Source organism: Haliotis rufescens, unplaced genomic scaffold (assembly GCF_023055435.1).
Source record: "Haliotis rufescens isolate VD_foot unplaced genomic scaffold, xgHalRufe1.0.p SCAF_96, whole genome shotgun sequence".
NCBI lineage: Eukaryota > Metazoa > Mollusca > Gastropoda > Lepetellida > Haliotidae > Haliotis > Haliotis rufescens.
Window position 1 is genome coordinate 378,894 of NW_025964390.1, and position 72,089 is coordinate 450,982.

Below are 72,089 nucleotides of genomic sequence, written 5' to 3' on the forward strand. Positions count from 1 at the left end.
AAGAATTACTCTTTGACTGGTTGTATCTTCTAGCCGAACCATTTCCCGCCACTTTGGACCCGTGAAGATTCCGGGGTAGAATAGGTCTTCAGCAACCCATGCTTGCCGTAAAAGGTGACTATGCTTGTCATAAAAGGCGACTAACGGGATCGGGTGGTCAGGCTCGCTGACTTGGTTGATTTATGTCATCTATCCCAATTGCGTGGATCGATGCTCATGATATCAATCACTGGATTGTCTGGTCCAGACTCGATTATTTACAGACTGCCGTCATATAGCTGAGATATTGCTGAGTGCGGCGTTAAACAACAAACCAACCAACCAACCCGCCACTTGGAGAAATAATCAACAGTTAGTGAATAAGAACTTCCGTTGTAGTCGAACTGCCACTTGGAGAAATAATCAACAGTTAGTGAATAAGAACTTCCGTTGTAGTCGAACAAATCTGTGTCGATCTTCGACCAGGGTCTCGAATCTGGGTTTCAGCTGGGTTTCTTTTCTGATGTCTGGCGCATATTTCACATGATGCAACAGTTCTCTCAAAATCTGTGGCCATTCAGGGCCAAAATAGAACTTCTCTTGCTCGGCACTTACATTTCACTACTCCAAGGTGTGAACTATGAATTCTCTCAAGCATTTCTTTTCTGCTACTATTTGGTACCACCAGTTTGTGTCCTTTAAACACTTAACCATCAACACATGTCAATTCCTCATGTATGTCCAATATTGTCTTGTTTGACAACTAACTTCACTTGGCTAGTCAGGCCATTCTTCCATTATGTAGTCTCTGACTTCTGTCAACACGCTGTCTTTAGCTGTAGATGGCTGTAACATTTTCAACTTGGTATCTGTGACAAGGAGATAACTGATCATATTGACATCCAGTGTCTCTGTTTCCTGCGATTCCTTCAAGAAATTTCTGCGCAGGTGGTCACCTAACAGGAGTTCTCTTCCAGGTCTGTAATTTACGTCCAGATCATATCGTTGTAGCGTCATCATAATCTTCTGCAGTCGAGGCGGAGCAGCTGTGTCCATAATCTGTAACTGTTTCTGTGAAACTTCATATGTCTATGTCATTTCTGACACTGACAAAGTCAAATTTGAACCTTCTTCAATACATTTCAGCCTCACCCTTGTATGTTTAGTTCCACACACAATCCTGTCTCTGATCATTTCTTCTGCATCATGAAAACTGCAATCTCTAGCAAACATTCTTAGCGCTGTCATTACTCTTCAAAAGTCTTTGATTCTACTTTAGTTCTACTGTGAAACTTGTATCTTGAAAACCAACATTCGACTTGGGAGCAACATGTTCTTCAAACTTGTCATAATACGTTTTCAAAAGTTTCTGATCATCTGCTGATATATTCCAGGTTGAGAATATATTTCTCCTACCCATATGATCAAGTAGTTGCATTTTTTCTGCTTCTGTTTTCTTGTTCAACGGACCCCCGAACATGAATTTTGCGTGATTTCTGGATGATTTCCATGCTTGCGGTAGGTCTCTGCAAATAATCGAGTCTGGACCAGACAATCCAGTGGCTGACAACAAAGCATCGCATCGATCCACGTATTATATTCATCCCTTAATTCCGGTATGACTTCCCGAAAGAAGTCTTTAATCCAGAAAGACCCGTGAAGATCCGGGGTGGAATAGGTCTACAGCAACCCATACTTGCTGCAAAAGGCGACTAACGGGATCGGGTGGTCAGGCTCGTTGATGCATGTCATCGTTTCCCAATTGCGTGGATCGATGTTCATGATATCAATCACTGGATTGTCTGGTCCAGACTCGATAATTTAGAGACCTCTGTAATATTGCTTAGTGCGGCGTTAAACAACAAATAAACAAAATAAAATCGTTAATCCAAAATACCCTCTACATGTCCATAGGGGGCACGGATGGCCCAGTCGTCTAAGGCGCCGCGATTCGCTGTGCAGAGTTGCGTCGCTTGGGCACGCCAGAAACCTATGATTGTGGGTTCGAATCCCGGTTCGCCCCGATTATGTTTCTAGGTTTGTCAGCACCATGCCCGTGCTCATGGGTTTCACCGTCAGTATCATCACCCGATCGACAGTTTAATGAATGCATATTGAAGTTCCGACATAAATCTAACAGTTTGTTCCCCTTGACTTCGGGAATATCCAATGTGTCACTTTCGTACTCAATATCGTCGACTGGTAGATAGGTTGTAGAATCATTTTCTATGAAACATGCTTACCACCAACTCAAGCGTTAAAATCATCCAAAAGTACAAATTTGCATCAGGTGAGTGAGTGAGTGAATATTGCTTAACGCCGCATCAGCAATTTTGCAGCTATTCGCGGCGAGAAATGTCTTTTTTGTAATCAGATATCAACCAATACAATAAAAGTGATGTTGAAAATCACTAAAATCTCAGTCATAAAATTTGCATCAGGAGATTCGTCATTTAGTACATACAATCTCCATTGTAAAATAACTATACATGTAGGTCCCAGATTGGCAGCGTTTTGGGTATCAGTCGGGGGCACAGGTGGCCCAGTCGTCTAAGGCGCTGCGATTCGCTGTGCAGAGTTGCGTCGCTTGGGCACGCCAGAAACCTATGATTGTGGGTTCGAATCCCGGTTCGCCCCGATTATGTTTCTAGGTTTGTCAGCACCATACCCGTGCTCGTGGGTTTCACCGAAGTGGTAAACGTCTGAGACCTGCATCACTTCGGGCTTTCCTCCCACATTTAGCTGACACGCCGTGATATAACTGGAATACTGTTAAAAGCGGCGTTAAACCCAACTCACTCACTCACTCACACACTCACTCGGGCTTTCCTCCCACATTAAGCTGACACGCCGTGATATAACTGGAATACTGTTAAAAGCGGCGTTAAACCCAACTCACTCACTCACTCCATGTCCACAGGAAAAAAAAGGGAAAGGGGGTGATACGGCGCAGGTATGTTGACAAACAACAGATCACAATGAAGGAAAATCTGAAATACCAACCAAGGAATCTATCTGACATGACCAAGGGACGCAACACTTCATAGTGAATAGTGTCACCTTTGTTGTTAAAACAATCCAGCCTGAACCAGGCAATCCAGTGATAGACATCATGAGCATCGATCTACGCAATGCAGAAACAGTCCGCGAGTCTGACTACGCCGTTCTGTAAGTGGCCTCTTTGGACACACAATGGTTGCTCTAAGAACAATTTTCCAAACTGCCCTTAATCTTCACGAATATTGACCATGGACCTGGCGTGCTCCCACGATGTCATCTCGCTATTATACACACAACGAGAGTACCGATTACGTAATTAGTTCAACAGTCTTACATTCACAACGTCCTACAGAGCAGTAGCTGTTTTATTGATCTGGTCAATGTTGTTTCCACAGTGAACATCACAACTCTGCGACTGATGCAAGTTGGAAGTCGTGTGAGAGGCAGTTTATGTTGACACGGCCACTGAGACGTGATGGCAGCTCCACAACTGATATTTTCCTGCTTTGTCATACACATGTGGCTTTCTCCAACCGAAGGGAATAACTGGTTACGGAGCACGGACATGATACATTCCTTTCTCGAAGGACCTTTAGTGTGGACCGCAAAAGTTATGAACAAATTTCAGTGTGAAAATCTTTGTGCGAAATTGAAGTTATGCAGTTCGGCAAATTATGATCTAGAGACAAGGTTGTGCCAAACAGTGGGTTCATCAGCGAAATCCCCTCAACATACAGAAGGCATTATTCGTCTGAAGGAACCTAGGGTGAGTGTTTTATATTTATGTGTGTGTGTGTATTTCTTGTTTAACGCCGCACTCGGCAATATTCCAGCTATATGACGGCGGTCTGTAAATAATCGAGTTTGGATCCGACAATCCAGTGATTGACATCATCAGCATCGATCACGCTATTGGGTGGTTTGCTGTTTAACGCCACACTCAGCAATATTCCAGCTATATGACGGCGGTCTGCTAATAATCGAGCCTGGACCAGACAATCAAGGGAGTGATATGTGCATCGTGGTTCGATGACATTCCCTCAAACAAAGTGACCAAGCCTGACTTCCCGATCCGTTATGTCGTCTCTTAAGACCACAGCTTGCCAGGGACCAATTCTGTGCCGGATTCTCCGCGAGGGGGGTGTTTCGTAAGCTACAGTATTCATGTATATGTTATAGGTAAAATATTCACTGAACGGGTATATTTTCAGCGATAATGCATCTCTGTATCTCTCTTAATATTCCTATTTAACCTAAACTCGTTAGAGATTATCCATGTTCTCTGAAATAGTGATACGTTTTTAAACATTTCCCTGATTTTAATTTATCATTATTTTTACTCCTCATCTCAACTCCCTCAGTTTATTCTCACTAAACCACCTACGGAATGGGAAGGCTAATAGCATAAGAACGTATCTATGTGTACATTCACATACATATAGACCCGTGAAGATCCGAGGTAGAGTAGGTCTTCAGCAACCCATGCTTTGCTGTCAAAGGCGACTATGCTTGTCGTATATCACCGCCGTCATATAGCTGGAGCCCCGTGAAGATCCGGGGTAGAATAGGTCTTCAGCAACCCATGCTTGCCATAAAAGGCGACTATGTTTGTCGTAAAAGGCGACTAACGGGATCGGGTGGTCAGTGAGTGAGTGAGTCAGTTGGGTTTAACGCCGCTTTTAACAGTATTCCAGTCATATCACGGCGTGTCAGCTTAATGTGGGAGGAAAGCCCGAAGTGATGCAGGTCTCAGACGTTTACCACTTCGGTGAAACCCAGGAGCACGGGTATGGTGCTGACGAACCTAGAAACATAATCGGGGCGAACCGGGATTCGAACGGTTTCTGGCGTACCCAAGGGACGCAACTCTGAACAGCGAATCGCGGCGCCTTAGACGACTAGGCCACCCGTGCCCCCTCGGGTGGTCAGGCTCGCTGACTTGGTTGATGGATGTCACCGATCCCAATTGTGTGGAACGATCCTCATGATATTAATCACTGGATTGTCTGTTCCAAACACGATTTTTTTACAGCCCGCCGTCATATAGCTGGAATATTGCAGAATGCGGCGTTAAACACCAAACCAACCAACCCTTCTTACCAAGTGAATCAGATTTACTTACCTTTATTACCGCTTTGTAAATTAAAGTAGACAACTTTTGACATTCTAATCTCTTTGAAGCAGTACGACTAAAAAAATATAAGTTCGTGTACCGAAGTATTCGAGTTTCTATCTTAAATTAAGATATTTTAATAATTATTTAACTTGTGCACTGTATTTGATCATGAATGTACACTAAAGGAAAAGGGTAATTGTGCATCTCTAAAGTTCAGTATAAATAGATTTATTCTGAAATTAAAATAATACATCTTTCAAAACATATTCCTGAAGACGTCATCTCGATTTGAAGGTCATGATTCACAATTAGCACGCGCATGTTCATCAACGGCGCACAATTTTGATGACCCGTGAAGATTCCGGGGTAGAATAGGTCTTCAGCTACCCATGCTTGCCGTAAAAGGCGACTATGCTTGTCGTAATAGGCGACTTACGGGATCGGGTGGTCAGGCTCGCTGACTTGGTTGATATATGGCATTGGTCCCAATTGCGTGGATAGATGCTCATGATATTAATCACTGGATTGTCTGGTCCAGACTCGATTATTTACAGAACGCAGTCACATAGCTGTAGTGCGGCGTTAAACAACAAACAAACAATTTTGATGTTTGCATGCGTGTTGTTGTTTTTAATACAAACAGCACACGTTGATTGTTTAGCTATCAGGTGCTCATACAAATACTTTTGTGTAACCATAAATACCGCTTACGCAATGCCACGACTTCCTGAAAATAAACGTCTACTCACCTTGGGTTCAGTTTAGGGGTGGCATCGCAACTCATAGGAGAACACAAGCTTAAAACTACTGGCAATTTGAATGGCGTTCACTCACAGGAACTCGTTATTGGTCAGTAAATAAAAATATATACCCCTTATGTGTAAATAGAGAAAAGGAGCGTCACTCGCCATCTTGCCGGTTTGTTTACATTCGATATCCAAGGCGATTTCTTTTATTATACGCTTATTGACAAGCGTATTTCTGGCCGTAGATTGATCGATAACACATTTCTACACATGTACAAGTCATCTACATTCGATTAATGTCCCTTACTTACCGAAATATCGACAGTTTATTTCGCGAGCTTGGAAAATGTTACCAACCCCGAGCGGAAGTAGATTTTAAACGCGGGCAGAATCGAGCGAGCCACCTGATTGGCTGACCTACTTATGTCAAGTCAGCGTGAAAACAACAACACATGTGCAACCCACGTGGGTTCAAAATGATAGCTTTGACTGAAGAACAAGTGTTTTCATTGAATTTGATCAAAGATGGACACAACACTCTAATCATTGTCCAGGCTGGCACAGGAAAAAGGGTTCTTATCAAGGAATTTACGTAGAGATTGAGGAGAAATGGAAGACTGGTGTCTGTTACTGCTAGCACTTACTCTTCATGATGGGGCTGGGCTGAGTGATGGAAGACACAAAAATCCTGACTTATATAAGATACTTCTTGGTAATGAAAAGAAGAATTCTACAGGAGGATTAAGGAGACTGGTGTGCTGATCATTGATGAGATAAGCATGATTAGTAGAAAAATATTTGAACAGGTAAATATGACATGTATTATATGTATATACTCCAACATTTACATCACAAATCATAATATTAATAGAGTTTAAAACTAGACATGTAATCCTCAACATACCATAACAAAGGTATTTTTAAGCATGTTAAAATGTAGGAATTATTCTCATGAATATGGCAAGTCACAGTATTAATATACTTCTTATAGTAGCTAAGACAAGGTTTTTTTCCAAGTGTGTCACTACACTTTAAATACTGGTACTTATTTTTACTTATCTCCTCAAGACCCATGCCCAAAGAGTTATATTCTTGTGGAATATTTAATACATGCCTATTCCCAATGTTCCTATTATTTTCTTGTTAACATATGCTCGATGTACACAATTTATACTGTTTAATTTCAGCTTGAATTCATATGTAGGAGTATTAGAGACCCAAGTTTGAATTGTTGAGGATTGCAGGTTGTGTGTGTTGGGGATTTCTTTCAAATTCCCCCATATGCCAGTGACTTGTACCAAGATCCTGGCCAACATCCTTTCACAAGTGATGTATGGATTGAAACAATAACACACAAGGTTAGACTGACAAATTTTACAGTGGGGCTACACCAAAGCAAATACCTACAGATCTGACATGTTACTATTGACTTAATTTACACAATTCAAAGATAATACTTTCAAACAGTTAGCAGAGTATGCAATGGGTTCCTCCTCAAAATTTTGTTGAAGCACAATATTTTCTTTCTCATCTGATATTCTGTTAGGAGATATGCCCTGACAGTATCTTGTCATGTTCAGTATTGAAGAGAACGAGTTAAGGGATTTTGAGTCGTAATGTATAGACCAAATCCCAAAAGTGTCATTTATTACTGTACCACTGACGGAAAGATGTACATGCCCATCAGTAGAAAATCTCACTTGTAAATATATCATGTTCCCATTACAGGATTATCCTGTCTGCCTTCCAACAGTTAAAGAGTCTTAAGTTGGCTGCAGTACAAAATAGTCTTTTGGAATGTTATCAGATATTGCAGCAAATTCAATGTTTTGTGTCTGTTCAGATCTCACATTGCTGCCAGGGTAAACAGTGATGTTTTTTTGTCCAATCACCGGGTTTTCGGTGCCTGGCTGTGGTGATATTTGGAAAAGCTTTTTTTATATATTTTCCGACAAACACTTTTGATCTGTGACCAAAGTTGCCACAAAATTTCTGGAAAATCTCTTCAACTGGTATAGTACTTTTGCTATCTTCAACATACTTTTCATGTAACCTGTAAGAATGTTTCAAGAACTTTACATAACTTAAAATTGAATTATTGTAACATCGCAATATAGCTGCCATTTGTAAAAATTCAGAATTTCATATTGTTATTATAATGGCACATCATGAGATTTGGGTGTGTTTGTGATATTCATATAATCATGTAATGTTCTAATTTACTTTTTATTCTCAAATAGTTTTATTACTTTTGCCTTTATGATATATATTAACTTGAAATGTTCACTTTTCAATCAGCATTACCAGTATTCATAATGTGATCAGGCACAGGCGATATACATGAAAATGTGCCTATTATATTAATACAGTGATGTATTGTTTAAAATTCACCAGCTAATAATAGATTAGCTTTAGATGACAAATGAAAAACATATTCATAATAAATATTTACCATTTGAAGAAATTATCTGATGTCGTTTTTTAGATGCTGCTGTCACTCCAGATAACTGTCTTCAAATTTCGCGCTAATTTCTTTAATTAAAGCGCTGCGTATTTTCAGCCAATCAGCTGGCTTGCTCGATTCTGTCCGCGTTTGAAATCTACTTCCGCTCGGGGTTGGTAACATTTTCTCAGCTCACGAAATAAACTGTCGATATTTCGGTAAGTAAGAGACATTAATCGAATGTAGATGACTTGTACATGTCTAGAAATGTGTTGTCGATCAATCTACGGCCAGAAATGCGCTTGTCAATAAGCGCATAATAAAAAAATCGCCTTGGATATCGAATGTAAACAAACCGGCAAGATGGCGAGTGACGCTCCTTCCTCTACTTACATAATAGGGGGTATATATTTTTATTTACTGACCAATAACGAGTTCCTGTGCGTTCACTACCGGGACTACATCGGTCGAGATCATGTAACAGACTTTTGAGGCCGCATAACATTGCTGTCCTGTCATGGGCGGCTGTTTCTCTAGACCTGTACCACACAAAACATGAAGAAGAAGAAAAAATATTTTATTTACGTGTCACATATTGCGCGATACGATAAATCACATGGAATGCAAGAACACAGAACATGTTTGGGATGAGATGGCTGGACGCCTACGACAGGACCAGAACCAGCCGGAATCGCTATGTCAGTTTGACCAATCTTTGGTTGACATTTGCAACATCTTCCATGCAGTTTTCAATGATCAGATGTCTTCACTAAATGAAGTTTTTGTGAGGTTGTGTGGCTGTGTGTTTTTATGAGTTAAGAATTTTAGGGTTATTGACAGCTTGCTTGTTGTAGTTGTTTTAGATGCGGTCGAGTAGGCCTGTTTTGATAAGATAGATGCCTAGTGCTTTATAAGTCATTTATAGGGTTTAGTAGCGTTGCTAGTGTCATTTGATTGTTGCAATTTAGTGTGGATGTTCTGTTGTTCTGTGTTACTGGTAATCTGTGCAAAATAGTATTACGTGTTCAGGTTTTTCTTTTTAGTTGCAGTGGGGGCATTTACCGGTTTGGTGTTTTTTTAATTTGGTTTAGGTGGGAGTTTTAACATAGTGTGGCCTGTTTGTACTTTGGTTATTTTGTCAATTTTGGGGGTTTTATGAAGGATTTTTTTAGTGACTATTGTAGCAGGTGTTTTAGTTTGCAGTCAGATTTCTGATAGTTATTTTGCCACTTTGGGAAGATTTTCTCTTTTAATTTCGTTTTTTTTTTATAACGGTAGTTTGATGCTAACTATTAATTTTAGTGCTGCTTTGGCTACGTGTTCTTTGCCAAACACACCAACGTGGGCAGGGATCCAAACTATTTCCATGTCTTTGCCTAGTTTACGTAGATTGTTGGCGCTTTTAATTATCTGTAGTATTAGTTTTGGGCGTTTATTTTGTGTTTTTGTTTTTTTATGGCCTGGAGCCCACTTAATGAGTCTGAAAGGATGAGGGTTTTTTGGTGTATTTTAATTTGAGCGCCGTGCAGGCCTGTTACTATCCCCATTAATTCGGCTGTGAAAGTGGATTGATTATTTGGGAGGCTATAGGATTTTGTTTCTTTTTGGGGTTTGTTGATATGGATGCCGAATCCTGTGCGTTTTGAGCCCGGGTCAGAGGACCCATCTGTGTAAATGTGGCATCAATTTAACATTTGTTCGTGAATGTATGCTTGTGTGGTGGATTTAGCGGTATTTGGATCAGTTTCTTTATTCAGTTAGTTTATATGTCGATTTTTGGAGTTTTGAGTTTGGGTATGAAGTAGTTATTGGTGCTGTGTTTAGTTTTAAATTAGTTGTGTTTATTTAGGTTATTTATTATGCGTTGAGAGATTGGATTAATTGAGGGTTGTTTATAAATAGTTACTTTTTTTTTAAATTGTGTGAATCGCGGGTGCTACGGGTAGGGTAGGTCATGCTTTCCCTTTTCCGCGAACACCTGGTGTCACCATTTTCTGTGGTCATAATTTCCACAACTATTTTGCCCTTTACGCCAAATGGAATCTGTTTCGGTGGATTACCTAAACTAGTTATTCTCTTGCAAGGACACTTGATATCTGACTGACTGAGTATGGTTTTACGCCGCTTTTAGCAATATTCCAGCAATATCACGGCGGGGGACACCAGAAATGGGCTTCACACATTGTACCCATGTCGGGAATCGAACCCGGGTCTTCGGCGTGACGAGCGAACGCTTTGACCACTAGGCTACCCGACCGCCCCCTTGATATCTACACCCGTGCCCCAGCTAATCCTTCAAAGGCAGTAGGTTAGCTTTTGGTTTAGGGTGCCCGTGCAACGGGTGTCAGACCAATAGGTTCAATGTGTGAAGGTTATGTCTGTGTCCATGTCGTAATAATGTTTGAATATTGTGAAAACAACTGGGAAATTGTAGTAACAGGGAATGATGAAGAAAAAGTCACCTGTGAAGATCCGGGTACAATAGGTCTTCTGGCCCGTGAAGATCCGGGGTAGAATAGGTCTTCAGCAACCCATGCTTGCCGTAAAAGGCGACTATGTTTGTCAAAGTTATTAACGCATAATTGAAAACTTTTTAATGTCACCAAGTACATGACTCTTTATATTAGAGACAGAATCTTCTTCAATTCAAAGGATAATCAACCATAATGCGAACTATGCCGGAAACCATAATCGATTGAAACTAATTGGTTTAATCATATTTCAAAAGAAATCTGGATCGAAAAACAACTAAACATTGCTAGTGGAAATAGATCTCTGTGCGTGCTGAGAAGCAGTGCTAATATACGTTATTGTATTGGTGAAGGCATCCCGACCCGTGAAGATTCCGGGGTAGAATAGGTCTTCAGCAACCCATGCTTGTCGTAAATGGAGACTAACGGGATCGGGTGGTCAGGCTCACTGACTTGGTTGATGCATGTCATCGATCCCAATTGCGTGGATCAATGTTCATGATGTAAATCACTGGATTGTCGGGACTAGACTCGATTATTTACAGACCGCCGTCATATAGCTGGAATATTGCCGAGTGCGGCGTAAAACAACAAACCAAACCAAACCAAAACCGGGGTAGAATAGGTCTTCAGCAACCAATGCTTGCCGTAAAAGGTGACTATGCTTGTATTTAAAGGTGACTAACGGGATCGGGTGGTCAGACTCGCTGACTTGGTTAATGCATGTCATCGATCCCAATTGCGTGGATCGATGCTCATGATATTAATCACTGGATTGTCTGGTCCAGACTCGATTATTTACAGACCGCCGTCATATATATAGCTGGAATATTGCTGAGTGCGCCGTTAAACAACAAACCAACCAACTGTGCGTGCTGTCCCATCGTGTCTTAAATGCATACCATTTCTTTTGTAATAGTCCACCAGCAGACACACCGACCCAGTTCGAGAAACAATAAAACATCAAGGCCAGAGAATAACCAGTCTCGATTATCCGCCGAAACAGATCACAATAAAGTACTTCTTTCAATTTTCTTCATGTATAATAATGTCAAAATATACACAATTGAAAAACCACGTATACATACATGTACGTGTATTTCCAATTATAACCACGGCAGTTGTAAGGACAGACTCTTTTCAAATATCTCATGTTCGATTTGTCCCAATGACAACACCTTGCAATCAGCCAAATCAATGAGAAACAACATTAATTATACACACTTCGTTTTACATCAATAGCTTAACATAGAAGACAACACAAATGCCTCGGATATCCTCTGATATTAACGACTAGATGGAGAATATATCTTTGTGCGATGCCGTCACATTGTGCTGCTTCAATAAACGATTGATCATCCTTTCAAGTACCTTGACAGTTTAACAGGCAAATACTTTACGAACACGAGTACGTAAGTGGAAATGCGTTACGTCTTCAGAAATTGACAGAACTGCTTGTAAGACTACATTACAGAAACATGATCTGAATACAGAACTACTTTCAACCATATATCTTCTGTTCACATCAAGACAGAACTGCTTGTTAACTACCCGTGAAGATTCCGGGGTAGAATAGGTCTTCAGCAACCCATGCTTGTCGTAAATGGAGACTAACGGGATCGGGTGGTCAGGCTCGCTGACTTGGTTGATGCAGGTCATCGATCCCAATTGCGTGGATCGATGCTCATGATGTGAATCACTGGATTGTCTGTTCCAGACTTGATTATTTCACAGGATGACGTCATATAGCTGGGATATTGCTAAGTGCGGCGTAAAACAACAAATCAACCAACATGTTTAACAGAAAAATAACCTTTTCGGGAAATGTTATTATTTCCCGCCCATCAAAGTTGGCGAGTTGATATAGAAACGGGCTCCGTCCGTCCTTCCGTCAGTCAGCCACGTTTCGTTGCCGGAGCATAACTCAGAAACCGTTCAATATTTTTTCATCAAACTTTGCAGGTCTGTCAGGTACATGCTGAACTGGTGCCCTTTGCTATTTAGAAATTTTTATTATCTCCCGCCCCAACGAAGTTGGCGGGGGATATAGAAATGGGTTCCGTCCGTGTGCGTGTGTGTGTGTGTGTGCGTGTGTGTGTGCGTGTGTGCGTCCCGATATCGTTTCCGGAGCTTAACTCAGAAACCGTTAAATATTTCTCTACGAAACTTTGCATGTCTATCAGACTCATGCTGAACTGGTGCCTTTTGCTATTAAGGAATTTTATAAATTTATATTTGTTACGTTTCCATGGCAACAAGTTGGACTTAGGTTCTATAAGGGTGGTGATCGTTTCCGGAGCGTAACTCAAAAACCATTAAATCCTTTCTTACAAAACTTTGCATGTCTACTAGGCACATACTGAACTGGTGCCTTTTGCTATTTAGGACTTTTATAAATTATTTTGCTTGTACTAGTCCGGACTGATGCCGATATGTAGTGCTAGCTCAAGAGATACCATGCCGCAGTTTAACATGAATACCCCACTCAGACACAGGATACTGATAACTGGAAACCGTGATAAGAAACATAACACAACACCCTAGCTAATTAGTTTGGATCAGAAACACCAAGTAAGTCAGTACAAGATTGGAAATTGCCCCATAATTACTTACTAGCGAAAGTAAGATTCGAGCTGACCACCCAGTAAGAAAGTGACCCGAAAAGAGGTTTAGCGAATCTTGGCGGTCGCTACACTTGTTGTTGTTGCATTAAGTGTTTAAGAGGTCGCCTTCTGCCTAAGCAATTTCGGCTGACCTGTCCCTCGATGGCACTCACGCCAGTCAGTCAGTCAGTCAGTCAGTTTCTTAGTTTTAACGACCCCTTCTAGCACAGCTAATTTCGGGGTCGGGGTGGCCCCGTACTAGTAGATAGGGGGAATTTGAAAAAAAAAGTCCTGATAATGACGTGAATAGTGGGGATATGCTAAGATAACCACCCCAAAAAATGTAAGGTTTTCTGGGGCAGGGGAATGGGGTGGAGGGCTGGGTGGTTGGTGTGTTGAGACGGGGCTATAGTGTGATTTATTTTGAGTATTTAGTGTTGGTTATGTTTTGTGTGGTTTGCGGCAGAATAAGAAACTATTTGATTGTTTCTGAAGTTGTTTTTGTGTCACATGGGTTTTGTTTGCAAGTATAGGGGAATTGAGTAAATAATGATTTGGGATTTTAGGTTTTTTTAATGTCTTGGGGAGAGGTGCGTTAGGTTTATATAAACCAAGCACTCATGGTACACTACGCCAAGGCTTATAACCATACGCGCGGACGTCGGAGACGACAACCTCCCCTTGCTGGCCAGGAGAATGCTAAATCCGGGGAAGCTAACAGAATTGTGCTTCCTAAAATAAAGAAAACACGAGTAGCCAAATAACCGCTAAACCAATATCGGAGTTGTAGATACCAAAACAAAGCGCTGAACATAACCAACCCAAAGGTACCATTAAACATTTACAATCTGATATGTACAATTAGTGAGGTGTCAAAATTGACCATAAAAACATGAGAATACAGTACTAGATAATCCCGCTACTGTGCGGATTAAAGTTACTGAAACTCTTTCAATATATGAATAAGCTTGCATACACACATGAGATAACATATAACAATGGGGAGTCGGAAAACTTGGTACTTGGTATGCAAGCGTGACATTTTGAAAGCAAGTCTGCATATTTGCCATGTTTTTCCTCAATCTTGTCAATCACATTTGTGTCAAAGGGGAAAGAAAATTCAATGATATAAATGATTTCATTGGATTTAGCAAAAAGCTCAAGATCAGGTTTGTTGGCCTGGATACGTCTAAGGCTGTAAATGGGCCTATTCCAAAGAATTTTGTATTCATCATTTTCCATGACGCCCTCTACATATTCCGGGTCGTACCATGGGTGGACCTCTTTGTCAAAACCACAAGCATGGTGAAGACGGTAATAAAATGATCGTGCTACACCATCATGTTGTTTAAGATACCGTGTTTGTGCCAAAGCTGGGCATCCACTGACAATGTGCTGGACAGTCTCATTAAATTAATTGAATAATCTACATTTCATAGTTAAAATCACACATTGACGGTTTCGAGTGGGAAGTGACTGGTCCTGAGCAGCAAACAGAAAGCCTTCTGTTTCACTTTTCAGGCCAGACGACTTCATCCAAGTGAAGGACTCTGCAGGATTGCTGATCATCTCAACACTCAGCGCATAAACTCGATGCAGTGGTCGTTAAGATTGCCTCTCCTTGAAAAACTGAGTCTGGGCCGACTTGATATGGCACACTCATTTCTGTACCGTCCAGGAGTACAGAACCATCGGCAAAATCAACACCGACATTGAGATTATGTCCCACAACCTTGGCTCGTTTTAGAAAACTGTGGAATGCCTTGTTTTCATCATGAGTCTTGACATGCTTCAAAAGAGGACCATCAGACAAAAAAATGTGTGCAAAAGTGCACAAAACAATTCTATCATGAAGAGCCCCAACGTTAATCACACCACGTCCTCCCATAATGATTGGTAAATATAAGCGATTGAGGGAAGAGCGAGGGTGGTGGGATCTATTGTCTGACATGATTCTTCGTGTGAGGGTGTCAATACCCTGAATTTCTTGTTTCGTCCAATCAACAACACCAAAAGAATATGAAAGGACGGGTACAGCATAAGTATTTGTTGCTTTTACTTTATTGTGAGCGTTCAGCTCTGAACTCCAGATTTTCTTAAGTCTACATTTGTACTCTGCCCGAAGTTTTTCCTTCATATTGGCATTCTGGAGTTTGTCCCTAATCTGCATCCCTAAGTACGTATAGGCCTGACGTTCCACAAGATGGTCAATCACTCCTCCCCCAAGTAAACTGACTGATCCCCCCTCTTCTATCTAGCCACGTTTCAGTTGTAGAATGTTGCATTTGTCGACTCCAAAGGACATGCCGATATCATTAGAAAAGGACTCGACAAGGAGAATCTGTTTTTTATAGTGTGGATCCTCCATTGGCAATAAGTTCAAGGTCATCCATGTAAAGGAGAGGTGTTGGGGATCTGTGCTGAGGAGGTCCAGGATGATAACCTTCCTCTTTGCTAAGCAAAAAGCTTAAAGTATTTAATGACAAACAGAAAAGCAAAGGACTGAAAGAATCGCCCTGAAATATTCCTCTTCTAATAGAAATGGGTTCCGAAGTCACAACCTGCCCCTGCGAATACATCTCAAGTTGAGTTGACCAGCAAGTCATTAAAGATTTGCGTAAAACAAGTAGTCACTCTGGGAGATCAATACATTCCAGTGACTTCAAAATCCATTCGGGAGGTACAGAATCACAAGCTTTTCTGTAGTCTGCCCAACACATTGAGAGGTTACGGTGGTAGGTTTTAGCCCCTTCAAGGATCATTTTCTGAACCAGCAGTTGATCCTTACAACCCCAACATCCCTTTCTGGCTCCTTTCTGCTCCATGTAGAAACTGTCATTCGAAGTGCAGTACGATGACACGAGATCTGTATGACACCCTGTAAATAGTTTGTACTGTGTGTTCAAACAAGTGATTTGGCGGACGTTTTTAGGGTCAGTACTGTTCGCCCTTTGCACAACCAAGGCGGAACATCCCCTGCATCCACAAGAGAATTAACACAGTGAAGTAATGGCGTTTGGACACAAGGGAACAGTTTCCAATACCAGTTTCGAATACCATCAGGCCCTGGCGCCGTATTAGATTTGGACTTTTTAATGACATTTTGTAGGCAGTCGGGTGTAATGAAACACACCAATGGTGGGCGACCTTACTTTATCATGTACACTATTAATGTCATCCTCTACCCATGGTTCCTCGAGGTTACAGTTGCCGGGTATAGACCACAGCTGTTTCCGAAACCTTTCACTGGAATCCAAGGTGGGGCCTTTCCCATCACTCTCATTCGTTGCATATAATTGCCTGTATATTTGTTTTTCATTCGATTTGAACAATTTAATTTGTTTTATGAAATTATTTTTCTTGTCCCACTTTCTTTTTCTTTCTGTCCAAACCTTTAACTTTGCCTTTAGAGAATCAAGAATTTGATTGAGAATTATCTCCTTTGTTGTCTTGTGTTTTTTTGTTCTCTGGCGTTTTGAAATAGATTGCCCTGAAGAACGCAATTTTAAACAAAGTTCTATCCAGGACACATCTTTCATTGTTTATTTCCCTTTTGTCGTTCAATATCCTTGGAAACTGTATGGAGTTCCCCCAGTGTTCGAGCAGCAGCATACACGCAACAGTTAATGTCATGCAAAGAGCAGTCCGCATTGAGAGTAACAGAAATAATGTCATTTAATTTATCGGTCAGGTATGCATACATTGGCATGGCTTTGTCCCAATGTTGCTTCAGTAATTTGCCATTTATACGTGGTATGTCTGGCCATCCTGTTGCTTTCGCACACTCAAGAAGTGTGGTCTTGAGTTGGTACGTCCAAGATATTCTTGGATAGGTTCTGTGCCTCCCCCTAGGGCAAGTCCCATCTCCAGTTTGGTTGGTTTGTATAAAGGAGGGAGGCTGACTAGGCTGCGGAGTTGAACAATGTTTTTTGTTTTTTTTCTTGGCGTTCTGTAACCCATTAGTTGACCAGCTTCGGGGTTTAGCCTTAACTGGGTGGTGTACGTTTAGTTCAGGGGAATAAATCCTCCCTTTCTAGGCCCACCATTATTATTATTATTATTATTATTATTATTAACAACCAATTAAGCTACATGGGAAACACCAGATCAGCTCCTACATCCTTTCGTTTAATGGACCATAGTTCTATTCCACTCTCCCAACTCTCAACATCATACATTTATAAGTTGTCGGCCGGTCTCAAGGGATGTCTGGGTTAACTCAGTGTGCGAGCATATATATCGCGAGCAGTTACATACTTAGGCTCTCATATAGCTGGAATACTGCGGAGTTCGGCGTTTCACAACAAACACAAAAAACAACTTAGGCTCTGACACGATATACATCACACCATTTACCCCGACCTACCGGTTGACAACGATTTTATCCTACCAGCATTGTATTCGGCCATTTATCTTAAATATCTTCATCTGCATGGTCTGAAGGACACATTGATGGCTGACAGACGACGTGTCTGGTTGATTGCTTTTGTTTAAAGCTGCTCTCAACATTATTCCAGCTATATGATGGCGAACTGTAAATAATCGAGTTGGAAAAATGCAACCCAGTGGAACGGGAACGATGACATGAAGTCAAACAAGTCGACGGACGAGGCAACCAAATCAATGAAGTCGTCTTTTACGACCAGCTTGGGGTTGTTATGGGGCCAATTCTAACCGACTGAGAAGACGGATGCCATGTTCTCATTCTGTGCCCACAATATCAATTTATTTGATTAAGATATTCATGTATTCATATATTAAAAATTCTGGAATTTGTGCGTTTTTAAAGAAGTGAAAAATTTGTCTTTGTCTAACTCGGAAAGCCTACGACGCCTTAAAGGCGGGACTACACAAAGCGTCATAGCGCGATTGTATAATATTAGTAAGAAAAAGAAAGTTTGTTACTGTCAAGTCGATGAATCGGTTACGGTATCGTCCGTAATATGGTTAGTTTAGTACTTTGAACTGATAAATCAATAACCAATTTACACAAATTCATTCCCCCATGGTGAGGTGAAATGGAGTTTACCGTTGCGTTCAAGATTGTTGCACTTACATAGGGTCATGTGTGTGTGTGTGTGTGTGTGTGTGTGTGTGTGTGTGTGTGTGTGTGCTACTCAGGACTAATGCCGATTTTACAGTTAGCCCACTGGGATACCCCACTAAACACAGTATACTGACTCTGAGCCGACCAATCCTTGTTTCAGCCTCTTAATGCCAAACGACAGGCAGGTTAACAATAAGTACCATATTTTAACGTCTTTTGGTATGAGTGAGTTGGGTTTAACGCCGCTTTTAACAGTATTCCAGTTATATCACGGCGTGTCAGCTTAATGTGGGAGGAAAGCCCGAATTGATGCAGGTCTCAGACGTTTACCATTTCGGTGAAACGCACGAGCACGGGTATGGTGCTGACAAACCTAGAAACATAATCGGGTCGAACCGGGATTCGAACCCACAATCATAGGTTTCTGGCGTGCCCAAGGGACGCAACTCTGCACAGCGAATCGCGGCGCTTTTGGTATGACGCGCTCGGGGATCGAACTCATGACCTTCCGCTCACCGGGCAGTCGCTCTACCACAAGACAACTGAGGAGGCCTGAACCCCCACCTTTGTTCTACATGGAAATGTTTAGTGGTACGATTGGTTGGTTGTTTAACGCCGCACTCAGCCATATTCCAGCTATATGACGGCGGTCTGTAAATAATCGAGTCTGGACCAGACATTCCAGTGATTGATATCATGAGCATCGATCCACGCAATTGGAATCGATGACATGCATCAACCAAGTCAGCGAGCCTGACCACCCGATCCCGTTAGTCACCTTTTACGGCAAGCATGGGTTGCTGAAGACCTATTCTACCCCGGAATCTTCACGAGTCTATTGACATCATGAGCATTAGTTGTACGAGACACTTCTTTGTTTATATATACTCTTCATAATAAAGTAGGGGATCCAAGGGTCACAATAGTTTTTTGGTTTGGTTTGTTGTTTTACGCCGCAGTCCGCAATATTCAAGCTATTCTGTAAATAATCGAGTCTGGACCAGACAATCCAGTGATTGATATCATGAGCATCGATCCACGTAATTGGGATCGATGACATGCTTCAACCAAGTCAGCGAGCCTGACCACCCAATCCAAAGATATATTTGTTTCTAATAATAGCTGTATGATAATAATGAACGAATTGGAAACACGTTACAACTGGTAGTGAAGTATGACAGCAGGTTCTATGACCGTCAACAATCTTCAAGGACGACAAGGGCTAGATGGTAAATTTCAAAGTTGACGTTTTTGGATCAGTAGTATGTAATACCGCCACAATTTGTAAAACATTCATTCACTCGACGACGCATACTGCGTATGTCTCCCAACGGTGATTTGAGGTGGTCTGTCCCACTCCTCTTACAGCGCCTGGCCAAGGTAATCACAGACTGTGAACATTGAAGGTATTGGTCACTGCACGCTGACATTTGCCAATTACCAACATGTTTGTAGTTCACGAACAGTGAGGAGAAGCGGGGGACACCAGAAATCGGCATCACACTTTGTACCAATATTGGGCGTCGAACCCGTTCTTGAAGAGAGAACGTTTTAACCACCAGGTTACCCTACCGCCCCCTTAACGTTGGAGAAGTAGCCAGATGAAGTGTTGCCCCAAATGTGCAATTAAATAACTGACATAATCTTTTGAAAGTATATTTTCATTTTCTGTACGCTCGACTAACCTTCGCCTTTGTGGATTTCTTCATCCTCCCATCCCATGGTTATATGTTGTTGCTAGAAACACACACAAACAACGTCTGCAATCACAATGAAGCATATGACAAAGACTATACTATTTGTCAAGTCACCCGTACCATTTCATGTTGAACACTCGCGTTAATTTTTGGAAAGTGACATCTTCAGGGTGACGCTCAATATTTTTGGCGCCGAAGACTGGTGCCCCCCGCCGTGATATTGCTGGAATATTGCTAAGCCGGCGTTAAACAGCACTCACTCACCCACTCTACTTTGTTGCAAGGGCGGCCTGATGAAGGAATATTGCCCCTCCACCTACTTACACCAGAAAGTGAAATGAACCGATGATTGATCGTAATGAAGACATAATGCAGCAAACACTTGTCGACGTCATTTGAGGCCGCAAGGGAGAATAAGTGCATTTCCGAGTTTAGACAATGAGGTGAATGATTTAAATCAGATGTTTCATTAACTAATGAAAGGAATTTGGAGTTGGCAGCGTTTTTTATAGAATTTGTATCTTGTGATTTAGCCATAGCACGTCTGAGAATGTCATCATGGGTGGAAGAAATATATATTAATTATCCCGAAGACCTTTTGCCCTCTTAAATTACACCCGTGGAGACGGATGTTGTGCTTCAGTACAGACGTATATGAATCGATGACCTCCAACATAATTAGGCCTATAATATTATAATATATACACATGCACAAAAGTTAAGCGCCACCATACTCATAGTCTCTTGATTTCACGTGTGGGAATCAGAAATACGAAATATGATGATGTATGACTGAATTAGGCTTCCATAGTTTCATGAACCCAAATTTGTCCAGATACCACAAGGAAAGCGTGCTTTACGTGTTGCTGCAGTTTCTCTACCCCATAAATAGTGAAATTCAAGTTTCAGACACATGGTTACATTTTGTTCTTGTGTGAGATTCCCCTTCCAATAGAGGTTGAAAATCAGCCATGGTGAGGGGAAAGTTAACGAACGCTGAAAGATGGCAAGTTATAGGCATGAAAAATGCTGGCATGTCATGCAGGGCCATTGCAAGACAGATTGGTCGTCATCACAGTGTTATCACTCGTTTGATTGTCAAACATGGTAAAACCAATGATGTCAATGACAGGCATAGGTCTGGTAGGCCAAGAAAGACCTCTAACAGAGAGGGTAGACGTCTTTTCAGGATAGTCAGACGAAATGCATTTGCCACTTCAACAGATTTAAGACTGCAGTGGATTACCCATCAGAGACTCTCGACGATGACCGTAAGGCGTCGCCTCAGAGCGGCTGGTTATAACGCCAGAAGACCAGTAAAACGTCCTCAACTGACTGAGAGGCACATGCGGAATCGTCTGATATGATGTCGTGCCCGTAGTCGATGGAACTTGGCCAACTGGAGAAGGATCCATTGGTCTGACGAGTGTCGAATGCTGCTACGAACTGTTGATGGTCGAATACGTGTGTCAACGTGCATGTTGACGGGGAATTAGCTCTTGGGGGAATAAAGGACAAAATCGACATCACTGTCCCAGAACGCTTTATGCACAACATGTAAACAATAAACAACAATTGCACAATGAGCGGAATACCTGCTCTGACAACACAAACACAGCAATGAGCGGACTTTCCAGCTCAGGCGTACAAGAGGTGAGCGGAGCTCCAGCTCACCTCAGAGCGTTTCCTACGAGCAGCATATCCTGCTCGAGGTCGTCCCTATGCCAGCACTCGGAATACCAAGCCTGACTAACACCGTAGTAACTGTGTAATGGTAGCACATATATAGTAATGAACAACAATGGACAGACAAAGAGACAACGACGTTGCTTTGGACATATGGGCGTGATTAACAAACACAGTTCATGGGATGATCAATTAGGGCAATAAATGCCATACTATAAAAAGCAGCAGTTAAAGGGAAGTGATATGGTAGTCCAGGCTGACTGACAGTCATAATACAATGAAATGTTGGTGAGGATTAACAACGGGGATTAGCGCCTAAAACGTAATGACAATTAAGTTATGGAGATATGGCTACAGGGTAAATTGCCCTTGAAGTCAAATGTACTGCAGACAATGGTAGTCATAAATCAGTCGCTATGACACGTGTTTGGAGGCAACGTAACACTCGTTTTGCACCAAGGAACATCCAGAAGACCTTAGCGTGTGGCGGGGGGTCTGTCATGATATGGGGTTGTGTTTCCTTCGGCTGCAAACTTCCGCTGGTGATAATTCGTGGAAACCTGAATGGCCAACAATACCAAGATGCCGTTCTTCGTCCAGTGGTAGTCCCTCATTTTGACAACCATCCTCTTCAGACAAGACCTGTTTACATGGACGACAATGCTAGACCACACATATCTCGGGCAGTTTTGGCTTAGTTGCGTCAAGAAGCTATTGCCACTCTTCCTTAATCCGATTGAGCATCTCTGGGACATTCTTGGCCGGAAAATCAAACATCGTGATCCCCCAGTTCAAAATCTCGCCGCACTTCATGAAGAATGGATCCGTTTACCTCAGAGAAGCATTCAACGACTTGTAATGAATATGAGGCGTAGGGTTGAAGCTGTGGTCAATGTCCTTGGATCATACACACGTTACTGACGTTTCTGTCTTGCAATAGACTCTGCACTCCCTAGGGGGTCTATGTGACACCTGATATGGTCTGCTGATATCATGACAGTTACATGACAAAAAGGTTTTTCAATGTTTTCTAATCCTTCAATTTCTGGTCTTCGGTAAAATTCCTTTCTGCTCATATTCTTTTGGAACACAAGATAAACTTGCTTTGGGACAACTTTTGCATCACATGAGGTTTACATATACGGCTTACAACAATCATACATAATAGTTATAATAGTCATCATTAAGTGCCAAAAGTAACAGCTCACAAATATGGTGGTTGGCGATTAACTTTTGTGCATGTGTATATATAATATTAAGCCGTTTAAGAATCAAAGTTAAAAATAATTATCACTTATACCTTTTCTTGTTCAGGAACATAAGGCGTCAACACCAGAGAAAGACGGTCCCGATTGTACCACAAAACATATTCCATTGGGTGAAAAATATATGAACCGATCACTCCTGTATTGTAAGAGTAAGATTGAAGAACTAAATGACGTCTTAAATAATATAAGACCTAGGTTTTTGACAAAACACTCCCCACAAGAATTGAACTTTCTAATAGTCACCTTCCCCTTAACGTCGAGCTATCCAGTCCTGAAGCTACAGTCTTTGATGTCTATGTTTCACAACTTTTGAGGCATAATCGAACATGCTCTGTCTTCCAAGATTTGAAAGAGCGTCATACAACTCTTGCTCAGATTAGTTTGTTGTTTAACGCCGCACTCAGCAATATTCCAGCTGTATGACGGTGGTCTGTAAATAATCGAGTCTGGACCAGACAATCCAGTGATTTACATCATGAGCATGGTCGACCTCAAACACATGGTATCATGACTGTTTAATTCATAATCACGTGCTTATAATTTGGTAGGAATTGTACAACGGACTCTAAAAGATATTTTTAAATTATGGAAAGGGTTTTGTAGGTAGGAAGAGATGGTAATGTGACCTAGTTGTATTCTCCCCAGGGAGCTGAGAATGAGATCCGAGCGCATACTGATCCATTAACTTGGGTAATATTGTGTAGCTACGCCGAATAACTATTCACAATGAAACCTAGGCGCTTTAAAATTGATTAGGAAAAGGGTTTTGTAGCTTTCATTTAAATAAAATATCTTACATATCTATATTATATTATTTAACTTGCAGCAGTTTCCCCGAGACAACCCCTGTGCTTCACACCCCTGCCCGGAAACGTCTGTTTGCGCTACCGTTACGCCCCCTTTTGGACGCAGTTGCCTTGGTATTGGTAAGTATAGTCTATGACATTTCGCTTGTGTTGGTTGGTTGGCCTGGTTTGTTGTTTAACGCCGCACTCAGCAATATTCCAGCTATATGACGGCGGTCTGTAAATAATGGAGTCTGGACCAGACAACCCAGTGATTAATATAATGAGCATCGATCCACGCAATGCATCGATCCATGATGACATGCATCAACCAAGTCAGCGAGCCTGACCACCCGAGCCCGTTAGTCGCCTCTTACGACAAGCACAGTAGCCTTTTACGGTCCAGCATGGGTTGCTGCCCCGGATCTTCACGGTAAAATCATAAAACGTCAGAAAAGGTAAAAAAACAACTAAGTTTTATCCAAGACTTAAGATTTATTCAGACTGAAATTCTTTTATGAATACCGCCCCAGATGCACATCAAAGATCTAGTTGGATTTCGATCATTAGAAAGTCACTTTTTTACATTTACACTTGGATATGCATGAGTCTATCAAGAAGTCGGGAGCACTGAGTACTTGAAGAATGACATGTCAAATTGAATGAGGTGAGGTGAAATGGGGTTTAACGTCGCGTCCAAGATTATTGCACTTATATAGTGACGTGCATGCACGTGTATGTGTGGCTGCTTGTACTAGTCCGGACTGATGCCGATTTATAGTGCTAGCGCACTGAGATACCACGCCACAGTTTAACATGAATACCCCACTCAGACACAGTATACTGACTCCTAGCCGACCAGTCCTTGTTTTAGCCCCTTAATGCCGAGCGCCAGACAGGGTAACAACACATACCATCTTTTTTACGTCTTTTGGTATGACGCGGCTGGGGATCGAACCCCGGACCTTCCGTTCTCCGCTATTGAGAATGATAATAACGTTGTTAATTATAGGCTTATAACGTCGTAGATAAAGAACTAAGTTTGTCCAACAAACACTGCTTACCTAAAGCTACAGAACAGCAAACTGTTCAATATTTTGTAAGACCACCGCTTTTCCTAACGCATGCTTCTATGCGGGGAGGCATACTGCCGATCAAGGAAGTTCATTAGTCCTACTGTCCCAATATATTACCACCTCTACTTTCATATCTCATATCTCCTGTACATGGAGTGGACTAGCCTGTTGATGAAGGCCATTGGGATATGGGCCCATATCCTGAGGAACGCTACACGTAGCTCTGCTGCAGTTGTCGGCCTTGGGCGTACGTCGTTGAGTCGGCGTTTGATCTCATCCCACAAGTGTTCAATGGGATTCAAATCCGGACTGAGGGCAGGCCAAGGCATGATTTGGATGTTGTGCTGCTGGAGGAAGTCCCTGGTGACTCTGGCAGTGTGGGGACGGGCGTTGTCTTGCTGAAAGGTGTGGTTTTGATGACGGGAAAAAAAAGGGCACGATATGGGGTCTGAGGACTTGGTCAATGTAGCGGAGAGCTGTGATGCCATTACCCCTGTCTGGACCAATATTCTGAAAGACCACAGGTCCCACTCTCTGGTTCAGTCCGATTCCACCCCAAACCATGATGCTTGGGCCGCCCCACGGGTCTCCTTCCATAACACAAGCATCAGCATAAAGTTCGCCCCTCCTTCGCCAGACCCTGACTCTGCCATCCACCGTTGAAACACAGTAGCGACTTTCATCAGTGAAGATGATTCTTCTCTATTGCCGTTGACGCCAATTTTGATGCTGCCTGGCCCATTGCAGTCGGGCCTGTCGGTGACGATCTCTCAGGATGGGTACACGAGCAGGACGGTGGCACGAGATGTTGGCAGTTAGGCGACGTCGGACTGTACGATCACTGATGGCACGCTGGTGGTTGCCAATGGTTTGCGAGCTGTTTCAGAGGCCATTCGGAATCGGTTCTGCGGATGTTGGCGTATCAAGAACCGATCTTGTCTGGGAGTAGTGACTCTAGGACGACCACTACGCGGATGGTCGTCGGTGGTGTTGTGGCGATGTTGCAAACGATATATCGTTCTGACGTTGACATTGAATGCATTTGCAACGACCTGTGCACTCTGGCAGTCTTCCGATCACTTGTCTCTCATTTCCTGATAATCTTGGCATTTCTGATGAATCGAAATAACGAAAGCCAGCTTAACAGTTTTGGGTGTCTTTTATACCCATACCATCCAAGATAGGCACGTGCATCATGTTTTTGACAAGACTTTTCCGCAACTGAGTCCCATTGCACTTTTGTAGGCTGCGTTTAGGCAAAGCATTCCATTTTAAGACTCAATTGTTAAATAGACTTTAAGGCAACAAAAAGAAGCAGTAGAACGATAAATGAGTTTATTGACCACAGAACATGTAACTGCCAGTGTCTGTTAAGTTTTATCAGTGTTTTCAGAAGTGACGTTTCTTTTGTCTTTCAGTGTAAAAAAGCACAATATTAAATGAGAATGAGAATCCGTAAATAATCGAGTCAGGACCAGACACTCCAGTGCTTGACATCATGAGCATCGATCCACGCAATTGGGATACGATGACATGCATCGACCAAGTCAGCGAGCCTGACCCCACGATCCCGTTAGTCGCCTATTACGGCAAGAATAGGTTGCTGAAGACCTATTCTACCCGGATCTTCACGGGTCTATTTATATATGTGTGGGCCCTTGGCCTTGACTACAACAAAGTGATCTGCACATCAAGGGTAAAGGGGCGGGGAATTCGAGATCGGGAGAAGCACGGGAGCGGATGCATAGGTTAGTGCAGACTTACCGACATGCGAGGCCTGGAGATATAGAGCACGTCAATCAACCAACCAAGCCTGACCACCCGAGCCATTTGGTCGCCTCTAACAACAAGCATAGGTTGCTGGGGACCTATTCTAACTTATTCTATCACTATTCCTGGGATTCATCGGTAGCTCATCGGGAATTGTGATCATAAACGGATGGCTTTATTTGATAAATAGGGAATGTCTTCGACATTTTCACATTCACAGACCGCCTCCGTGGTCTGGGGGTAGAGCGTCTGCCAAGGGGGCGAAAGGTCACAATTCGATCCCCGGCCGCGTCATACCAATAGACGTGGAAATATGGTACTTGTTGTTACCCTGCCTAACGCTCGGCATTAAGGGTCTAAAATGAGAACTGGTCGGCTCGGAGTCCGTATACTGTGTCTGAGTGGGGTATTCATGTTAAACTGCCCAATGGCATCTTAGTGGGCTAACACTATAAAGGCGACTATGCTTGTCGTACAAGGCGACTAACGGGATCGGGTGGTCAGGCTCGCTGACTTGGTTGATACATGTCATCGATCCAAATTGCGTGGATCGATGTTCATGATGTAAATCACTGGATTGTCTGGTCCAGACTCGATGATTTTACAGACCGCCCTCATATAGCTGGAATATTGCTGAGTGCGGCGTTAAACAACAAACAAACAAAAAAAAACACTATAAAATCGGCATTATTCGGACTAGTACAATCAGTTACACACACGTGCATGTACGTCGCTATATAAGTGCAATAATCTTGAAGGCGGCTTTTAACTCAATTTCACGCTGTTGTATCATGTTGATTAACGCCGCACTCAGCAATGTTACAGATACATTACGGCGGTCTGTAAATAATCGAGACTGGACCACAGTCCAGTGATTGACATAATGGGCATCGATCCACGCAATTGGGATACGATGACATGTGTCAACCACGTCAGCGAGCCTAGCCACCGATCCCGTTAGTCGCCTCTTACAACAAACACAGTCACCTCTTACGGCAAGCATGGGTTGCTGAATACCTTTTCTATCCCGGATCTTCACGGGCCTCGACGCCTTTAACGCACAAAGCGGTGTGCAGGTTATGTCCTGTCAATGCCACCTGTCACCATGGAGATGACTACAGTTATCGCGGAATAAACAAGGTAGTAACCTGGAATGAAAATAGCAAATTATTGTTCCTGTTTAATTAGGTTGTTCAGTCTGTGCCATACATATGTAATTGATTTGTGACAGATCAAACAAAAGATTAGACATGTATTGTTCCAATTCATTTATCCCTTCAGTGATCTTCAGTTACATGTCGATAGATGTGTTTCGGCTGGATACGGTGACCATTAGTGACAGTAGTTACCTGCGAAAGTGAGGTGAGGTGAAATAGGGTTTAACGTCGCGTCCATGATTATTGCACTTATATAGCGACGTGCATGTACGTGTGTGTGTTTGTGTGACTGCTTGTACTAGTCCGGACTGATGCCGATTTACAGTGCTAGCTCACTGAGATACCATGCCGCAGTTTAACATGAATACCCCACTCAGACACAGTATACTGACTCCGAGCCGACCAGTCCTTGTTTTAGCCCCTTAATGCCGAGCGCCAGACAGGGTAACAACAAGTACCATCTTTTAACGTCTTTTGGTATGACGCGGCCGGGGATCGAACCCTGGACCTTCCGCTCTCCGGGCGGACGCTCTACCACTAGACCACGGAGGCGGTTACCTGCGAAAGCTTGATGATGGGCCCATGCATATATTTTGCTGTTTATAATTAAGTGATATGTGAAAGGTGAGCGTGCATGCAACAGGAGTCGAGGGTCATAATTATGATGGCGGAGTGCCATGTCACTGTCGAGAGCAAAGAAAAAAATGATCGTGGACAAAGAGCAAAGCCAAGGAAAGCAGGGGTTAGTTTGTTGTTTGCTTGTTTTTGTTCAATGCCGCACTCACCAATAGTCCAGCTGTATGACATGGTCTGTATATAATCGAGTGATTGACATCATGAGCATCGATCTACGCAATTGGGACACGATGACATGCACCCACCTACCGTGACTGACCACCCGATCCCGTTAGTCGCCTCTTACGACAAGCATGGGTTGCTGAAGACCAATTCACACATTCAAATATTGGATCATACATTCTTCCTGGTTATATGAAATGTTCAATTGCCTTAAAAGTATCTTCAATGTATCAATTGAATACATTGACTGGTTGTGGTAATGCTTTAAACATCGTTCGGTTGTATCCTTGGGGCGTGGGCAATAAAAAGTTGGTTGGTTGGTAGGTTTGTTGTTTAACGCCGCATTCAGCAAAATTCCAGCTATATGACGGCGGTCTGTAAATAATCGGGTCTGGACAAGACAATCCATAAGCATCGATTCACGCAATTGGGATACGATGACATGCATCATCAACCAAGTCAGTTATGGCAATCATTCGTTGCTGAAGACCTATTTTAACCCGGATCTTCACGGGTCTGCAAATATGAACCGTCAACGCCAGAGAATAATCATTCTCGATTCTCTGTCGAAAAAGATTACATTGGCCGTAAAAGTCAAAATAGCTGTGAAAATTATTTGAATGGGTCACCGAGAATCAGTGATATCACAAGGTGTTGGGGAAAAGGGTAAGTAGGCCCTGCCCTACCAAGGATTTGGTTGGGTTGGTTTGTTGTTTAACGCCGCACGCAGCAATATTCCAGCTATATGACGGCGGTCTGTAAATAATCCAGTCTGGACCAGACAATCCAGTGATTAATATCATGAGCATCGATCCACGCAATTGGGATCGATGACATGCATCAACCAAGTCAGCGAGCCTGACCACCCGATCCCGTTAGTCGCCTTTTACGACAAGCATAGTCACCTTTTACGGCAAGTATGGGTTGCTGAAGACCTATTCTACCCCCTACCAATGAACCTCCAGGGCCACCTGTGATGTTACCACAACACATATATAACCAAAGGGGCACAGGGCCGGGGTACTTTGACAGGATTTGCAAGTTTCACTCGAGACTATATTTACTCTCATTTATTCGTTCACACAAGGCTCAATTTGCGTACCATTTATTTCATTTTTTTGGTATAGGTTGTGAATTTATACAAATTATGTCGAAGATTATTTTTTGTCTTTACGTTTTTCGAAAAACCAGTATATTGTGCTCCGTATGTTCATGTCAACAACTCTGCCTTTGTTGATTTGTTAGAGCAAACTTAATAAATTTGTCCGCGACCTGTTTTCATGTGGTAATTAGAATGAGTATTATGTCGTCCAATCGCAGCCTACGATTAATCGGCCACCGGCTGTCTACTCGTCTAGCAAGACAGGAACCCAGTCAGACAGGAGTAGGGGTTAATGAACTACATGCTGGAAGCCTGGATAGGATACGTAGCCCAACACACGACTTTATTCTGGTCAACTCTTCAGTTTAAAAGGGGAAACTAAACTGGGGGACTTCCGAGGGCACGGGTGGCCCAGTCGTCTAAGGCGCCGCGATTCGCTGTGCAGAGTTGCGTCCCTTGGGCACGCCAGAAACCTATGATTGTGGTTTCGAATCCCGGTTCGCCCCGATTATGTTTCTAGGTTTGTCAGCACCATACCCGTGCTCGTGGGTTTCACCGAAGTGGTAAACGTCTGAGACCTGCATCACTTCCGCTTGGGCATTTTGTCATCAAATGCCTCGTTTTTCACACGATTTTCTATCTATACTCTTCATGACTTTCTTTCACAGGAAAACTCATTTCCATTTTCAGTTTGTTCTGCCCGGATGAGAAGGTTCAAAAAGCGTAAACAAACAATACAAAATAGATTGGTAATGCTATTCACTCAGTAGGAACACGGTTTATGAAGCATGTGAATAATTATTTCTTTCTGAATATTCAATTAACCACATTCTTTCGTTTATCGACAGCAGATGGTATTCTGGACTAATTGCTTTTTACATCATTATCTCCGTCTGAGAGAATACAGCAAACCTATGAACTGTTGTGATCGTTGCCAACGTACCACTGTATCCCGGATCAATTACAGTTAAACATCGTTGTATCGAACTTTGATGTGTCGAACTCACGCTTGTCTCGAAGTAAAAGCTTGGCCCCGGCGTATTCCTTCTTTATTCATCATGTTCTGTTGTGTCGAACCTCGGATAACCCGAGGTATTTGTGTAGGTCCCTTCAACTTCGACAAAACAGTGTTTGGCTGTAGTTTGGAATATGTGTTCGTTTTGCAACCTCACGAGTCCACCAGGTCCACAGCGCTGAAAACACTTTTCAAAACACTTTTCATATTCACAAGAAATCTCTGCCAAAAGTAGAGTCAATTGTACGATTCCGACTACATCATGAGCATGAATCACTATCAGATTGTGATTATACCAGGGGCGTATCCTACCCCTACTGGTGGCACCCGTCACAAACACATGCAAAGGCAAGTCAACTGCAAAACTACGTAATGGTAAAAGTAGAACAATGGACAGGTGGCATCTAGCAGGCGTTAGTCTTGCCAACGTCTGTTCCGACTCACACAAAATATTCGACATTCAATTCCAAACCAAATCACTGTCACGCTGCCTCCTATTGTGTTCTGTATGGCAGGCTGCAGTTTCCCGCACACCATCTACATGCCATGCTTCAGTGGTCAACCTATCATTCTCAGACTATCGTGACAGGCAGCTGACACGCTGACTGTCCAAGACAACAATAGCCCAGCTAGCGATGTCTTCAGCAACCCATGCTTGTCCTAAGAGGCGACTGACGGGATCGGGTGGTCAGACTTGGTTGATGCATGTCATCGTATCCAGTGATTGACATCATGAGCATCGATCCACGCAATTAGGATACGATGACATGCATCAACCAAGTCAGCCTGACAACCCGATCCCGATAGTCGCCTCTTTCGACAAGCACATTCGCCTTTTAAGGCAAGCACGGGTTGCTGAAAAACTATTCTAACCCGGATTTACACGTGTACAGAAGCTGCAATTTCTTTAAAAAATGGTTATTTCATCATGAGGAAAAGTAAACATTCAGCTCGTCAAGCAGCAATGGAATGGTTTGATTCAATTCCAGTAGTTGGTAGATCAACAGTCCTTTTCCAAATCAGCAACACTTTTCTTGAAATGGAAGCTGGCGTCAAAATACACAAGCTGGATATCAGCATTAACAGAGTTGTGTTGTGGATTCGTTTTACAAGCTTTGGCATTTTAAACAGATTAAATACAAACATGTCATACTATTCCCTTCAAGGTCATGCTTAATTTGTTTATGTCTCTGATTGTAAATTCACCCTTCTTTGCCTTGTTTTCCTTTTCAAACTTGAGAGCATGTTCCACTGACAAGACCTTTGCAGCTGTTTCTTTACTAGGTGGGGACACTGAATGACACTCTGTGGATGCCCAGGAATAGGTATGGAAACAGGCAGTGGCAGTGTGTCAGTACAGTTTCTGGAGTATCGTGTTAGTGGTTGTTTGATAAGCCTTATCCAATATGGAAAAAACGTGGACATTTATGAACAGTGGGATTTGCAGCTTTGCAACCAGTGTGCAATAGAAATTGGCAGACTTGTGTGTGAATATTTTCAATTGCCAAACTGTTTTACACCCCATAGTTCTGATCCATACAACAGGATCGGTTGGATTTCTCCATCAAACAGTTTGTATGAAGATGCGATTGGCAAATGTTTCTACCCAAATATAAACTTTTGGATGGCATGTAAGCTCTTCCACCTTGCATGGCAAGTGTCCCACGGGTTCAAGTGAATATATATTTCTACACGAAAATAAAATACCTAAATATTTGTTATACGATACAACCTCAACACTCTTGCCATTGAGAAACCATTAATCACATCTACATCTTGATATCCTACCCCAATTCTACAAGACTAATCCCCATTTCAGACAATACAATTTCAGGATATCAATTTTACGCTGGGCCAGAATTACCGAGTCCGCAAAAATGGCTACATCGTCTGCAAATGGTAAGATTGATAGATTTTGTACAGTTTCATCGATAAACATACCTCTTGTATCGTTATATTAACATAATATTTCATTCACTAGTTCTTCAATGTACAACAGAAAAAGGACAAGAGACAGAATGCACCCCTGTCTTACACCAGTTTATGTCTTAAATATAGCGGTCACATCATGTTTATTGGCTTTTACAGATGCTCTAGTATTGGAGTTCATGGCTTTAAACAGGCGTAATTTCCAATGTATGCCAGATGTAGTAAAACTTACAGTAATCTGGATCTATCAACAGAATCGAAAAGCTTTTTTTTTAAATCAACAAACAAACAATACAAGTGTCCACCTGTCTTACGTAAGTACTTATGGACAAGGCTGTGAATGTTAAATACATGGTCGGTGGTAGAGCAACTCTCTCAACCGCGCTTGACATTCTGATAACAATTGTTTGGTCGATATCCAAGGTTTTATACGATTATCAGTGATTGTGGTAAATATTTTGTTAAGTGTATTTAAAAGTGCTATCTCTCTGTAGTTATTCGGGTCGTCTGTATTACCTGCTTTAAGAGGAGGTACAATCAACCCAAAGTTCCATGAATCCTTAAACTTTCCACTGACTAGAATGCGATTAAACAAGTTGTTTATGATAGGTATTAATAATTTACAAGTTTTTTTTAAATACACCCAGGGGTATTCCATCACCAACCGGCGATTTACCACTTTTTAAATTATTCATAGCGCAATTTCTTTGTCGGTGATGATGCTACCAAATAATTAATCTGCCACAGTCGCCTCAGTGCTCAGGTTCATTACCGTTGAAGACAAAAATACCTTGTTTTCAAGCTCGGAGGTTCACACAGTTTAACTAGCGCTTTTAAATCGCTCACACTTCAATGAACTTCACTCGCCCCTTTCCGTAACCTGCAAGAAGACTCGTCCCCCTATCGATGAAAGTTATGTGCGAAAATACGACAAACCAATCAGAATGCGCGCATGATTTCAAGTTCTTCGTCAAATAATCCCTCAGAAATAATTTTTGATTTTACATATGTCATGCATCTAAAATTACACCCAAGACACAGTTACATGCGTTCAATCATACTGTATAATCAATGCACCCCCTCCCCCCCCCCCCTTTTTATTTCGAAAAAAATCTTTATTTCTGTATAAATTACCACCAAAGACAATAAATAGATCTTAATTGTGCACCCCCCCCCCCCCCCCCCCCCCCCCTTTTCAAAAAAGCTGTATCCGCCCATGTATGGGGATATATATGTGAACCATTACCAACGAGTTGACTGTTGTTTTAGGTATGCTCGTTTGCGCTAAGACGGAACCCGGTCGCAAAAATGGCCATGAGAGGGGCACGAGTCGCTATTCGGCTTGTCCCGGAATAACACGAGTTGGTCACGAATGTCACTCTCTGCACGTCTTCCCACCGGCTGGTTAGTGCGTGCTCGCGTAGTGGTCACGTGGGTTGTCACGTGGATGCATCAAGTTTACTGATACGGATTATGATCAGATTAAGATCTAGGAATGATCTCAAACTTTTGAAAATGTGTCTATAAACATGTGGATACCATACATTAATCGACCACACTGTTCCCTTGGTGCCCTATGAATGTGAATTCGCCGTCAGTATCATCACCCGATCGACCATTTAATGAATGCATATTGAAGTTCCGACATAAATCTAACAGTTTGTTCCCCTTGACTTCGGGAATATCCATGTGTCGCTTTCGTACTCAATACCGTCGACTGGTAGATAGGTTGTAGAATCATTTTCTATGAAACATGCTTACCACCAACTCAAGCGTTAAAATCACCCAGAAGTACAAATTTGCATTAGGAGATTCGTCATTTAGTACATACAATCTCCATTGTAAAATAACTATACATGTAGGTCCCAGATTGGCAGCGTTTTGGGTATCAGTCGGGGGCACAGGTGGCCCAGTCTTCTAAGGCGCCGCGATTCGCTGTGCAGAGTTGCGTCCCTTGGGCACGCCAGAAACCTATGATTGTGAGTTCGAATCCCGGTTCGCCCCGATTATGTTTCTAGGTTTGTCAACACCATACCCGTGCTCGTGGGTTTCACAGAAGTGGTAAACGTCTGAGACCTGCATCACTTCGGGCTTTCCTCCCACATTAAGCTGACACGCCGTGATATAACTGGAATACTGTTAAAAGCGGCGTTAAACCCAACTCACTCAATCAAATGTGTATCAGTCACATTAACAAAACCGAATATTGTACATGTGTAGGTGTTTTTACCATGCGTTGTGTGATGTCACCAGTAAAGAAGACACAGTCCGGCAAATCATCATGTATGCGGTTGAACCATGTGGCGATGTGTTGCCGAATGAATACAGCTATACCGCCACTGTACCGTCCCCCCGAATGTGTCCGTTCTCTAACACATTGGAAACAAACGTAGCCTGGAAACAGATAAGCAAAATCGTGTGTTGTTCCTTGCCAACGTCTCCATAAAGGTTGATTGGTTTATCGTTGTTTAACTCGCACTCAGCAATATGGCGGCGGTCTGTAAATCATCAAGCCTTGACCAGACAATCCAGTGATTGACATCATGAGCATCGATCCACGAAATTTGGACACGATGGCATGCTTCACCCAAGTCAGCGAGCCTGACCACGGTGAGTACAGCATACGTAATGCACAACTCAGATAGGTTTGGTGTAAAGACATTCCAACATAGGAGTGTTTGTTTGTTTGTTGTTTAAACCCGCACTTAACAATATTCGAGGTATATGACGGCGGTCTGCAAATAATCGAGTCTGAACCAGACAATCCAGTGATTGACATCATGAGCATCGATCCACACAATTTGGATGACATGTATCAACAAAGTCAGCGAGCCTGACCACCCGATTCCGATAGCCGCCTCTTACGACAAGCATAATCGCCTTTTATGGCAAGGATGGGTTGCTGAAAAACTATTCTACCCCGGATCACTAACATAGACTCATATTGTCATCATTGTATTTTTTATTTACCATGCATGTACTATCGACTGTTTCGATTACGATCACATTAGATTTGTTTGTCAAACTTCGTATCGTTTCCCTTTGTACTGACTGGCCTCGGGCGGCCACTTCCCCAGTCTGCCTGTACATGTGTATAAGTCTTCGGATTCATCTGGATCGTGACGGACTGGGGCTGGCTGACCTGGGCGGCCACTTCCCCAGTCTGTCTGTACATGTGTATAAGTCTTCGGATTCATCTGGATCGTGACGGACTGGGGCTGACTGACCTGGGCGGCCACTTCCCCAGTCTGCCTGTACATGTGTATAAGTCTTCCGATTCATCTGGATCGTGACGGACTGGGGCTGACTGACCTGGGCGGCCACTTCCCCAGTCTGCCTGTACATGTGTATAAGTCTTCCGATTCATCTGGATCGTGACGGACTGGGGCTGACTGACCTGGGCGGCCACTTCCCCAGTCTGCCTGTACATGTGTATAAGTCTTCCGATTCATCTGGATCGTGACCGACTGGGGCTGGCTGACCTGGGCGGCCACTTCCCCAGTCTGCCTGTACATGTGTATAAGTCTTCCGATTCATCTGGATCGTGACGGACTGGGGCTGACTGACCTGGGCGGCCACTTCCCCAGTCTGCCTGTACATGTGTATAAGTCTTCCGATTCATCTGGATCGTGACGGACTGGGGCTGACTGACCTGGGCGGCCACTTCCCCAGTCTGCCTGTACATGTGTATAAGTCTTCGGATTCATCTGGATCGTGACGACCTGGGCGGCCACTTCCCCAGTCTGCCTGTACATGTGTATAAGTCTTCCGATTCATCTGGATCGTGACGGACTGGGGCTGACTGACCTGGGCGGCCACTTCCCCAGTCTGCCTGTACATGTGTATAAGTCTTCCGATTCATCTGGATCGTGACGGACTGGGGCTGACTGACCTGGGCGGCCACTTCCCCAGTCTGCCTGTACATGTGTATAAGTCTTCCGATTCATCTGGATCGTGACCGACTGGGGCTGGCTGACCTGGGCGGCCACTTCCCCAGTCTGCCTGTACATGTGTATAAGTCTTCGGATTCATCTGGATCGTGACGGACTAGGGCTGGCTGACCTGGGCGGCCACTTCCCCAGTCTGCCTGTACATGTGTATAAGTCTTCAGATTCATCTAGATCGGGACGGACTGGGGCTGGCTGACCTGGGCGGCCACTTCCCCAGTCTGCCTGTACATGTGTATAAGTCTTCAGATTCATCTAGATCGGGACGGACTGGGGCTGGCTGACCTGGGCGGCCACTTCCCCAGTCTGCCTGTACATGTGTATAAGTCTTCCGATTCATCTGGATCGTGACCGACTGGGGCTGGCTGACCTGGGCGGCCACTTCCCCAGTCTGCCTGTACATGTGTATAAGTCTTCCGATTCATCTGGATCGTGACGGACTAGGGCTGGCTGACCTGGGCGGCCACTTCCCCAGTCTGCCTGTACATGTGTATAAGTCTTCCGATTCATCTGGATCGTGACGGACTGGGGCTGACTGACCTGGGCGGCCACTTCCCCAGTCTGCCTGTACATGTGTATAAGTCTTCGGATTCATCTGGATCGTGACGACCTGGGCGGCCACTTCCCCAGTCTGCCTGTACATGTGTATAAGTCTTCCGATTCATCTGGATCGTGACCGACTGGGGCTGGCTGACCTGGGCGGCCACTTCCCCAGTCTGCCTGTACATGTGTATAAGTCTTCGGATTCATCTGGATCGTGACGGACTAGGGCTGGCTGACCTGGGCGGCCACTTCCCCAGTCTGCCTGTACATGTGTATAAGTCTTCAGATTCATCTAGATCGGGACGGACTGGGGCTGGCTGACCTGGGCGGCCACTTCCCCAGTCTGCCTGTACATGTGTATAAGTCTTCAGATTCATCTAGATCGGGACGGACTGGGGCTGGCTGACCTGGGCGGCCACTTCCCCAGTCTGCCTGTACATGTGTATAAGTCTTCCGATTCATCTGGATCGTGACCGACTGGGGCTGGCTGACCTGGGCGGCCACTTCCCCAGTCTGCCTGTACATGTGTATAAGTCTTCCGATTCATCTGGATCGTGACGGACTAGGGCTGGCTGACCTGGGCGGCCACTTCCCCAGTCTGCCTGTACATGTGTATAAGTCTTCCGATTCATCTGGATCGTGACGGACTGGGGCTGACTGACCTGGGCGGCCACTTCCCCAGTCTGCCTGTACATGTGTATAAGTCTTCAGATTCATCTAGATCGGGACGGACTGGGGCTGGCTGACCTGGGCGGCCACTTCCCCAGTCTGCCTGTACATGTGTATAAGTCTTCCGATTCATCTGGATCGTGACGGACTAGGGCTGGCTGACCTGGGCGGCCACTTCCCCAGTCTGCCTGTACATGTGTATAAGTCTTCCGATTCATCTGGATCGTGACGGACTAGGGCTGGCTGACCTGGGCGGCCACTTCCCCAGTCTGCCTGTACATGTGTATAAGTCTTCAGATTCATCTAGATCGGGACGGACTGGGGCTGGCTGACCTGGGCGGCCACTTCCCCAGTCTGCCTGTACATGTGTATAAGTCTTCCGATTCATCTGGATCGTGACGGACTAGGGCTGGCTGACCTGGGCGGCCACTTCCCCAGTCTGCCTGTACATGTGTATAAGTCTTCCGATTCATCTGGATCGTGACGGACTGGGGCTGACTGACCTGGGCGGCCACTTCCCCAGTCTGCCTGTACATGTGTATAAGTCTTCAGATTCATCTAGATCGGGACGGACTGGGGCTGGCTGACCTGGGCGGCCACTTCCCCAGTCTGCCTGTACATGTGTATAAGTCTTCCGATTCATCTGGATCGTGACGGACTGGGGCTGACTGACCTGGGCGGCCACTTCCCCAGTCTGCCTGTACATGTGTATAAGTCTTCGGATTCATCTGGATCGTGACGACCTGGGCGGCCACTTCCCCAGTCTGCCTGTACATGTGTATAAGTCTTCCGATTCATCTGGATCGTGACCGACTGGGGCTGGCTGACCTGGGCGGCCACTTCCCCAGTCTGCCTGTACATGTGTATAAGTCTTCGGATTCATCTGGATCGTGACGGACTAGGGCTGGCTGACCTGGGCGGCCACTTCCCCAGTCTGCCTGTACATGTGTATAAGTCTTCAGATTCATCTAGATCGGGACGGACTGGGGCTGGCTGACCTGGGCGGCCACTTCCCCAGTCTGCCTGTACATGTGTATAAGTCTTCAGATTCATCTAGATCGGGACGGACTGGGGCTGGCTGACCTGGGCGGCCACTTCCCCAGTCTGCCTGTACATGTGTATAAGTCTTCCGATTCATCTGGATCGTGACCGACTGGGGCTGGCTGACCTGGGCGGCCACTTCCCCAGTCTGCCTGTACATGTGTATAAGTCTTCCGATTCATCTGGATCGTGACGGACTAGGGCTGGCTGACCTGGGCGGCCACTTCCCCAGTCTGCCTGTACATGTGTATAAGTCTTCCGATTCATCTGGATCGTGACGGACTGGGGCTGACTGACCTGGGCGGCCACTTCCCCAGTCTGCCTGTACATGTGTATAAGTCTTCGGATTCATCTGGATCGTGACGACCTGGGCGGCCACTTCCCCAGTCTGCCTGTACATGTGTATAAGTCTTCCGATTCATCTGGATCGTGACGGACTGGGGCTGACTGACCTGGGCGGCCACTTCCCCAGTCTGCCTGTACATGTGTATAAGTCTTCCGATTCATCTGGATCGTGACGGACTGGGGCTGACTGACCTGGGCGGCCACTTCCCCAGTCTGCCTGTACATGTGTATAAGTCTTCCGATTCATCTGGATCGTGACCGACTGGGGCTGGCTGACCTGGGCGGCCACTTCCCCAGTCTGCCTGTACATGTGTATAAGTCTTCGGATTCATCTGGATCGTGACGGACTGGGGCTGGCTGACCTGGGCGGCCACTTCCCCAGTCTGCCTGTACATGTGTATAAGTCTTCAGATTCATCTGGATCGGGACGGACTAGGGCTGGCTGACCTGGGCGGCCACTTCCCCAGTCTGCCTGTACATGTGTATAAGTCTTCAGATTCATCTAGATCGGGACGGACTGGGGCTGGCTGACCTGGGCGGCCACTTCCCCAGTCTGCCTGTACATGTGTATAAGTCTTCAGATTCATCTAGATCGGGACGGACTGGGGCTGGCTGACCTGGGCGGCCACTTCCCCAGTCTGCCTGTACATGTGTATAAGTCTTCAGATTCATCTAGATCGGGACGGACTGGGGCTGGCTGACCTGGGCGGCCACTTCCCCAGTCTGCCTGTACATGTGTATAAGTCTTCGGATTCATCTGGATCGTGACGACCTGGGCGGCCACTTCCCCAGTCTGCCTGTACATGTGTATAAGTCTTCCGATTCATCTGGATCGTGACGGACTGGGGCTGGCTGACCTGGGCGGCCGCTTCCCCAGTCTGCCTGTACATGTGTATAAGTCTTCAGATTCATCTGGATCGTGACGGACTGGGGCTGGCTGACCTGGGCGGCCACTTCCCCAGTCTGTCTGTACATGTGTATAAGTCTTCGGATTCATCTGGATCGTGACGGACTGGGGCTGACTGACCTGGGCGGCCACTTCCCCAGTCTGCCTGTACATGTGTATAAGTCTTCCGATTCATCTGGATCGTGACCGACTGGGGCTGGCTGACCTGGGCGGCCACTTCCCCAGTCTGCCTGTACATGTGTATAAGTCTTCCGATTCATCTGGATCGTGACGGACTGGGGCTGACTGACCTGGGCGGCCACTTCCCCAGTCTGCCTGTACATGTGTATAAGTCTTCCGATTCATCTGGATCGTGACCGACTGGGGCTGGCTGACCTGGGCGGCCACTTCCCCAGTCTGCCTGTACATGTGTATAAGTCTTCGGATTCATCTGGATCGTGACGGACTGGGGCTGGCTGACCTGGGCGGCCACTTCCCCAGTCTGCCTGTACATGTGTATAAGTCTTCAGATTCATCTAGATCGGGACGGACTGGGGCTGGCTGACCTGGGCGGCCACTTCCCCAGTCTGCCTGTACATGTGTATAAGTCTTCGGATTCATCTGGATCGTGACGACCTGGGCGGCCACTTCCCCAGTCTGCCTGTACATGTGTATAAGTCTTCCGATTCATCTGGATCGTGACCGACTGGGGCTGGCTGACCTGGGCGGCCACTTCCCCAGTCTGCCTGTACATGTGTATAAGTCTTCGGATTCATCTGGATCGTGACGGACTGGGGCTGGCTGACCTGGGCGGCCACTTCCCCAGTCTGCCTGTACATGTGTATAAGTCTTCAGATTCATCTAGATCGGGACGGACTGGGGCTGGCTGACCTGGGCGGCCACTTCCCCAGTCTGCCTGTACATGTGTATAAGTCTTCGGATTCATCTGGATCGTGACGACCTGGGCGGCCACTTCCCCAGTCTGCCTGTACATGTGTATAAGTCTTCCGATTCATCTGGATCGTGACCGACTGGGGCTGGCTGACCTGGGCGGCCACTTCCCCAGTCTGCCTGTACATGTGTATAAGTCTTCGGATTCATCTGGATCGTGACGGACTGGGGCTGGCTGACCTGGGCGGCCACTTCCCCAGTCTGCCTGTACATGTGTATAAGTCTTCAGATTCATCTAGATCGGGACGGACTGGGGCTGGCTGACCTGGGCGGCCACTTCCCCAGTCTGCCTGTACATGTGTATAAGTCTTCGGATTCATCTGGATCGTGACGACCTGGGCGGCCACTTCCCCAGTCTGCCTGTACATGTGTATAAGTCTTCAGATTCATCTGGATCGTGACGGACTGGGGCTGGCTGACCTGGGCGGCCGCTTCCCCAGTCTGCCTGTACATGTGTATAAGTCTTCAGATTCATCTGGATCGTGACGGACTGGGGCTGGCTGACCTGGGCGGCCACTTCCCCAGTCTGCCTGTACATGTGTATAAGTCTTCAGATTCATCTGGATCGTGACGGACTGGGGCTGGCTGACCTGGGCGGCCGCTTCCCCAGTCTGCCTGTACATGTGTATAAGTCTTCAGATTCATCTGGATCGTGACGGACTGGGGCTGGCTGACCTGGGCGGCCACTTCCCCAGTCTGCCTGTACATGTGTATAAGTCTTCGGATTCATCTGGATCGTGACGGACTGGGGCTGACTGACCTGGGCGGCCACTTCCCCAGTCTGCCTGTACATGTGTATAAGTCTTCGGATTCATCTGGATCGTGACCGACTGGGGCTGGCTGACCTGGGCGGCCACTTCCCCAGTCTGCCTGTACATGTGTATAAGTCTTCCGATTCATCTGGATCGTGACGGACTGGGGCTGACTGACCTGGGCGGCCACTTCCCCAGTCTGCCTGTACATGTGTATAAGTCTTCCGATTCATCTGGATCGTGACCGACTGGGGCTGGCTGACCTGGGCGGCCACTTCCCCAGTCTGCCTGTACATGTGTATAAGTCTTCGGATTCATCTGGATCGTGACGGACTGGGGCTGGCTGACCTGGGCGGCCACTTCCCCAGTCTGCCTGTACATGTGTATAAGTCTTCAGATTCATCTAGATCGGGACGGACTGGGGCTGGCTGACCTGGGCGGCCACTTCCCCAGTCTGCCTGTACATGTGTATAAGTCTTCGGATTCATCTGGATCGTGACGACCTGGGCGGCCACTTCCCCAGTCTGCCTGTACATGTGTATAAGTCTTCAGATTCATCTGGATCGTGACGGACTGGGGCTGGCTGACCTGGGCGGCCGCTTCCCCAGTCTGCCTGTACATGTGTATAAGTCTTCAGATTCATCTGGATCGTGACGGACTGGGGCTGGCTGACCTGGGCGGCCACTTCCCCAGTCTGTCTGTACATGTGTATAAGTCTTCGGATTCATCTGGATCGTGACGGACTGGGGCTGACTGACCTGGGCGGCCACTTCCCCAGTCTGCCTGTACATGTGTATAAGTCTTCCGATTCATCTGGATCGTGACCGACTGGGGCTGGCTGACCTGGGCGGCCACTTCCCCAGTCTGCCTGTACATGTGTATAAGTCTTCCGATTCATCTGGATCGTGACGGACTAGGGCTGGCTGACCTGGGCGGCCACTTCCCCAGTCTGCCTGTACATGTGTATAAGTCTTCCGATTCATCTGGATCGTGACGGACTGGGGCTGGCTGACCTGGGCGGCCACTTCCCCAGTCTGCCTGTACATGTGTATAAGTCTTCAGATTCATCTGGATCGTGACCGACTGGGGCTGGCTGACCTGGGCGGCCACTTCCCCAGTCTGCCTGTACATGTGTATAAGTCTTCCGATTCATCTGGATCGTGACCGACTGGGGCTGGCTGACCTGGGCGGCCACTTCCCCAGTCTGCCTGTACATGTGTATAAGTCTTCGGATTCAACTGGATCGTGACGGACTGGGGCTGGCTGACCTGGGCGGCCACTTCCCCAGTCTGCCTGTACATGTGTATAAGTCTTCCGATTCATCTGGATCGGGACGGACTGGGGCTGGCTGACCTGGGCGGCCACTTCCCCAGTCTGCCTGTACATGTGTATAAGTCTTCGGATTCATCTGGATCGTGACCGACTGGGGCTGGCTGACCTGGGCGGCCACTTCCCCAGTCTGCCTGTACATGTGTATAAGTCTTCCGATTCATCTGGATCGTGACCGACTGGGGCTGGCTGACCTGGGCGGTCACTTCCCCAGTCTGCCTGTACATGTGTATAAGTCTTCGGATTCAACTGGATCGTGACGGACTGGGGCTGGCTGACCTGGGCGGCCACTTCCCCAGTCTGCCTGTACATGTGTATAAGTCTTCAGATTCATCTGGATCGTGACGGACTGGGGCTGACTGACCTGGGCGGCCACTTCCCCAGTCTGCCTGTACATGTGTATAAGTCTTCCGATTCATCTGGATCGTGACCGACTGGGGCTGGCTGACCTGGGCGGCCACTTCCCCAGTCTGCCTGTACATGTGTATAAGTCTTCGGATTCATCTGGATCGTGACGGACTGGGGCTGGCTGACCTGGGCGGCCACTTCCCCAGTCTGCCTGTACATGTGTATAAGTCTTCAGATTCATCTAGATCGGGACGGACTGGGGCTGGCTGACCTGGGCGGCCACTTCCCCAGTCTGCCTGTACATGTGTATAAGTCTTCGGATTCATCTGGATCGTGACGACCTGGGCGGCCACTTCCCCAGTCTGCCTGTACATGTGTATAAGTCTTCAGATTCATCTGGATCGTGACGGACTGGGGCTGGCTGACCTGGGCGGCCGCTTCCCCAGTCTGCCTGTACATGTGTATAAGTCTTCAGATTCATCTGGATCGTGACGGACTGGGGCTGGCTGACCTGGGCGGCCACTTCCCCAGTCTGTCTGTACATGTGTATAAGTCTTCGGATTCATCTGGATCGTGACGGACTGGGGCTGACTGACCTGGGCGGCCACTTCCCCAGTCTGCCTGTACATGTGTATAAGTCTTCCGATTCATCTGGATCGTGACCGACTGGGGCTGGCTGACCTGGGCGGCCACTTCCCCAGTCTGCCTGTACATGTGTATAAGTCTTCCGATTCATCTGGATCGTGACGGACTAGGGCTGGCTGACCTGGGCGGCCACTTCCCCAGTCTGCCTGTACATGTGTATAAGTCTTCCGATTCATCTGGATCGTGACGGACTGGGGCTGGCTGACCTGGGCGGCCACTTCCCCAGTCTGCCTGTACATGTGTATAAGTCTTCAGATTCATCTGGATCGTGACCGACTGGGGCTGGCTGACCTGGGCGGCCACTTCCCCAGTCTGCCTGTACATGTGTATAAGTCTTCCGATTCATCTGGATCGTGACCGACTGGGGCTGGCTGACCTGGGCGGCCACTTCCCCAGTCTGCCTGTACATGTGTATAAGTCTTCGGATTCAACTGGATCGTGACGGACTGGGGCTGGCTGACCTGGGCGGCCACTTCCCCAGTCTGCCTGTACATGTGTATAAGTCTTCCGATTCATCTGGATCGGGACGGACTGGGGCTGGCTGACCTGGGCGGCCACTTCCCCAGTCTGCCTGTACATGTGTATAAGTCTTCGGATTCATCTGGATCGTGACCGACTGGGGCTGGCTGACCTGGGCGGCCACTTCCCCAGTCTGCCTGTACATGTGTATAAGTCTTCCGATTCATCTGGATCGTGACCGACTGGGGCTGGCTGACCTGGGCGGTCACTTCCCCAGTCTGCCTGTACATGTGTATAAGTCTTCGGATTCAACTGGATCGTGACGGACTGGGGCTGGCTGACCTGGGCGGCCACTTCCCCAGTCTGCCTGTACATGTGTATAAGTCTTCAGATTCATCTAGATCGGGACGGACTGGGGCTGGCTGACCTGGGCGGCCACTTCCCCAGTCTGCCTGTACATGTGTATAAGTCTTCGGATTCATCTGGATCGTGACGACCTGGGCGGCCACTTCCCCAGTCTGCCTGTACATGTGTATAAGTCTTCCGATTCATCTGGATCGTGACGGACTGGGGCTGGCTGACCTGGGCGGCCACTTCCCCAGTCTGCCTGTACATGTGTATAAGTCTTCCGATTCATCTAGATCGTGACGGACTGGGGCTGGCTGACCTGGGCGGCGGTTTCCCCAGTCTGCCTGTACATGTGTATAAGTCTTCGGATTCATCTGGATCGTGACGGACTGGGGCTGGCTGACCTGGGCGGCGGTTTCCCCAGTCTGCCTGTACATGTGTATAAGTCTTCGGATTCATCTGGATCGTGACCGACTGGGGCTAGCTGACCTGGGCGGTCACTTCCCCTGTCTGCCTGTACATGTGTATAAGTCTTCGGATTCATCTGGATCGTGACGACCTGGGTGGTCACTTCCCCAGTCTGCCTGTACATGTGTATAAGTCTTCGGATTCATCTGGATCGTGACGACCTGGGCGGTCACTTCCCCAGTCTGCCTGTACATGTGTATAAGTCTTCGGATTCATCTTGATCGGGCCGGACTGTGGCTGGCTGACCTGGGCGCCGATCTCCGTGGCGTTTTGTGCCGTCGTTTCCCCACTTCGGCCAAGTGCTTTGGCCAATCGTATTTGTAGGTGATATCGTTAATGATCAATTTATTGTATGAAATAAATAACAATCATCGCCTCTGTGCCTGTGTCTCCTACCGCCTTGGCGTAGCCGGGGGAGACTCGTACATCACCGGTATTACTGAGTTTGGGTCCGGCCACTACTTTCATGAATTCTCTATCTTTGAAAAAAGAAAATTTAACAATTATCGGCCGTGGGGGTCGTTTAGTGGCAGTCGATGTTCTCGTTCTATTGGAATGCTATCAGCTCGACTTTCCTCAATGTCGAGTTATGTTTTAGGCAGACTTATTTTACTCAGGATACACTTATGATGAAACTCGGTGACTTCAGTCCACCAGCAGAATTGTAAGAATTAAGGTCAAGGAATTATATAATGTCAACGCCAGAGAATAATCAGTCTCGGTTATCTGCCGAAATAGATTTAATTGGGCGTAAAAGGCAAAATAGTGGAGAAAAGTATGTTAGTTGTTCACTGCAAATCAGTGACACTGTCCAGAGTTGCGTCCCTTGTGTACGCCAGAAACCTATGATTGTGGGTTCGAATCCCGGTTCGCCCCCATTATGTGTCTAAGTTTGTCAACACTATACCCGTGCTCGTGGGTTTCACCGAAGTGGTAAACGTCTGAAACCTGCATCACTTCGGGCTTTCCTCCCACATTAAGCTGACAAGCCGCGATATAACTGGAATACTGTTTAAAAGCGGCGTTAGACCCAACTCACTCACTCACTCACTCACTCTGTCTGATGGATACCTAGAGAACATATTGAATGATAGGTAACATGACAATCTTCGTTTGATCTGTTTTACAATCCATGCAGCAATATGGATCTCATGCTGGCGAACTATTTGTCCTGAAGATGCTCCAATTGGCAGCCAAATACGGTAACAAAACTTGGAAGACGAGGACCCCTTGAGTGTCCCCTTAGATGTTTGCAGTGAGAGGTTCCGAATAATGTCAATGTTTCTTACATGAAAAGAGCACCTCCTGATTTTCCGTAATGGAGAAATCATAAGAGACTGATGATTCAGGAAGTAGAACCAACTTTCGGAACCAACAGATTCGTTCATAATTTCTCTATATTTTATCAGAAGTTGCGTCAGTTGTGCATGTTTAAAATGCACGTCATCATGGTCAGTGATTTCCTGGCTCAGAATCAACTACAACAATCATGACGTCATCATGATGGTTTAAATATTTAGATACGGATTAACATTTTCATCACGATTTTTAACAATAGTAATCACATGATGATAGAAAGTGTATGTTTTGCAATAATTCTCTTCATCCTATTTTAGAATATCCGCAATTTAGTACCACATTGGTCCTCCATGTCTACTATAACACCTTTTGAAAACTTTACGGAGGCCTTCAATGTTCTAATCGTGATAAAAAAAACAACTTTGTGTAATAGTCGTTTGAGGCTCTTTGAAGTCTTCATGGAATATCGATTGTACAGGAAGAGTTGGGAAAATAGACACCAAAGGCTGGAGCTGCTTGAATATTGATGTATTTAAAGGGAAGGTTTAACTATTGGAGAGTTGAAGTCCTACAGTCTTGTTGGGACTTTTGTAGCTCTGAATCTTTATTTACAGATAAAAATATGAAAAAGACGAGGACGACTGACTGGTCTCCTGTACAGCTATGTTCATTGAATACAAAAGTATATGCCATGTATGTAGTTTTTACATGCCCTATCGATAACATGAAAATGTAATTTCTATCTTAATATTCCTTTGGCTGCGGCCTGAATGTGGACAAATTTCTGTCATGAACCCGGATGACAGGGAGCCCCAAACCCATCCATGTAAACACTAGCCGTCCGCCCACATAACGTCCTTTTGCAGTAGCCTAGCTAGGTAATTGCCTTTATCATATAATGGGTAGTTTTCTCGGAGTGATAAAGCCAACGGATAAAAACGATATCTGTTGGGGTCATATGCGGATAGAGATGCAAATATCAAAGGTCAAGTAGGGACTACTTTCACTGTTTATATACAAACATGGCGTCGCCCTCGTCATTCGGCGATCGAGTCAGAATTAACCATCGGGAATCTGGATAAATTACAGGGATAATTGCTATCATTATCAAAAGAATAGTCTGATAAACTGAAAATCAGTGTCTAACTGTGACGTAGCTAAGGAAGTTTATAAGTTCTGGCAACTTTGGAGATATCAATTTCGAAATAATTTTGCGAGGGCACGAGGCCTAGCCAAGCGGGATTAGTAGCCATATCTGTGCTTGTAGACATCTGCAGCTTGAAACCTTCTCCACAAATTAGAATAGTTGGATTTGGCCGAAATGTGTTTGAATTGTTACCTTGATTCGTTTTGTCGCTGTGTGTACACCTGACTACACTTCTTAACGTAATGACAGGACAGACCGACTGTCAACAATGTCTGACCGTGGCCCACTCTCCTACCCAGAGTTCCATGCGGCCGGCAGCCAGCTAGCATAGTACCTCTGCCACAGGCCAGCGCCATGTGACGATTCGTCACATCTTTCACAGTCCATTCAAGATATTGCATATGCTTTTCATCCGTTTCATGTTTGACAAGTCTACACATTTTCATAAACAAATGTCAAAGAATGGTTAACTTTCATTGAGAAAGTATGCAAATACGTAAAAATCTACTTGTTTTTGCATAGTTATCCTATGTTTACATTGGTTGTACGGCTCAAATCAGTCTGATTTCTGAAAAAGCGCGTTTGTTTACAAACATGAGAAAAGTCCGGTCACGTGATATGCAAATTAGCCTGTGGCAGTGGTGTTATGCTGAGTCACCACTGCGACGGAGTGTGACCGTGGCCGTGACGTCTCACAGACTAGGGTTAGAGTAGCTTCCCTTTGACAAAGGGCAGTTACTCCAGCGGACAGACCGATGGATTCCCGCGAAAGGCTCGCCAAGGCTCGCTAAATACAAAGTTTATTCCTAATGCAGGATATTTACCATCCCCAAACACACACGCGTGATAACCTCTATTTACAAAGGGATCTGTAGAGGCGAAAAAATATGACTTGTTTACAATCTATGAGAATACTCGAAGATGTGTTTATCCAAAGATTATAGGTAACATCCTCACTGGAAATGTCACATTTGAAAGTTTCGGAAATAATTGAACTTCAAATGGTTGATAACTGGTCTATTTTTCTTTCTTGTCCTTGAACGTTTTTGGGGCTCGTGTGCATGACCAAGGACCCGAATAAGACTGAATTGAGTGAAAAATGGCAGATTTGAGAAACTTCAAGGGATTATCGATGAGCAAGTCCGACTTGTGATATTTCTACCTAATGTTTGTACTGTTTATATCCATATCTCTCAAGAAAGCCAGTAGGGTCAAATATTTACGCATATTAAAATACTGAATAAGCTTACTAAAAATCTCGAAAATCAGCACATTTGACTTAGTTAGCCATACTATACTATACCTATACATTTAGTTTTGTTATAATGCTAACGAGCAGGTGCTGGCATGAACAAAGAAAACTTTCACTCATGTGAATGATGAATTTCACAACGATTTCTGAAGGTTGTTTCCAAGTCTCAAATAATTCAGATTACGTAGGCCAAAGCCGTCCCTAATCCTAATACGACTGTACTCTCTTTAGGGCTTTTAAGCCAGGAGACCAGAAGCGACAGGGAGATCATAATATCCACAACGATATTATGACGCCGCCTTTATCGTTTGCATTTGTTGCTAGCTGATTAACTTCATTTTCTGAAAACAGACATACAGGTTTGAATGCTTCGCTCATTTGTACCGAGAATTTTTAATTGAAAGGTACCTAACATAAACCTCTATTCATGTGTCCTCAGTCCTTCTCGCACAGTGTTAACGTGTCGGTGCAAAGATCCCCTGTCATACAGGTACAAACATCGAGGTAAAAACACAATTACATGTCTATTATGTAGCGAATACAAATTTTATTCAAAGTATCTTAGTTCTAGAAGCCGACTGTTCCGCTCCGGACCCCCTCGAAAACGGAAACTTTACTTTTACGGACACAAAATACAAGTCAGTCCTCATCTACAACTGTGATGTAGGTTACAACTTCAGCGGTGACAACAACATCGCAATGTGCGGCACGCTTGGGCAGTGGAAGGGCTTCAGCGGAAAATGTGAAAGTAAATTTTATTCTCTATTTCTAATAGATATAACCTTTTTGGACCGCCTCTGTCGTCTGCCTTGAGAGCAGGGGAACGATGGTTCGATCTTGAGCCGCGTCATACCAAAAGACGTTAAAATATGGTACTTGTTGTTACCCTGCCTGGCGTCGGCATGTGTTCATGAATGACTACCAAATAGTGATGATACCAGGTGTTCGCCAAAAGGTTAGCGGATCCTTCCCTACCGGTCGCATCTGTTGAGATCCTGGAATATTGCTCGACAGAAAGGGAAAGTTCACTATGGAAAGCTGAAATCACCCATCAAGGCATACAGCCTTATGCACTCTTATCAATATTAACATGTTAACAACCGATCCGGCAAAAATGAAAGAATCAAATGGTTCGGAAAAGAATCCACAATGTTAAAACCAGTATATGGATGGTTGACAAAAGTCATAGTCGACCACATGTCTCGCATAAAACCCAATATATATATTTTCAGTAATTGATTGTGAGGACCCTGTTCCCCTCCTGAATGGCAGACCGTCCTACACCCTCACTACGTATGGTGAAAACGTCACCTTCTCCTGCGACATCGGATACAACTTCAGCGGCAGCGACAACGTTGCAACGTGTGGAAGTAGTGGACTCTGGGAAGGCTTCAATGGTCAATGTGAACGTAAGGAAGAAGTTTTTTTGAGTATTTCATTTTTTTTAAAAAACAACAACAAAACTTTCAACATGATTGAAAAGTATTAATTAGGGAATGGCTTAACGCGCCACGTTGCAGTTAATATCTCCTGCAATTTTATATCAGGTTGGTGATTTTCCTTATATCCTATTAACAGGGGCACTTATGGTCCAGTCGTCATTCCGCCTCCCTGTGCAGAGTTGCGTCCCTTAGTCGTGCCAGAAACCTATGATCGTGAAATTGAATTCCAGATTTATTTTCTGATTACATTTCTAGTTTAGTCAGCACCATACCCGTGTACGTGGATTTTACCAAAGAGGTAAACGTCAAGACGTGCATCACTGCAACCTTGTCTCCCACATCGCCATGATGTAACATGAACGCGAGGGGTTGCGGATATGTTCTGAGCCTTCCATAGAAGGACTTGACATAATCCCCTTCCACATTGATTCAAATTTTGCCAACAATGTTGGAGTGCTTTTATCCCAATGTCCCAATTTCGTAGAAGTCCTCCTGTAGGCTGTCCAAAAAGTTCCCCAAAGCAGCTATGACGTCTTCGTTCGTGTCGAAATGTGTTCCGCCTAGAGCTTTCGCTTTTTTTTCGGGAACAGCTGAGTTCAAACAACTCTCGTGGAATGTAAGCATGGCAATGACTGATTTTTGCGCTGGCGCATTGACCTGGTGGAAGAGCACATCTTTTCTCATCTTCCCACGTATCTTAATCCTATTTTATCCCGTTATTGGCTCAACAGTGATCCTCCTTTTATTGTCTGGCCATTTTGAAGATAGTCCATCATGATGACACACTCGGCATCCCTGAACAGGGAAACCATAACCTTCCAAGCTGGTGGTGGTAACATCAAATGCTTCCACTGTTTTGATTGTTGTTTGGACTAAGGTGAACCCAGGTTTCCTCCATCGTCACACATCTTTGTAAGAACCTTCTGGACAAGCTTCAAACAGAGCTAGATTATCAAAAGAAAAGTTGTGCCTGGTGCGTCTTTGATCAGATGTCAGAAGCTATGGAACATAGCGAGCTGATACCTCCTTCGTTGCCATGGTTTCTGTGATAATGGAATGTACACTCTCTAAGTACCTTCTGAATTAGCAATTTGACGCTTATTCATTCGCCGGTCTCATCATCACCACATTGTGGATTCTCTGGATCATTTCTGTTGATGATGTCACAAGCCTCTCAGGACGGGGTCGTCTTCAAGGCTTTCCCTGCCACGCTTAATCCCCGCTGTCTACCAAAGGGACTCTCTCATAATACCAAGCTTTTATCAAAAGTGAGTTGGTTTAACACCACTTTAAATTTTACGAGGACCAACTGTTCGTTCATTCGTTTTTTGTTGTTGTGTAACGCCGCACTCAGTAGCCGCACTCAGTAGCCGCACTCAGTAATATTCCAACTATTTAGACGGTGGTCTGTAAATAATCTAGTCTGGACCAGCCAATCCAGTGATTGACATCATGAGCATCGAGCATTTGGGATACGAAGACATGCATCAACCAAGTCAGCGAGCCAGACAAACATAACCACCTCCTACAAGCATGGGTTGCTGAAGACCAATCCTAACCTGGATCTTTACGGGTCGGGTAATAATGAATCAACGCAAACAATGAGCGATTATTGTAATGTTCATGAAACATGAATTTTTCATGAGAGTGCCAGTGTCCTCTGTAAACGCCATCGTTATCAGTTGTCATCTCCTTGGTGAAGATTGACAGAAATATCAATTTGTACATGGCCAGGTGACCGAATGTTGATGATAAATTCAATATCAATATAATACCACGCTAGTATTTCCATGGTGTAACGTCTACAGTGAGACATTTACCTTTCTAAAACCAATATTGTCTGTAGAGCAATGTGAGTATCGACTCGGGAATCTCCCCGAACTATCAGGGCCATGGAACACCGTGGGTACAGAAGCGTCAAGGGGTACAATGCGTCAATCATTATGTGTTATCGACAGTCTATGGTAGATTCACATGATACCAAATAACTCTGGTGAAGGTTCAGTGGTTTGGATAGTCAATATTCTTTTTGAAATGGGAACATACCCGATGACAATGAATCAATTCTCTTGCGGGAGCTCATGTTCCTAAGAGAAACCAGATAATACACTGTTTGTTTGTTTGATGTTTGATAAATATACATGACTAAGATTCGGAATGACACACTAGGGAAGCCGTTATTTCATAGAATAATAGTACCCAGAATCAATATGTCTAACCAAGAGTTCGAACAAAAAGGTTACCTTAGCCGAAGTGATCTTTTCGGGCCTCAAAGGAATCAAGTTTGAAGGCAATGTTCCGTGACACGGAATTAAAAGTCAGAGCCCAGCTGGTGACCATGAATTTCTTACCAGTCACCTTCTCTGTTCTAGAAATCACCTGCACTGCGCCAGATGCACTCGACAACGCTAACCACTTCTTCAACAACAGCACCTACGGAGCAGAGGTAATTTACAACTGCAGCACCGGGTACAACTTCACAGGAGACAGCAACGTAGCGACGTGTTCTACCTCGGGGAGATGGGAGGGGCTGGATGGACAATGCAACCGTGAGTGGGTAGTAATCAAGTATAAACAGCGTTATGAAGAAATACCCGTATTTTCAAACGATACATGCCTTGGGGAAGGAGGCTTTGTGTGAGAGAGTTCTTAACTCAGTGGTCCTATGTTCTACAAGATTGCACATTTATGATGAACCTAATAAAACGCAAGTGGTAATGTTATTCTAGATCAGGTGTGCACTGTCGATATCATACATAAAATGTGAAACTTGAGACAAGGTATATGGGCCATATACCGAAATGTCACTATTTGCAGTAGTTCTGCATTGCGAGCATCTAGTGAGTGAGTGAGTCTGGTTTTACGCCGCTTTTAGCAATATTCCCGCAATATCACAGTGGGGACACCTGAAATGATCGAACATCTCGGAGCAGGGTGGCCCGGTTGTCTAAGACGGTGCCATTTGCTGTGCAGGGGTGAGTCGCTTCCAAGTGCAAGCAACCTAACAACCAGGTTCAAATCTCAGATTGGCCTTGAATATACCAAGTGGTAAACGTCTAAGCTAAGACCTGCATCACTTCGGGCTTTCCTCCCATACCAAGCTGACACGTGATATAACAGAAATATTGTTGAATGACACAGTATCAAACTCACTCACTTATTCACTACCGCCGTGAAAATCCGGGGTAGAATAGGTCTTCAGCAACCCATGCTTGCCGTAAAAAGCCACAACGCTTGACGTAAGAGGCGACCTATTGGATCGGGTGGTCAGGCTCTGTGACTTGGTTGGTGCATGTCATCGTATCCCAATTTCGTGGATCGATGCTCATGATAGCAATCACTGGATTGTAAATGAAAATTGATAATTAATTTTATTTGGGAAGCTATACACTTAAACTAAAGTGACCAAACGCTTCCCACCATGTGAATACCTCCTTCTTGCCTTAATGACCTATCCCCTAATTTCACATAGATGATATCTATGAGGATGTCAAATATTTCACAATTTTATTTCTCAGTAAACTTGAGATGACCTTGAAGATAGAGATGTAACTATATCTATGGTCGCCACGTTTAGTGACAAATGTCCCATGGATAGTTTCTCCGATGTCGGTACCAGAGATAACTCAATAACTAGTGGCCAGATTTTGTGCAAATTGGTTATGCATATGTAGACTGTTGAGTAACAGATACCGCAAATATTCTCCTCTCGAACTTCAGGTCGAAATACGAAAAGGCCAAATTGGATTCAACATCTGCAACGACGATAGAAAAAGACCTTTATCGTTGTGAAAATGCTTGACTTCTCATTGATAACATCAATGTAAAATTTTTTGGTTAAGACATTAAGGCGACAAGTAGGCATCCAAATGGTCAGCAATTCTCTTTTAAAAACGGAGGTACCAATTACTTCAAATTTTGCTGGAACCATGGGTTGGTTGGTTTGTTGTTTTACGCCGCACTCAATTGGGATCGATGACATCAACGAAGTCCGCGAGCCCGACCACCCGATCCCGTTGCCTCTTACGACAAGCATAGTCGCCTTTTACAGTAAGCATGGGTCGCTGAAAACTTATTCTATCCCGGATCTTCATGGGTCTGTGAGCAATTGGAATGCGATGACATGCATCAACCGTGTCAACGAGCCTGACCACCCTATCCCGTTAGTCGCCTTTCACGACAAGCATAGTCGCCTTTTACGACAAGCATGGGTTGCTGAAGACCTATTCTACCCCGGATCTTCCGGGACCAGATCAAGAACCCAGGCATCCTTCTTTTGGAGGTTTTTGTCAGAGATATCGTGGACCCGTGAAGATTCCGGGGTAGAATAGGTCTTCAGCAACCCATACTAACCAACCAACCAACGTATCCGAGCAGAAGATCTGATTTAATGAGATTTGTAGTAACTGTGACCATTTGTTTTATTTTCTGCACCTAGTCATCGACTGCGGACCGCCTACTATTCTTAACAATAGCACTACTGCATCAACCTCAACGACGTACGGATCAGTTGCCGACTACACCTGCAACATCGGCTACAACTTCTCCGGCAGTAGCGACAGAGCCTCTTGTAACGCTGATGGCTTCTGGGGTGGCCTTATGGGACTTTGTCAAAGTAAGTACTCGGGGAACGAAAATTGTCTGTCAAAAAAGTACTAATAGTTGAACATTATTTGGAATATGTATGCAACCGGGTTTGTTTTATAAACAGAAACGCCCGAAACTTGAAAACAAACAAACAATCACTTTTCAAACAACCTGAAATGAAAGAACTTATCATTGGACTTAACTGCCCTGCAAAAGAGAGTATACACTTGCCAACTGGAGATAAACAAAACATCGCAAACGTCATCGAAACGCAACAAGGCTGAAAACAGTCGCCGCAACTCTGCATACGTAAGGTCCAAAACACAACCGTGACTCCCGTACCAAATGCATCACCATCGAATTAACATCTTTTGTTTGTTTCATTTCGTACATTAAGACACAAATAGACCCGTGAAGATTCCGGGGTAGAATAGGTCTTCAGCAACCCATGCTTGCCGTCAAAGGCGACTATGTTTGTCGTAAAAGGCGACTAACGGGATCGGGTGGTCAGGCTTGCTGACTTGGTTAATGCATGTCATGGATCCCAATTGCGTGGATCGATGCTCATGATTTCGATTAATTACAGACCGCCGTCATATAGCTGTAATATTGCTGAGTGCGGCGTTAAACAACCAACAAGACACAAATAGCGTTTAGACAATCCAGTGATTAATATCATGAGCATCGATCCACGCAATTGGGATCGATGACATGCATCAACCAAGTCAGCGAGCCTGACCACCCGATCCCCTAAGTCGCCTCTTACGACAAGCATAGTCGCCTTTTACGGCAAGCATGGGTTGCTGAAGACCTATTCTACCCGGATCTTCACAGGTATGCTGATGAATGTGTACAGCTTTGATATTGCTGGTATTCACATACAATGTTGAAATCATATACTTTTTTACACATTTGATAGGCCCGAATAAATGTACATATTTGTCAACGCAGCATCACAGACAAAGCATGAATTCATATAAATATAAAACGTCAACAACAACAACAAAGAATAATCAGTCTCTATTACCTGCCCAAACAGATTCCGTTGTGGGTGTAAAAAAGACAAAATTTTGATAACTTTTATAAAATCCTTACATTTTACATATTCATTAACTATTTCTATAGATGCATTAGGATTATTTCTATATCAATGTACATTTCAAATTTTGCCTCATTTAAGGCCTGTGTGTTAACTGAGGACCTATTCTACCCCCGGATCTTCACGGGTCAAATAGCGATAAAGCAACGACGTCAAGTTTTGGGCCTAACGTTTGTTTTCAGCAAAGTAAAGTTTTTAAAACGTTAGTAAGTGTTTGGTCAAATTTAATTTTAAGTGAATACTTTCTCTATCCCGGCAGTTTATTTAAGAATCAAAGATTTCTACTAAACCTTGACGTTTTGTAAAATCAACTTGCCTGAATGTCAGGATGCTATTTTTCTGAAACTGACTTTTCTTCTCAAGTTGTTGACTGCGGCGTCCCCGGCGAAGTCGCTCACGGCAACGTGGTCTACGATGGGACTACGTACGCATCTGTAGCCGTGTACACGTGCAACGTGGGCTACAACTACAGCGGCATCGTCGAGGGTGCCACGTGTGATCACAATGGGCTGTGGCAGGGCCGTGGGATGTGTCAAAGTAAACTACAGTTTCGAGTTATCCGTCGTTTGAGACATAGTGTGGATAGTATGCTACATAATCGATCAAGATTCTGGCGAATTGTCTCAAACGATGTGTCGACTTAGTTGAGTTCGAGTTAACAGAGTTCGAGTCAACGAGGTTTAATATACTTCATTGGACTGTATCGAAAAATATCTAATGTCCCAGAAGATGATAGAAGAATATGATTATGCTTCAGAATGTTGAAAAAAAGAAATTGTCTGCTGCATAAAAAGCTATTTAAAAAAATATATTTAGGCTTATTTTTAATTTAATAATATCTGGTTATCCAGTCTCCATACAAACTCCCAGCTCCCCTGCCCCCACACCAACCCCCTTCACACCCACATCGGGGGCACGGGTGGCCCAGTCGTCTAGGGCGCCGCGATTCGCTGTGCAGAGTTGCGTCCCTTGGGCACGCCAGAAACCTATGATTGTGGGTTCGAATCCCGGTTCGCCCCGATTATGTTTCTAGGTTTGTCAGCACCATACCCGTGCTCGTGGGTTTCACCGAAGTGGTAAACGTCTTAGACCTGCATCACTCCGGGCTTTCCTCCCACACGCCACGATATAACTGGAATACTGTTAAAAGCGGCGTTGAACCCTACTCACTCACTCACTAACACCCACAGCCACAGCCACAGCCACCTGACCCTAGAATGCCGAATAGTCGCCCTTACTTGTGTTTATGGGCATGCCATTTATGAATTCTGTTTTATATTCGTTAGTACTGTACATACTATTATAAGACCTGGGATATTTCTTCGCGACAAAAGTATTACCTAAAGACTTGACCGCAGTGTTACTAGAGTTAATATTTATGACGCTTTGTAAAGTCAGACCTTTAGTCAGCGTTAGTTGCCCCTTCCGACAAGCACGGGTTGCTGAAGACATATTCTAACCCCGATCTTCTCGGGTCTGTTGACAGTTGTAGATTGTGGGACACCTCCTGATGTTGTGAACGCCAACAGCACCTACACCACGACGACATTCACAGCAAACGTCACTTATGAATGTCGCACAGACTACGTCTTCACGGGCACGACGTTAACCTCGTCATGTACGGAGACGGGGATTTGGATAGGAATGAACGGTCTTTGTGTGGAATGTGGGTATCAATTTTCCAGTTCACCCGCCCGTGCCATTTGTGTTCAAAATCTAATGAAATTGTAGTTTATAGTGTGTACAACGGGTAGTTTGTAATGACACTCAAACCGCCCATGTTGTTTTTTGCGATAGTTTTAGTTTTGTTTGTGATTTGATCTCATTGTCTATGCTCCTATATCCTGACACTGTTCACATCCTCTCTCCAGAAACCTCTGGACCTATGAAGCTGCAACGATACACATGATAACACATTAATGAGGTTCAAATCGAATTTTCAACATGGCCACCAGGAGAACCATTTTGAAAATCCTTTGGGCGCCTTTATTCAGCCATTTGGTGTTCAAAATGTGATTAAGTTTGATTCACCTATACATGTTAATAATGGGGTCAAAATATATATTTGTTCGTGGTTTTCGAAAGGTTGGCCTTGATTTGAAATTTGCACTTCCATGCTCTTTAAGTCTCTGCGACCTAACTGTTTTGGGATGGACTGAAGTGGGAAACGCACACGTGAGCAACTGAACCATAGCTGTTGCACTAAGATACTGTTTTAGAAGAATACAATTGTGTTATGATAATATATACTGAAGTGCACTCGTGTGTACACAGAATTCAAACAGTGTGTCATGGAAGGTGACAAATGTTTGATTTATGAAGATCGGAATGGTAACAAGAAGCAGTATGTCAGACAACAAGGGTTTTATATAAGGGTACACAGTATAACCGGTATATTGGTAAATTCAGCAAGGATAAGAAGCGCCTCTAACGTTATCGGGTGGTCAGGCTCGCTGACTTGGTTGATGCATGTCATCGATCCCAATTGCGTCGGTCGATGCTGATGATGTCAAACAGTGGATTGTCTGGTCCAGGCTCTATTGTTTACAGACCGCCGTCATATAGCTGGAATATTGCTGAGTGCGGCGTTAAACAATAAACAAACAAACAAACAAACAAATCATGTGCATGATGTTCATGACATGTTTTATTAAGTTTATCAGTTGAATGGGGAGGTGTGGCAGCCTGATGGTGCTGAAGGGGGTCGTTGTCGGCACAGGTACTACTGGAATGTACCCCGGGTATGTTTCTGTATACAGACAGTACCCTAGGATGAGTCTATTCTGCAGCAGGGAACAATGCGCGTAACCGGTTCTTTAGGTATTCTTCACCTGTATGCCAAACCGCGGTTAAATTCATCATGCAATACTAGCATACAGTTGTATGAGATGCATTCCTGCGTATCACACACAGTGATGTTCGTACATTAGCAGTTGTAGCAAAAGTGAAGATCCGAGTAAGACCCACTTTTGTCTTTAAGAGGCGACTGACGGGATCGGATGGTGGTCAGCTACATGTTAAGGTATCCCAAATGCGTGGATCGATGTCAATCACTGGAACAACAACAACAGTAGTAGTAGTAGTAGTAGTAGTAGTAGTAGTAGTAGTAGTAGTAGTAGACTCGGCAGTAGACTCCAGCTACATGACGGCGGTCTGTAAACAATAGAGCCTGGACCAGACAATCCAGTGATTTAAGATCATGAGCTTCGATCCACGCAACTGAAAATCAGTGTAATGAACGAAGTCACCCAAACTAACCACCTGCCCATTTTGTCTCCTCTTACCCCAAGCGTAGGTTACGGGGGACCTCCATTCTTACCCGGGACCCACGCGAATTCTTACATTAAAGAAAAAGAGAAAATATTTTATGACTCGCTGTTTACGTGATATTAGGGCAGATGTTGCTCTTCTCAGCTTATTCAACTTACGATTGTGTTTTTCAGACTTTGTAAATATTGCGGCCAACAAGACAGCGACACAGTTCAGTACCTACGGATCGTCAACAGCCGACAGGGCTCTCTCTGGCCACTGCGCTGATGGAAACCATGTGAATCAGCCATGGTGGAAAGTGGATTTTGGCAGAGACTTCGTGATTGACCATATGAGAGCATCGCTGAGATCAGATTGTTGTTGTAATTCCTCTTAAATTTCTACGTTTTTCACACCGTTGTTTATGGGAGCAATATCCCAGCTATTTCATCGCCTTGACACTGGTGTTTGTATTTGGTACATTTTAGAATATAAGCTAACTTTCAGATACATGCCTTTTAGCATTTTTAGGGGTGAAAATGTAACCCATTGTCATAAGATCCTGGCATACCTAAGGGACGCAACTCTGCACAGCTAGACACGGCTAGTCGATATTGATAAATATATAAATCTACCATGATACACACAAGAACAATTAAGTCCGTGTACCAAAGAAACATATCACTATTTTTCAGCATCCCGAATGTCAACTTTGACCCATGTCCTTGAATCAGCCAATGGAATGTCAAGTACAACGTGCCCGAAGACTTCCGGTTCAATCACTGCGGGCAGCGTACTTCGGTACAACTGTGTAGGGACTGGCAGTTTCCGTTATTTGACGTTCAGACTGACGGTGTATAGTGCTATGACTCTATGTGACGTCAGAGTGTATATCATCAACCCGCTTCTCTGAGAATGTTGACACACACCCCAGTGCATGTACAAGGTTGAACGTTCATCATATTCACATGATTTACTCTGGTGTCATCTATTTTCGCGTTACGAATTGTATATGCCGTCGCCAGATATCTTTTGGAAAATACTTTCTCATCTGAAGCCTTCTTTAAAAATAAAAATGATCAGCTAGGCAGACTTTGTTAACTGTTCGTATCCCAAAGGCAGATTATCACGATAAGATCAGATCTTTTACTCCAATACATTACCTACCTGCTTAAAGATCTAGTGCCACATCAATATGAGGCCGCAAAGGTGAACTTTGTAATCAGGCAATTAGCGTCGAAGCTTCTATATTCTTCGTACTAGTGAGCAATCTCGGATTCCTTGGGTCTGCTTCTTTACCATAACGGGATCTTTCAAAGGGCACTCGTATTGCTTCAATAATGAAGACATTTGCATGTTGGTTGGTTGGTTTGTTGTTAAACGCGCCACTCAGCAATATTACAGCTAAATGACGGCGGTCTCTAAATAATCGAGTCTGGACCAGACAACCCCCCCTGATTAATATCATGAGCATCGATCCACACAATTGGGATCCATGACATGCATCAACCAAGTCAGCGAGCCTGACCACCCGATCCCGTTAGTCGCCTCTTACAACAAGCATAGTCGCCTTTTACTGCAACATGGGTTGCTGAAGACCTATTCTACCCCGGGTCTTCACGGCGACTGACGGGATCGGGTGGTCAGACTTGGTTTATGTATGTCATCGTATCCAGTGATTGGCATCATGAGCATCGATCCACGCAATTAGGATACGATGACATGCATCAACCACTTTTTTTTAAAATCCGAAAAAAAATGTTTCACTAATTGCGTAACATACTTTATCAAATTTTGTAATAGTAGTACTTATAGCCTTTAAGTTAATATATGATGTAGATCGAGTCGTTTGCTTCATAAACATCAAGCTTACCTGATTGTTTGTTTTATCATGGTAGGATTATTATATTTATCACATAGGGACATATATTTCCAGCGGCGGGGAAAAGTGAGGTGAGATATATTTCTTTTTATTATTTCACTTCAGAAAGAAAATACAGGAGAGATGAGAAACACAGAAAAAAAGGACACAGCCTTAGTGTTGGTTTACCGAAATGCGAGCTCTGAAGATAGGGAGGGTGGCAACTAATCGGAGATGCAGAAACAGTATTTTCTAGGGGGGGGGGGGGTCTGTAGCCCAGAGCAGAGGCATACAGAATCGCTGATATTAAAAAATGGGGGAGACGGTAACTTGCAATACAAGAGAAAAGGCAATGTTGGGCTGTCCATATTTTTTATGTGATTCCTATCCCCCGACCGCCCAGAATTTTCATTACGTCGTGAAAAATCAAAAGGTTTTCTTATTTGAACCTCCCCGCCTCTGTGGACATTTATGCCCAAATGTGATTAAAAAATACTCCCACCATTGCACACTCATATAAAACTCTGGTCAGATGATCTTTCAATACTTATTAAAACTTCGTATTGTAGCACGGACCTATAAATACAAGTCCGGGATTGTAGCAAAGTGACTCGATCTACGACATAAATTCAGTTCAAGACGATTACCAAGTGTTCTGACTTTCAGTTCGTGAAAAACAGTTGTTGTTTTTATTTACTTATTTTTTTCCATTTATTTCGACCGCCCGCTCCCTTGCTGGTTGATGTTGGAGATGAGAAACACATAAACAAATATGGATGCCCTCATCATGCAATAAGATGGGAGATGAACTGAACGAAGCGTTTGTAATATATCCGTCTTAGCACTCGACCAGAGGAGTGAGTGAGTGACTTGGGTTTAACGCCGCTTTTAACATTATTCCAGTTATTCCAGCTTAATGTGGGAGGAAAGCCCGAAGTCGTCTAAAGCAAGGCAATTCGCTGTGCAGGGTTGCGTCCCTTGGGCACGCCAGAAACCTATGATTGTGAGTTCGAATCCCGCTTCGTCCCGATTATGTTATGTTTCTAGGTTTGTCAGCACCATACCCGTGCTCGTGGGTTTCAGCATCACTTCGGGCTTTCCTCCCACATTAAGCTGTCACGCCGCGATATAACTGGAATACTGTTAAAAGCGGCGTTAAACCCAACTCATTCACTCACTCACTCACTCGTGGCGGGGGATAGTAATCTGAGCATGGTACATAATTATATGTTTGATCAAGGATTAACAGTTACATGTTAATACATAAAAGAGATTAACATAAGTTGGACATCCTCATAGATAACATCCATGTGAAATTAGGGGAAAGGCCATTTAGGCAAGAAGGTTGGTTGTTTGTTTGTTTGTTGTTTAACGCCGCACTCAGCAATATTCCAGCTATATGACGGCGGTCTGTAAATAATCGAGTCTGGACCAGACAATCCAGTGATTGACATCATGAGCATTGATCCACGCAATTGGGATACGATGACATGCATCAACCAAGTCAGCGAGCCTGACCACCCGATCCCCTTAGTCGCCTTTTACGACAAGCATAGTCGCCTTTTACGGCAAGCATGGGTTGCTGAAGGCCTATTCTACCCTGGATCTTCACAGGTCGAAAAGGGGCTATAGATCGCCAGCATCTCAAGGTAAATCACCATGCTAGGTCCATGGGGACATACATAACTTTTGCTACCTGCATGGACCCTTCAGCTGTTGGCGATTATTGACAAATTTAAATGTTAAATTGACAAGTTAAATGAACATATATACTACGAATAAAAACGTGGCAGAAATAAACATACTTTGAAAGACGTGGTCTTACATACCCTCTCAGGGGGACAATAATTTTACACTACTTTAGCCCCCTTCAAGGATATAGCCCCTTACAATCTAAGTTACTGATTTATTCAACCAATTATAAAAATAAATTTATTTTATTACAAAACATAACAATCAAAATATATGGATCAATTGAATTTCCTTTAAAAAAAGAAAAAGAAGAAGAATTAAACGAGAACTTACCTGATTAAAAAGATCCTTGATGCCTGAAACTTTGAAATAGTTATCCCATGTGATGGAAACATCAAAGCAGTCAAGCAGGACATGCTTGACCGTCATCGCAAGGGATACAAAATGGAAGATCCTCACCTTTGAATAAAATCACTGGATTGTCTGGTCCAGACTTGATTATTTACGGACCGCTGTCACATAGCTGGAATATTGCTGAGTGCGGCGTAAAACAACAAACCAACCAACCAACTGTAGGCCTTTTTCACATTGTACTGTTTCATTTAGTGATCTTATTATGGTTGTATGCTAGTTTTAAATATTAATCTTTGATATTCTAGTAATTTTACTGTTCAACGATGACATGTTTTATTTAGTTTAAATATATGTGTAAATAATGTATAACTTCTCGTCACCATATGGCTGAAATATTGCCGATGTGACGTAAAGCATAAATTCACTCTCTCAACTTCCTCAAATCCATAGAAGCCCACTTGTTGAAGTAGATCTTGCTGATGAGGAACATGCAACTTCTTCAGCAGAGTCAAGAGTTATACATCTACAAACATTGATAAACAGTTTTTGGAGGCATTTGTTACATTGTGTATGACAAATACACAAAACTGCTTTCATCAATTTCTGTTGCTGTCTTCACATGTGGACACATATGTACATTTATCATATAATGGGTAGGTTTCTCGGCAGGATAAAGCCAACGGATAAAAACGATATCCGTTGGGGTCATATGCGGATAGAGATGCAAATACCAAAGGTCAAGTAGGACTACTTTCACTGTTTATAAACAAACATGGCGTCGCCCTTGTCATTCGGCGACCGAGTCAGAATTAACCATCGTGAATCTGGATAAACTACAGGGATAATTGCTATCATTATCAAACGAACAGTCTAATATACTGAAAATCAGTGTCTAACCGTGACGTAGCTAAGGCATTTTATAAGTTTTGGCAACTTTCGAGATATAAATTTCGAAACAATTTTGCGAGGGCACGAGGCCTAGCCAAGCGGGATCAGTAGTCATATCTGTGCTTGTAGACCTCTGTGGCTTGAAACCTTCTCCACAAATCAAAATGGTTGGATTCGGCCGAAATATGTTTGAACTGTTACCTTGTTTCGATTTGTCGCTGTGTGTACATCTGACTACACTTTTTAACGTTATGAAAGGACAGACCGACTGTCAACAACGTCTGACCGTGGCCGTGACTCATAGACTAGGGTTAGAGTAGCTTCCCTTTGACAAAGGGCAGTTACTCTAGCGGACAGACCGATGGATTGCCACGAAAGGCAATTAAAAACAACTGTTGTTTTGCGTATAAGTTGCTTCGCCACTGTATATGAAACAGATTTCAGTTGGAACTATATTGGCTACTGTCACCGTCCTACTGACACATCACTTACCCTGTGACGTAATAAATATTAATGCGCGCATTCCAGGAAAACTCGCAATGTTTCGGTAATGTTTGTGAGAGAGGGAAAGCGATTTTAAAGCACAGAATTAAAGAATGACATTATATGATAAAGAGGTTATCACGCTTGTGTGTTTGGGGATGGTAAATATCCTGTATTAGGAATAAACACTATGTATTTAGCTCGCCAAGGCTCGCTAAATACAATGTTTATTCCTAATGCAGGATATTTACCATCCCCAAACACACTCGCGTGATAACCTCTATTTATTTTCTTTTGTACATTGTATTTGATGGCTTCCGGTGATGACAAACCTTCTTCATTCCTTGTGTCATCACAAATTGGTATTGAAATACCCTCTTTCTTTTTTGGATAAAAGCTGCTTTGAACAGGATTTCAGTATTTGGTAGCCTGTTGGGTTCATGTGAGGGGAAGTGATGCAGGTCTCAGACAAAGAAGACACAATTTATGGATAACAACTTCTTTAATAATGTAAAAAGCGACATTTCAGTATAGATATTAATACCGTTGTCAAGCAAGAATAATGGTATAAGTAGGATCTATACCGAAATGTTGCTTTTTACAGTATTAGTGAAGTTGTTATCCATAAATTGTGTCTACTTTGTCATTCGTCAACTTCTAAGTAAATGCCTATCAAACAGGTTTTAGACATTTCTAGTTTTGTCACAAAAATGAGCACAGACATGCTGACAAATCTAGAATATAAACTGGGATTCGAACCATGAGCATAGGTTTCTGGCACCTCTGAGACACAACTCTGCATGACCAACTGCAGCACCTTGAGTCTGCTGGACCCATGCCCCCTAACCAGTAATGTTTGCAAGGACACTATGCAGTCTATTCAGGTGAGGTGAGGTGAAATTGGGTTTAACGCCTCGTCCAAGATTATTGCACTTATATAGCGACGTGCATGCACGTGTGTGTACGTGTGTGTATGTGTGTGGCTGGTTGTACCAGTCCGGACTGGCGCCGATTTATAGTGCTAGCCCACTGAGTTACCATGCCGCAGTTTAACATGAATACCCCACTCAGACACAGTATACTGACTCCAAGCCGACCAGTCCTTGTTTTAGCCCCTTAATGCCGAGCGCCAGACAGGGTAACAACAAGTCCCATCTATTAACGGCCTGGGATCGAACCCCGAACCTTCCGCTCTCCGGGCGGACGCTCTACCACTAGACCACGGAGGCGGTCTCCAATCTATTCAGAGATACATATCATAGTTGTTTGAGACATATAACTCACATACAAGGTGCTTGTGGACTACCACATGAGGTAGTGAGTTTGATGTAATGCTTCTTTGAACAGATGGCTGTGAAACTCAAAGCATTCATTGGATACAGTGTCAGAATCACGGATTCCAATAATTTCACTTTCGATCTTCGTTTTTAAATGCCAATTGTTTCTTTAGTCCCAGGAACAGCCAACAACTGTATCATATGATATCATCAACAACTTTATTACAGTAAACACAACATACAGGAAATGGTGTGTCTTAATTAACAGTATCCAAAAGGTAAACAAACACATAGATGCTTATGAAAATATATCAAGAATGCACAATATTCATTCAAGCAAGACAATTTATCAATAGCCTTGGTAACTAATTAGTCACTTTGATCTGTCAGTCTTGTCCATAACTTTACAATTACAATTTACACAGCATATTTGAATGAGTGAGTGAGTGAGTATGGTTTTACGTCACTTTTAGCAGTATTACGGTAATAACCGCCTGCAGTTTTAAACTGAAGTCACAGTCAAGTCAGTTACCATAACAACAGTGTCTTGTTTCAAATAATTTGGTTCTAGCAAAATCAATCCAATAACAAGACACATTTTCGAAGGTACAGTACAATAAATACAAATCAATACTGCAAGTAAAGTCACATGCAAAACATTAAACATGATGAAATATTTAGAGTTATCTCCCATGCGTGTGCGAAACAATTCCAGAATCATTTTTTGTTCATACCTGTGGTCGAGAAATGACACGGACAGAAGTGAGACAATTTTGTAACAAGGTCAAGAGGAGGATTGTAAGAGAGAGAATATCTGACCCAAGGGTATGACACTAGTCAATAAAGTTGATTATCAAAGAGTGTTCATACATGCATATTTGATATCTATTTGTCATCCAAAATCATTCTTCAAACATTTTCAGTTTCTAACCAGTAATAACCAGTGTCTTGAGTGTAACAAGTACAGCTAACCAGCTTCAGTAGCAGAGACATTAGTGATGTCATTTGATTGTGATGTCATGGTGACTGATGATGTCAGAATGGTATGCAAATTCATTGTGATAGTTACTTTTGTAAATACTGTGTGAGTGAGTATGGTTTTACGCCGCTTTTAGCAATATTCCAACAATAGCACGGCAGTGGGACACTAGAAATGGGCTTCACATTTTGTACCCATGTAAGGAATCGAAACTGGGTCCTCGGCGTGATGAGCGAACACTTTAACCACTGGACAGTTACAATTATTCCAAATTCTACCATGACATTGAAGAATGCTTGATTTATACATTTGAAAGCTCATGCCACCAAATTGAAATAAGAGGTATCTACTCCACATTGGGACTACATCAAATTTCAAAACACAGGTTTATCTCCTAATTAACCACTTCATCAAAATCCAAAATCAGTGGAATGTTTTATTAATATAGTTATCAAATATGAACACACTCAAGTCTGGAGTTCCTCTGAAATAAGACCAATTGTCCAATTGGGCAACAGATGGCAGATTACATGTACAACCTCCATTCTTGATCTTGTTGAACCATGAGGTGGAGATGAGTATCATTGCAAATGTGTCTCCTTGACACTTCATCCCCACGTATGAAACCTAATTTAATAAAAATAACCCTGATACAAGACAAAGATGAAGTTGCTGAATGGAAAAGTGAGTGAGTGAGTGAGTTGGGTTTAGCGCCGCTTTTAACAGTATTCAAGTCATATTGCGGCATGTCAGCTTAAAGTGGGAGGAAAGCCTGAAGTGATGCAGGTCTCAGACATTTACCACTTCAGTGAAACCCACGTGCAAGGGTATGGTGCTGACAAACCTAGAAACATAATCGGGGTGAACCGGGATTCGAACCCACAATCATAATCATAATGTAGGTTTTGTTACATTGTGTTGACACTTTGAAAGCCCATAAGACTTCTTGTTGTTAAAGGGTGGTTGGGTAGCCTTGTGGTTAAAGCGTTCACTCCTCACGCTGAAGGTCTGGGTTTAATTCCCCACATTTTAAACTGGACTTTTAAAGTCAGTTAACTCTCTTGCCCCTGGAAGATGGGTGTAGCTCGGATCAAGACGAATGGTGAAGTATACGATTAAGGATAATTTTATTTCTGTATTGTGTATCAATACCATCGATGGCATTGATGTCAAATATTTATATTTCAACTTGTCATCACGCCATGGTAACTTACGTTACATTGACAGTTTCCATCTTTCGTCGAGTCATCACAATCCTGCACATTGTCAGTGACTGTGTTCATTACAAATAGCAATATTACATATATATATATGACATATCTCGTACATGATGAGTCTGCATCTGGCAGCCCAAGGTTGACAACAGGAGCAGCGATCAATGCAATTTGGGAACGTCACCCATCAGGCATGTCGTTGTACCCATATCATTGCATTGCTTCTTACAAATATTTCATTCCATGAACTCTCTCCAGGATCCTTACAGACAGAATACCAGGGTACTGTTGTACAAGACAACCTTAGTGCTACGACTGTGGTAAGTGTATGTTAAGGTATGGAAGTTACGATCACCTTAGCGCTAAGATCGCTTTGTACAACCTCACCCTGGATAGCAAGGACGCCATTACTAATCATGTTAATCTCAACATGTAAGTTGGGCTTAAGGCCGGCCGGAACCATATTCCAGTTATATCACGGCATGTCAGCTTAATGTGGGAGGAAAGCCCAAAGTAATGCAACTCTTAGACATGTTTACCACTTCAGTGAAACCAACGAGCATGGGTATGGTGCTGACAAACCTAGAAACATAATCATGGTGAACCAGGATTCGAACGCACGATCATAGGTTTCTGCCATGACCAAGGACGCAACTCAGTACAGTGATGACCACCCATGGCCTAAACCTAACCTGAAGATTGAAGCTTATATTATTGAGAAACGCAAAGACTGACCATCTCACACAGTAAACCTGAAGCAGTTGGAGGATGATGGGCCATTCACTAAAAAAGTAGATGCGAGTTGCTCTTGTATAAAACTAATCAGCTTTTCCCTCCTTATCGACATTAAAATATTTCTCTCACAAAACTTTTCCAAAGTTCTTTGTCAAAGTCCTCAATTTACCAGATCTGTCCAAATTCCGCCACTTATCCTTCAGATCTATCCCCGACCTGAACGTCTTTAGTTTGGCCTTGACTGTTGCCCAGTTTCCCACACCGAACTTTTGCACTGCCTTAAAGAACTCCTCCTCTTCCTTTGGGGTCCAGAATGTCCTGCTGGCGGTAAAACCAGCATACTTACCCTTCACCTTGGGCTGCTTAGGCTGCAAGCTCCGCCGCACTTTGGGGCGACCTTCCAGACGAAGTTGTTTTCTGGATGACACTATGACATATAGGAAAGACAGTTTTCATTTCTCTATGAGCATGATGAGCAGGTTATCTAATTTTAAGATCCTGATAAGAAACGGGTTGGTTCAGAAAAACAATGACGTGAAAAACTTTAAATTCGTAAATACGAAATTTCCTCAGTCTCTAAAGTCTTTAAATTCCACAAGGTACTTCCAGTCAGAAAGCATTCAAGACATTGACCTTAAATAATAAGTGCATTTATAATGCGCCAGATTCCATTCACCAAGTGGATGCTCATAGCGCTACACTATTATTACCCCGGTCAATGGATCAGTGAGCTCTCGATTTCATTCTCAGCTCCTTGGGGAGTATACAACCCAACTGCCTGTGAGGCGCTAGAAGGTTAACAGCCACATTACCATCACATCCTACCGGGTACCCATTCACTGCTGGGTGAACAGAGGCACATTTCAAACAAAGTCACTTGCCTAAGGAGACACCACATGTGGTACATGTGCTTCAGTGTGGGGCAGGACCGAAGCCCTAGAAACTCTCAGGAGCCAAGCTACTGAACGTGGTCACCCATCCAACTACTCTCCGAGACCGACGTTGCTTAACTTCACCTGATTTGGGATCTCTGCCCTGTGCACAGGACCACGTGCCACCACGTCAATACCTTCATACAAAAGACTTCCAAAGATCCAGCAATTAATCAAGTTTCAGGATCATACAAATGCAACAGAAACTGGCAGTGAATGACACCATGTTTCACAATAACCTCAAAGATGCCCTTGACCTTTGACACACATGGCACCAACATTTCGTGTTGGAATATTTGCAAAAACATTTGTTGCAGGGCCCCATCCTAGAGAAAGTACATACCAAAGTCTAATAAGAAATGAATCAATACCTTTTGAGAAAAAGCAACAACTCTTTTTCTATCTCATGAATTTGACCTTTGATCTTTACATGACAAGTGCCAAAAGAATTCCCCAAGGCCATTTGGAATGATAATCTCTAATGTCAATAGAAATATCAGCAGCAGCGACGGCCATATTCCAACCAAAACTGAAAGCAGTCTTGTTTCTTCCAATGACTATTTGTCATAAGAGCAACAGCAACATGTATACATGACCCTACCTTCATCTTCAGAATCTTCCTCATCTGTGACATCCACACTTTCTGCATCGTCTGAGCTGGGCAGGTCAAAGACGTGGCGGTCCTTTCTGTGCACATTCTTCTTGTAACGGAACTCCCGGATGTCCTTCAGTGGACTTGTGTGTGGGGAAGATCCATGCCGTAATCGGTTGGCCCCGTCACTGTTTCGGGATCGGTCTCTGTTGCTCGTTCGTGATCGTGGAGTTCCCTCTCCAGATTGCCCGGACTCAGAGGATTTCCCACTCCCTTTCCTCTTGCTGCTGAGAAAATCATTTTCCTTTTTACCAAGCTGATACACATCTGTTACACCCATCTGATACACAACTTAATCCCTCAACCTATCACTGCAACAGCAAAGAACATAGGGCTGCCTCTGTGGTCTAGTGGTAGAGTGTCCGCCCGAAGAGCAGAAGGTCCGGGGTTCAATCTTTGGCCGCGTCATACAAAAAGACGTTAAAAGATGGTACTTGATTGTTACCCTGTCTGGCGCTCGGCATTAAGGGGCTAAAACAAGGACTGGTCGGCTTGGAGTCAGTATACGGTGTCTGAGTGGGGTATTCATGTTAAACTGCGGCATGGTAACTCAGTGGGCTAGCACTATGAAATCAGCATGAGTCCGGACTAGTACAAACAGACACAACACACAGACACACACACATAAGAATAATCTTGGACACGACGTTAAATCCCATGTCACCTCACCTCACACAGAATATAGTGCCACCTCACTGAACCTCATCTAGAGATGTAGGCAACAGCTAACACTACCAAAAAAAGAGAGCGACTTTACAAAAGTTGGTGTCAGCAATGCTATTCAAATATTGTGTGTGTAAATACTGGGACACTAAAACTAAAGATTTGAACAACAGGCCCAAATGACATCATCTAGTGTAAAAAAACATACATTCCGAAGTTCAGCAATGTGTGATCCCTCACTGTGGAAATTTGAGAGGAGGAATTGTTTGCAGAGCCAAATATGCATTTTGAGAGAAAACAAGAGCATATAAAAACACAAAGGTCGAAACAATGTCTTATTATCGCGAAAAAAACATTTTTGTCCCACCACTAAACATATACCAAATTTCATAACATTTTGAACAAAAATGGCTGAATAAATACAAACTGAAAACATGATAAAAAACCTTATATTTCAATTTTCATTCATTTAACAAAATTGAAACATTTACAAGTAACTGTAGTTCGTCGTCCTCATCCTTTTTCCCTACCTGTCATTTGACTTTGGAGATGAGGAAACAGCTTGCACATCCCGCACGGTCTTCCTGTAGAACATGAGACACTATATGTACTACAACAGGCAGTAGGGGCAATCCAGCTTACAACAGGCAGTAGGTGCAACATCCAGCTTACAACAGGCAGTAGGTGCAACATCCAGCTTACAACAGGCAGTAGGTGCAACATCCAGCTTACATCTTATGTAGGTTCAACATCCAAGCTTACATCTTATGTAGGTTCAACATCCTAGCTTACATCTTATGTAGGTTCAACATCATAGCTTACATCTTATGTAGGGTCAACATCCTAGCTTACATCTTATGTAGGT

General features: G+C 44.1%; 2 protein-coding genes across 5 annotated transcripts in view; one reads left to right on the top strand and one right to left on the bottom strand.

Moving 5' to 3' along the window:
* The first annotated feature begins 3,071 nt into the window (after window positions 1-3,071).
* On the top strand, window positions 3,072-60,580 carry LOC124149164 (E-selectin-like). Of its 3 annotated transcripts, none has more exons than XM_046520564.2 (10): window positions 3,075-3,745; window positions 23,886-23,982; window positions 49,683-49,865; window positions 50,350-50,526; window positions 52,932-53,108; window positions 54,998-55,174; window positions 56,609-56,782; window positions 57,732-57,911; window positions 59,689-59,877; window positions 60,190-60,580. In XM_046520564.2, the coding sequence occupies exons 1-10, from the start codon at window positions 3,455-3,457 to the stop codon at window positions 60,405-60,407; spliced, it is 1,863 nt and encodes a 620-aa protein (XP_046376520.2). In that variant the 5' UTR covers window positions 3,075-3,454; the 3' UTR covers window positions 60,408-60,580. The 3 variants fall into 3 exon arrangements, with proteins under 3 accessions (XP_046376521.2, XP_046376520.2, XP_046376518.2); XM_046520562.2 differs by having other exon boundaries at window positions 3,076-3,745; window positions 23,883-23,982; XM_046520565.2 differs by lacking the exon at window positions 54,998-55,174 and having other exon boundaries at window positions 3,072-3,745; window positions 23,883-23,982.
* A 5,671-nt stretch (window positions 60,581-66,251) lies between these two features.
* LOC124149161 overlaps window positions 66,252-72,089 on the bottom strand; it is a 22,024-nt gene continuing 16,186 nt past the window's right edge. Inside the window, exons 11-13 of one of the 2 annotated variants that reach the window (XM_048391734.1) lie at window positions 71,755-71,808; window positions 70,511-70,785; window positions 66,252-69,404 (exon numbers count right to left, since the gene is read on the bottom strand). In XM_048391734.1, coding sequence (XP_048247691.1) covers window positions 69,103-69,404; window positions 70,511-70,785; window positions 71,755-71,808 — 631 coding nt within the window. In that variant the 3' untranslated portion in view covers window positions 66,252-69,102. Of the gene's footprint in view, window positions 69,405-70,510; window positions 70,789-71,754; window positions 71,809-72,089 lie in introns of both variants that reach the window. The other variant, XM_048391733.1, reaches the window with a different exon arrangement.

Excerpts from the sequence above, each read along its gene's own strand:
- LOC124149164 (XM_046520562.2), top strand. The coding sequence starts at position 3,455 with ATGGCAGCTCCACAACTGATATTTTCCTGCTTTGTCATACACATGTGG. Across the intron at positions 3,746-23,882 it reads TTCGTCTGAAGGAACCTAGG|CAGTTTCCCCGAGACAACCC; the intron begins GTGAGTGTTTTA and ends TTTAACTTGCAG. Across the intron at positions 23,983-49,682 it reads ACGCAGTTGCCTTGGTATTG|TTCTAGAAGCCGACTGTTCC; the intron begins GTAAGTATAGTC and ends AAAGTATCTTAG.